Source organism: Diadema antillarum, unplaced genomic scaffold, assembly GCF_040938485.1.
Source record: "Diadema antillarum isolate AM-2024a unplaced genomic scaffold, OU_Dant_1.0 seq00000643_RagTag, whole genome shotgun sequence".
NCBI classification, from domain to species: domain Eukaryota; kingdom Metazoa; phylum Echinodermata; class Echinoidea; order Diadematoida; family Diadematidae; genus Diadema; species Diadema antillarum.
The window spans coordinates 1058096-1130184 of NW_027271557.1; the positions used below are offsets into that span (position 1 = coordinate 1058096).

At 37.5% G+C, this 72089-nt stretch overlaps 1 protein-coding gene across 1 annotated transcript; it reads right to left on the minus strand.

The window, feature by feature from the left end:
• Positions 1–4564: 4564 nt before the first annotated feature.
• LOC139736395 (sushi domain-containing protein 2-like) lies at positions 4565–33774 on the minus strand. The gene is made up of 20 exons (XM_071647149.1): positions 33379–33774; positions 28051–28169; positions 27054–27161; positions 26188–26427; positions 21538–21684; positions 20655–20826; positions 19123–19386; positions 18431–18743; positions 16880–17024; positions 15915–16063; positions 14574–14845; positions 14103–14261; positions 13125–13301; positions 12389–12534; positions 11606–11732; positions 9811–10044; positions 8876–9079; positions 7621–7785; positions 5807–5954; positions 4565–4866 (listed from the first exon to the last, which is right to left on the minus strand). The coding sequence occupies exons 1-20, from the start codon at positions 33461–33463 to the stop codon at positions 4725–4727; spliced, it is 3516 nt and encodes a 1171-aa protein (XP_071503250.1). The 5' UTR covers positions 33464–33774; the 3' UTR covers positions 4565–4724.
• Between the last annotated feature and the right edge of the window lie 38315 nt (positions 33775–72089).

A 72089-nucleotide genomic window follows, 5' to 3' on the forward strand; every position in this document is an offset into this window, starting at 1 on the left:
CGGTTTAGAAAGGGCTTAGATATCAAAAAACAGATATCAAAATCGAAGTTGGGTCCCACCTTCTATTGGGACCAATTGTTTTACTTTGTTTTTCTTTTCTTTTTAGATATCTCGACCATTTCAAAACTAATTTTCATCAAACACATTGCGAACTCCTCCAAGAATTGTATGCTCTTCAATATTCCATAAAGTGGTGGTTTGCAGTTGCCTCGCAAAAAGTTAAAACCTGAATCCCCACCTCAGGCAAAGTTATACCATGTGTTATTACACATCATTATACCATTCCTTTACATGGATGGCACAGCATTGGTAGAGATGAAAATTGGGCTTTTAACTTTTGCGAGATACCAAGAAAACACTTATGATATAGTACAGAGCATACCATTTTAAGAGGAATTCAAAGTTTATTTGATGAAAATCGAGTTTGGAATGACTGAAACATCCATAAACAAAGTAAAACAAAGCGATCGTAATAAAGTGTGGGTCCTACACTTTTTAGAATCGCTCTTTTTTGAGTATCTCAGCCATTTCAAAACCAATTTTCATCAAATAAACATTGAATTCATCATAGAATTACATGCTCTTTCATATTTTATAAGAGGTTTCTCATTATCTCACCAGAAAATGTTAGAAACCTGAAATTAGGTCTCAACCAAAACTGTACGATCCCTTTAATGGATGACACATCAGGTACCCGTAACCACTTCACTTCACTCTACTTCAGGACACCATATTCATTAAGAGTTCGTTCGAATAGTGTCCAGAACAAAACTTCCATGGAGAATGTTTTACACCCAAAGTTACTTAGATGAGGATTAGTGATTTATTAGATTATGGCAGCGGTTCCAAGTAGAGCGGTGTTAAGAGTTGTAAGGTTTTCCAAATTCTTAGGTAAGATCAGTTATCAAAAGTGGTATAAAGATTTAAAAGTACTTTTATATCAATAAATATTTTGTTACGAAATATACATAACTATTTCCATTAGCAAGTGATGAGTACTGCTACCTATTACCAGGGGTCGACATTAGCGGTGGCCCTCTGTACCGCTGGCCCGGGGCCACTAAAAATTGGTGTCAGACCTAAAAATGTATCTTTTGGTGGACCAATGGGGGGGGGGGGACTAAGATTCTATAATTTAAAGTGATTGTTACTTTGCTTTATTTCGGGCCACTGCATATTACTTTTGGGCCGCCAAATTTCAGATTTGCAAATTTTAGCAGCCCGAACGGACCACCAGTCAAAAAAGTAAGATGTAACAATGTAACGATATAACGATGTCTACTATGAAGACCCTATAGATCTCACGGCACCACCACCTCACTCAAATGGCCATTGACGCTGAATACAAATAAGTAGCAGATGGTAATGACTGGGTTAAACTTGATGCTGTGATGACGTAATCGCAATGCCAGAACCTCTTTCCCGAAAGAGACCTCAATAATGTCAGGCGCATGAAAACTGCAATATAGTTACTCATCATGACATGAGGTAGATATGTAATATCTAGAGTATTCTGGCAGTATATACTATGATATCGCATGAAGAACAAATAAATCACCGTTAGCTCTGTGATAGGCATGGAGAATTGTGTATGGCAAAGACGAATGTCTGTTGTTAACGAAATGTGTAAGTAAGAGTGTTCTATTTACCCGAAGAGGATTCATCTGCTGTAACTAAAGAAAAAAAAAATAGGTAAACTTTTATACAGTGCACTCCCGTTATAAAGAACACTGTTATAACAAAATTACGGTTACATCAATGTAAAAACTCAGGCTGCAACATCATCCGCTCTAGGTATTTTTATTGTTAATTTGTTCGGGTACAACGAAATTTCGATATAACGAAAGAAAACTGCCGGTCCTGAGGACTTCAATATAACGAGAGTCCACTCTACATGTCTATGACAGTAATTGTGCTTTCTGATGTTTCATTTTGAAGAAAATCCTATCAAACAATACATAACAAAAAGAATCCTATGGCTTTGTTGTGTCTCCCATTAAGAGTTCTATTCGAAAGAAATTGCGGAAGAAAGTGAAAATTTACAAACAAAGATTTCTTCCCAATTAAAATTGTCTCCCTTTACGTATGCATTAAGAATATCTATAATTCAGAGTCAGTTATTGCAATTGCTATATTTTAATTCTGTATTCTCAAGAATATGAGTGTAATGACGTGTTATGGAAACATCACGATGAATGGACATACATGGATTTACTTACAGGAAAATGCACGTAAAAGTGTGTAAAGTCATATCTTCTATGACATGTCTTTGTGATCTAGATGTTTCGGAGACAGAAAGAAAGTCATGTAACATCATTCAGCGTTTTGTAAACAAGTTGTAATCATTTTATTATTTACAATCCAGGTATTTACCTATAAATCTGAAAAGCTTGTCTATGTGTCTTTACAGTGAAGTGTTCACCTTTCCTGTTATAAACATCTTTAAAATGAAATATATGTCATTATTCAATACTCACTGCTAAAAATGGCAAGATAATCAACTAGTTACTTATTCTATAATACAATGATAAATTTTGGCAGTGGCAGATCAACCTGTTACTTATCGTTAAAACTCCATACTCAAAAATTTTGTCATTGGAACTTATGTTTGCCTAACTAATGCCCATGGGTGAATTGACTACACAATAATTGGTTCCTCTTAAGTCGCAGAAATACAATAGATTCACATCTAATACATTGATATAGACTTCTTTCTATTCATAGTCCATGTGTCAGTAAGCAAGAAATTATCAGACAAATTTGGAAACACACTGTATGATGAGTATAAAAAGTCTTTGGTATTCAAACTTGAAGAGAGTCATGGTTACAATGTACTGTGTATCATGTTATTTACAGTGTAAAGAATGAAAACAGGACAGTCAACCATTCTTAGAGTAACATAATAAACTATTGTGCATATCTCCTAACTTTCTAAGCACTTCAAACATACTGAGCTAAAAGCATCTTTTATGGCACTGGACCTAGACATCTTTCGTTGTACATCCATGTCCCACTGCTAGTCAAGTAGTTTCAAAAACTAGGTTGATCAGGCACACCTCTGCGTTACGCTTAGAACTTCCAAGTTTTTCGGCAGGTCACTGTCCTTAGGTCAAATGTCACGTACTGAGTTAGAAGGACCTTTATTGAAAGATGGCACTGGAACTGTATCGTTCATTGTGCAGTTTCTAAAAGCAAATTGATGAGGCACTCCACTAATACATTACGAGTTTAATTGAATATCAATACAAAACTCTAGTCTCTTTAGCAACTCGCTGTTCCAATTTTCCGAGCTACTAGAAAACAATGAAAAATGTCAGCCAGATACGCGCAATATCCATTTCACTGAACAAACTCCTCATACTCCTAAAATTCACTTCTTGATATGCAAAAGCTATGAATACTCCTAGTGACAGGCTGAAACCCTGCGTCAGTATATGGGTGAGACGATGTATCTTCCACCAATTCAATATAAACTTTAGTTCTCTTTCAATAGAGCAAAAAATAACATGATATGCATATGAGATGACAATAGAGTGAAATAGATTACCGAGAAACAAAGTGTAGATTTGATAAAACATTTCAAGCAATCAACTTCCGTTGATATTCCTATTCTATTACTTCAATACAGTATCCGATGCTAATCGTAGTTCGGATCGTTAATATTGTTTGTTAGACAATAAATCTTGTTCTCTTTTATTCTTCTCAAACAACAGATATATCAAAAAGACTGCATATTAAGGTTAAAGTTTATGACATAAGACATACCATTCACATACCCGTAAATCATAAGAGGGCTCTTTTCTTACGATCATAGCATAGACCAAGCACAATCATCGTCAAAGAAGCCACATCAAAGTATTGAGAACAAAATAATTGATGTAACAAGATTTAAGAAAATAAGAATGTTCCATTTCAAAATGCACTTGTCAACTGTGATGAAGGTTTCCCGACATTTTCCATATCTTTACATATCGTAACCACTTAATCAAACAGAAACGGAATAGACAGAAATAATTTATGGTAATACGCTCCGAACAGATATGATATATACATGGATTTCTAGTGAGGAAATGATAGATGTATTTGATGATGATGATACGTGTAAAAAATGTCCCTGTGTTGAAAATAACGTGTACAAAAAACATTCCCTATTACATGTAATTGCACTTGTACTCTAAATATTTGTAAGGCAATAGTAAGGTCAATTTTATATTTTGTCCCGCTACTAGATTATGATCGCGCATACCATTTAAAACAAGGAATACGTAATGGTCCATTGGAATACTGAATTTGTATCCATCCCTTTGTTACGGAATTTCTTATTACAAGACTGCCTTCCCAGAACTTACCGAGAAATTTATGCATCTCAACGGGTTTCCAGTGGTTGAAAGCTTTTAGAAGAAAATTGAAAAGTAATTAACTCTAAAAGTCCGTGTGGGAGAATTTAATGAATTTGAATAAGTAATAATCTGAAGATACATCACCATTGGAAGCAGCCTATTGGTTCCAATTAGTCACGAAAATGTAAACAGTTAAAAGTATCGATCGAGTTTCCTCCAAATTCTCGCACCTATATGGATTTCAAATGGATGTGTCAGCGTTTGGTCCAAACTTATGTTATGCGGCCTAGGTATTTCGTGGATGACATAATCTGAGTCATTGCCATTGCCGTTGTTGTATGCTAAAAGGACACATATACGTTAATGAATATTCTACAAGGCTTTCTACAAATATGGTGTCTCGTTCGACGGTGGCGGTGTCTTTGACGGCACGCTGCTCGCGTCCATTTTCTCGATGTCCTTGGAGTCGTTGATGTCGTAGTCCATGCCCCAGTTGATCTCGGCGTTCTTGTCGGTGACGTGCGGTCTGTGGTAGGGGGAAGGGGAGCAGACGAGAGACGGGAATGGCGGGAAAATGGACAGAATGCTGCGGTACTTGTGCATTAATGAGAGGAGGAACGGTGGATGGTACGCACGTATGAATGTAACAACTTACAGGCACACACATGCACTCATGCACAGACATACACGGTCACACGGCTGAATCGTTCATGTTCATTAAGACTCTCATAAATCTACGATAAAACCATTACTCCAGAATTACGGTATGACTGAAAAATGGAAATTACTTATTCATCAAAACCATGAATTAAAAATGATAGAGGCTAAAGAAGGAGTACTGTTAGAGCTACTATTGCCATCGCTTGTTATATTACCGAGGTAAGACACCTAATTCTTTGTTTCAAGATTGTATCTAACTTCCAATTTACCCTTTTACAGTAGCATTAATCTTTATCAAGTTAATGTTTGAACATACAGCTTCATGACACTCTGGGTTAACATCTTGGATTTGTAACTCTTTCATTCTCATCTTGTACCAGATTTCAATCATTTCCACAATTTCATGGTAACCATCACTAATCTTGCAGATGTTCTCAATCGTCTCCTCTGCAGAATATATCTCAGTTTTTGTTTCTTAAATTCCATCCATGGTGAATGTTTGGGGGGTTCTCCCCACTCGCAAATGACAAACTGAAGACGGTGTATTTCCAAACAACATATATAATTCTCGTCCATTTCCATACATAAAACAAAAACAACTAACTTCCCTTCAAATAACTTAACAGTGAGATACTCTACTAAAAAAATAATAATAATAAATCTTTGTAGAACCCCCTCTTTTCTTGTTTTCGCTCTCGTGTTCCAATAATGATGAAAAGCTTTCATACAAATACTGACGACATAAACAGATGATAACAAAGATAAAAAAGCAAAAGACAAAAACCTTAAGAAACGAGACCACTTACCCTTTTTCGAGGTTGGTCGATCCGTACTGCCAATATTTGTAGAATACGAGAGCGCCGACGACTAGGAGAACGATTAGTAATGTGCCGAAAACCACGGAGAGGGCAATGGCCAGAGTGTTCGGGCCACTACCGGTTGGTTCTCCGGGTACTGTTTGGGCGGCGAGAAAGGGGACAGAGAAAGCTAAAATCAACGGAGTGGGGTTAGTTCTTTGTCCGGAAGAAGAGAAGAGGGAAGTAGGTGTGGGGTTGGTGTCAGGAGAAACAGCGATGACAGCAGATGAAAAATGACAGCTTTCTTAAATGCACTGGCTTACTCGCTGTTTAGTCGGAATTGGATATTCATTGGGTGACCACTCACTGGAATGGCGCCAGTAACCATGGTAACGTAATGCACTGTTTACTGCATAACTGAAGAGACACCAGTAAATAAATGTAGAATATTCCTTCCAAATTGTTTTGCGCAAAAACCTTTCGTCCAAAAGTAACGCAATTTCGAGGAGTTTTCTTTTTGTTGCGCATACTTAGTTGTCGCGGCGAAATTGCCATGCCTACTAACCTCCCATCAAATCTAAGTTTGCTATGCTCCGGAAGATATTGTCTGAATTTCAAGGTATCTAATTCCTTAAGATTAATGGTCAAAAGCAGAATTCAATATGGCAAGCTTATTGAGGAATGAAATGAGTGGAACAATGCACGAATATAATGGTTGTGACGGCTCAATCAAAAAGACCGCAATATTTCTTTCATTTATTTTTTTTTGCCTATTGTGTCCTTGAAATAACTTCCTGAAGTTCACTTCAAACTTCCTGAAGTTCACTTCAAGCAAGGGGGTTAGTGGAATTTTGTGTCAATGTCTTATCGTTCTGTGTGTAAATTCTATTTCTCCATCGTCACGAGTGTTGATGACCTATACGCAAAAATATTACGTTTCGTGGTTCCTTGTTTGTGTTGCAAATGAAGCAAATTATGAGAAAAAAAAGAAAAAACACTCTGAACATTCTCTCTCTCTCTCTCCCTCTCTCTCTCCCTTTCTACATTCTCTTCTCGGCCTCAGTCTGTCATACATACGTAAATTGTGTGATTATTTCATGTATACATTTATGAATACATATGCATACGTATTATTTTCTCTCGTGGTCAGGCCCAATTCATTTCTTCTTTTTTTATGTTTTCACGTTCAACTTAGTCCTTCCTGGATTGTCGATCTATTGTGGTTGTTTGCCGCAGATCAATAAAAAATAAAACAGCCGTCATGATGTTTAACCGTGGTCACCGAGGGTTTGTAATGGCCAAAGTAAAAAACGTCACATGCCACAATCGGTTTCAGCAGCAGATGAGTTAATGGGATCATGACATCCCTCCCCATGCCAGTGTTCTAGAAATACATTGGCAAATTGCGACGTTGCCTTATCTAATCATTCCCCGTGTTCACTTGTTACTTTTACCATGTCAGGCTCATAGAACGTTGTTATCATTCTTTTTAATAAATTCAGTAACATTTGCGCAGGCTTTTACAAAGTTCGTATCAGTGTTGATTATTATGGTGTGTCGCCTGCATCCATGGGAATGCTGTTCGTTGGTATGGTTAGAATGACACGAATGGGTTGATGAAACATATGCAACAAAATTCAGCGTTTGCATAAAAATCATCCCACTGCCATGCCACAAGCCACTTCTATTACGCGATGATATATCTGTCATTGTTATACTTATACTGCTGTCATTCTTTATGATTTCATCAATTTTGTCCAACATCGGAGCTCTATAATCATGCAGCATGTACACGTTATTTCCGTTTGAACTTTGACACTTACTGATGCAAGATGGCGTCTCACTGGACCATTGCCCGTCGATACACTCGGACTGCCCGGATCCACTCAGGGAGAATCCCTCGTCGCAGCCGAACCTTGCCACCTGGCCCGAATTTTCCAGCGTGATGGACCCGTTATTTGGAGGATCGAGGCGGCCACATACTGATTCTGCACCAAGAACAACAAACATGACAAAGACATTGAGATACAGGAAGAACGTTATGTAGCACTGCCTGCTACAGCCTACGTGTACGTCATTAAGCGTTAAGTGTTTGTGACCAGTCCTACGCGCAGACGCACGGGCGGAAAATTCATTGCGCATGCCTACTGTCGCGTTGGCGTAGGTACCCCCTCGATCACTTTTCGTTTTTCCTCCTTTTCTCTCTCTAAGTCATCATCTCTTACACAATATCCAACACAATCAGGCCTTCCAAGTCCATTTCTCGTCGAGCGAGCGTTTCCCGCAAGTTTCCATTTTATTCTCCCCCTTTGCCGAGGAGGGCTCCCTCCATAAACATAATAACATACCTCTCAACACTACCAAAAAGAGCGAGTACGATTATAATGAAGTTTTATTGCAGGAAGTCTGCCAGAAATAACAGCGATACTACTGCAGAGAGTTATATATGTTCTAACATTATGACAATCATTTGTTTTGGGGTGTTTTTTTTTTGCTCATATTTCACAGTTTTCAATCTCTCAGAGGCATAATCATTAACCTTGAGATTACAATAGTCATAATACAATCGACCTGGCTTTGATAGGTCGCCGTCACTCGAGTTGAACATTCCGTTAAGTCGAAGAAAAATGTTCCCCAGATATATACGATCATGTTTTAATTCTATTGTTGAACTTATTCCTTCGAAAGACGAGCATCATGTAGGATGCTCTTCTGCTCCTTTCGATGTAATCTAGACTAGGTTGAATTTAATAGTTATGACAGCTATACTATGATAACAATGATTGTGGGAGTATTGATAGTAAAAATTATGATTGTGCCAATAATCATGTGTGGCGACTGAAGAGAATGAATGGACACCTCTGTCATTTTATATGTATATAACGATGAAAATTCAGTGTGTATAAGCAACTGTTATATTTTATCAACTATCAAATCAAGAAAGTTATTACATAATAGCATCACATAAGAGTACTGCATGAAATCATTCATTAAGAAATTCATCGTCGATTTTTTGTTCTTGTTGTTGTTTTTGTTTTCAGCCGCTGTTTTCTTTTCTTCAGGCGACTGTTTATCTACCTATGCATTCATTGTCTCCTTCAGTTCCAGTCCATCCCAGAGTGCCGTCCTCTCGCATCTCACACCTCCTCACCACCGAACCTGTCAGGATGAGGTTGCCAAGGCAACCGAAAACGAGCTCCGCATCTTCGAAGTACAAGTTGGTCGGGTCGGTAGGAGTCCTCGTACCATTCAGGGGAGTTGGCATATTAGGGCATGCATCTCCTGTGGATAGAATGCGGATAATTATGTGTGCGTATATGAAACGGTCTCTATTTCATGTTCAGTCTGAAATTCTGAAACTATGAAAGTAAACAAACAAGTAAGCAGATTAGCATTATCAACATTACACGATGTCAGCAGCCTCAGCATGAGCAGGAACAAATATTACTGAGTCTACGAGAAGGGTCTCATTAAAAAAAAAAAATTATATAAAAAAAGATGTTGTAGCAGCGACTCTTGCTTGAACACCAGTTGTCATGGAAACAACATGTATCAAGCTTCCTTATTGGCTGTTTGTATGGGAAGTTGTCGTACTATTAAAAGTTGCTATCCAAACATCTTTTTATGAAATGGGGAACAGATCTTTTGAATCTAATCACACTGGCAAATATTGTAAAGGATCTTAAGCTATAAACTGTCTTCATTCACCAATCGTACCAATCGCAATCAGAAACCAGACGATTTCATTACCATCATTGCTCGTAATTTTACGTCCAAGAAATATTTTGCAATCGGCACTCAACATATAACTCCGAAATTTTTATCCTCGTGGTCAAAACTATATAATAATGGTAATAGCAGTTATTTGGATGGATGAAGCAACGAATGGTCCAGCTGTTGAAAAGGACAAGCAACCAATCAAAACGCAGAATTCTATCAAGCACAACTGTTCCGTGACCACGAGGTGGAAATTTGCATACACATGACGTATAGTACAAAGTACTCCTGCTCACGTTTCTGAATGGTGTCGTAGCTGGTTTGGAACGCCGTGTACGTCTGGTAAGTAGCATCGGCCAGGGTGGGGTTGAGGGATACGGTGTAGTCGAACAAACACTGTTCGACACCGTAGCACTCGTCGTAGCTGTAGAGGCCGACCTCGAGCGCGGGCACGAAGGAATTGTTATGGTAGGAGCTGTGTTCATTGTTCCCCGTGTAGTAAAAGAGCTGATAATCCTCCTCGATTTCCCCTTGGAGAGTATATACAAGTAAAATATGCAGGGGTGGGAGGGGAGATAAATTTCATTAAGAAATAATAATCATAAAAACAAGATATTATCAAGCAGAAGGGTGAAGGTTGAGGTGTGAGTTTTTCTTCAATTTTTCTCCCTCTACATCTCTTTACGTTGTTCGTTGATATCATAAATCAGCAGTTGAAGAGTTTGCTCGCAAAAACCGATAAGTCCATTTTTGAAGATTTTGAAGTAAGGTCTATGTCTTAAAGTACAAGATAATACCTTTTAAATGATGTATTGGTCAGTACATAAAGCTATATTTTTTGAAGTTATGGTCAAAAGAAGCGAAAATTTTCTTATCATTCTCTCTATTTTTGTTGACCTTTAATCGCAAATATCTCCATTTGGCAAATACGGACTTATCGTTTTTGGGGAACAAACTCTTTAGTTGCAATCTTACAAATTTCATTTATAGAACTCAATTCAATTCAGTTAATTTATTTTCACATTTCTCATTTATTGGAATTACAACAGAAACAATAAAACAAGTTCTTTAACCTTGTTAACATATGCAAAAACAATCGATATACATGGCAATGGCACAGCAATTGTAGTAATAACTGGTCGAAATTGAAATGGGAAATGTAAGAAAATTCACACCTCAAGATTAGCTGTACCTTCCTTGGTAGTGTGTTAGGATCAGCAGTTGATGTTTTTTGAACCTCTACACAGTGTTCTTGACATTTCCGCACCGAATATCTTAATTATTCGGGGTTATGAGCCGTATTAGATAAGTTATGTGAACCCGCCTGGCAAGAGCATGTTAAAGGGGATGGCTAGTAACTGATCAGTGGGAATCATTGGGAATGCTGGGGATGATTGTTCCAAACTTGTGGGATATTTAAGAGTACATTATATATTTGTTGTTCGAAAATTACTTATTTCAGAACGGTCTCATATTCAAGTAACGTGCAGTTTAATGCCCCGTCACTGTACAGGCATGCTAACCTGAAAAACATTAAATTGCATATTACTTGAATATGAGACCATTCTGAAGCAAATAATTTTCACACAACAATAGATATATGATGTACTTTTAAATGAATCCCACAAGAATTGGAGCAATCATAAACCAGCATTCCCACTGATTCCCACTGATCAGTTACTAGCCATCCCCTTTTTAGGACTAGAATACCAAAACGTGTGACTTTCCATGTCCATTCCGAACCTAAACTAATCGCATTACATGTATGCATGTGTATACAATGTACATTGTATATCAAAACAGATACAATTACGATTTCTTAATTTTGTTACTTAATATCACATGTGTTTTGTTAATCTACTTTTTTGTTGTTATTACACTGCTTACACATTGTATATGATTTTCTCTGTTTATTTGATGGAAATGGAAATAAATTTGAGCTTTGAACTTTGACGAAAATGGTCTTTTATTTATATTGAATGCCATAACTAATGGATATCAACTTTTCACTCTTTCTTTGTTTGTTATTTGGGCGATTCTTTTATTTTTGCACTGTTTACGAGACGAAGTGACGTCACAAAAGGAACTTACAGGTGAGGCCAAAATTGTGGATCTCTTGGTCGGTGGGGTTGTCGCCAAGGAGTGTGCCGTCTCGTCTCACCAGGTCATTGTCAGCGTTCCCGTCCATGTTGCCAAGAAGTCCATGTAAAAGGTTGGGCTGTTTGAAAAGTTGGGGCGGGGGGGGGGGGGGGGGGGGGGAGAAGAAGAAAAGAATGATTAATGCTTGAGACAAACCATATAGCCTCTTCAATAACACCCCTCCATCACCGTATTCGTGTTTCCGTCCATGTAGCCAATTAGCTCCCCAATTAGTAAGCTCCAAAGTCTATATGATTCTGCTTAAAGAGCTCATAGAGAATAAATGAATCAGTTCGCATCATATGTACTCGGATGATGTCAAAAATTCTTATTCTTATTCTATATCCCAGTTCGTTGTCCTTCCTATTCTGCCCCTTCCCCCCCCCCCCCCCCTCTCTCTCTCTCTCTCTCTCTCCATCGATCTCTGTCTCTACCATCTCCTTTTAATCGTTGTAGCTGTTTAGTTCTTTGTGTTTGTTTCAATTCAATTCTATATTCATCATCTGTTTACGTCTGTCATTACTGAACAATATTCAAAGTGTAGCTTGTTTCTTTTTGAAGTTAATTAATACATTTGTATCATCTTTATATAGGCCTACTTTTGTATACTGTGAGACCGTAATATATTGACTAACACGGTATTACTACTAAAGCCATATAAACAAGGAAAAATGGCAGCGTAAATCCATTACATATGTCTAATCTATTCAGTAATTCAAGTTCGTAACTGCGTACGTTTAGCGTTGATGGTAGGATTGGTCGCACGGCCAGCATGCCTTCTCTGTAGGAGACGTAGATTCCGATGCCAGTCGTTTTGAACATTGCAATGGCCCCGATGATTTCTACATTTCGCTCGAATTCGGTTGCACCGACAGAGCAGCCTGGGAAACAAGCGAAGACAAGTCTAGGACGTTCGATATCTCCCGACATGCAAACACACTGCACAAGAGCATGTTTCTTTCTGCTTGTGATTTCACAAACATAAATTTGAATGAATAGTTTACATGAACTATTCTTTCTGAATTGGCATCCTTCGGTGCAATTTATGACATATCATATTTTTGGAGAGTACTTATTTCATTTACAAGGCCATGTGTTGTCAGCCTGTATTCTTACACTCCCACCATGTTAACACGTCTTCGTAATGCACTTTACAGATATTCACATACCCCAGTATCAGGCTGTTTTTAATGATTATTTTTGTCTTAAACTTTTCTTATCACATTGTTTGGTCTTTACTAAAAGTTGTCGGCATGCGAAACCTCGCTCATTTAATCACCAAACACATTTCTGGCCTCCTATTTTTGTGTTATCAACCAGCAGCAGAACTATTAGGTACAAAGAACAGATGGAGGGACAAAAAAGAAAGAAAGAAAACAAAACGTCAAAAAAAGTTCGGGTAGAAAGAGGGATATATAAGGGAAGGCGTGTCCCAATCAAATCCTGACGTCATAATAGAGCACTGCGTTACCTTGGAGGTCGTAGAGCGTCTGCTGTGAGAAGGAGACCTTGCTGAACGTGGATGTCTCGCCCGGAGGTCTGCGGTAGATGGACATCCCGTTGTTGGGGCTGGCCTCCATGAAGATCACGTCCGAGTCTTCCGCCTGCATGGCCACCGCCGAAAGCTGCGTGACGGCAATCGGGTTGCCTGGTAACACGGACAAAGCGAGCGCAGCGACCGCCCAAATAAGTTGCATGTTGTGAGTAAAGTGTGTGGTGGTTTTTTTTTTTCAGTATCAATTATCAATGACGATTATGATTACATGTTATTTCAGCATGTTGCGTTGTCTATTTCTGATTAGTAATGGGATCCATCCCATGTCAGGAAAAATGCTTCGCAAAACAATACGCAACAACGTAAATGCTTTGAGTGTCTTCAAAGACTGCTTTCCTTTGTAAGTCTCGAGCAATAATTTCTTTATTGCATTGTAAGTTTGCTCGTTTGTTTTGTGCTTGTCTTTCACTGAGACATCATTTCGCAAGTAAACCAAACTCGACTAAATACAGTGAAATGCGAGAATAGCCTTTAACCCGTTGAGGACGTGTCCCGAGTATACTCGGAAATACTGGGAAATGCGTGTTGTAGCAAAATCAAGCCGTCCTCAACGGGTTAAAGAGCTAAGATGTATCGCATGAAACATTTTACAGCAACTTTATTGTGCATATTCACCAAAAACAGATTACCTTTAGTCAGAATCTGGTTAGGTTAGCATCTGCGATGGTAAAAGTTACGATTGTTGACCGCAAAGAGGTACTCCATTACGCCTAGTATTCACCCTGCGTGTTAGAATCAATCGGTGTGTGTCGACCTGACTTATACTCTAATGTTCAGCGGCACGATTAGAAATACCACAACAGCGTTGCAAAAAGACCCTTTCAAGGGTTATAACTGGTATGTTTGTTTGTGTGTTTGTTTTTTTTTTTCACTAGAAGGCGATAACGCTCTTACCATCGGCGTTCTGCGATCGCACCTGCCGGCCCTGAAGCTCGAAGCTGAATGCCCCAGTGGAGGACGAGGCATACCGGAGGAGGGTGAACTCGCCTAGACCGTTGAACGTGTAGTTGAACCGATCCATCGTAATGTAATGGGGATCGCCGAATGACAACGCTGTTTAAAACAAAAACAGTAACAAAACAAATAAGACAACAAAACAATCATGACTTGAGGCTTAGACTCCCCCGTCTATCTTCAAAAAATACCCATACATCCATCCTTGCGGTGTTCAGTTGAGACATACCAAAACTATCTTCATTCTTTGCTCCAACACTTCTCAATATGTGTGATGTAAGAAGAAACCTCAAACCACAAAATCAAATGGTTGGTAAGAATGAGGAAAAGGTCAGTAGGCATCATTACAGTAACATAGCGTTGTCACATTAAATATTATCAAAGGTAGGTTGTAAAAGAGATTTCTCTTACCAATGTTTGGGGGCTCGTAGCCGCTACAGTCCGTGGTAGGCCTTCGGGTGCGGTATTCGTAGCACTGCGTTTCCGTGGCCCACTCGCAGCAGAACTCTTTGGCGATCAGGTCGTTGGTCCAGTGGGACAGCTCGGGCACCAGGTCGGCCTGTCTGTACGGGCTGGCTCCCCGGATGTGCGAGCGGGCTGACATCCCAGCATCCTTGGTGTTTCCGGCGTACATCAGCAGGCCGTTATTGTCGTAGCAACAATTCGTCCCCGCTCCTTCATTCCTAATCAGAGACAAAAAAAAAAAAGGTAGAGAAGGACAGAGAGTGAACCAGAGAAAAGACGAGGAAAATAAGAATTGTGCCTATGACCTATTGACCGATTCGGGTTCGTTGAGGGCAGCAGACATTTCATGGCACTGCGCGCAGCCATAATGGGTGTCTCAGCCGACCCCCCCCCCCCCCCCCCCTGCTCTCCCCCACCCCGGGCAACATGTTTATCACGCACTTGTAACAAAGGTTAGCGCACTAAGCAAGCATTCGCGCACTCAGTACGAGACGCCCATTGGCTAAAGCAGTTTTTCATTCTGCGCGCGTGCTAATGTAGGGAGAGGGGTGGGGAGTGGGAAGGGGGGGGGGGGTCGGCTGATACACCCACTATGGCGCTGCCCATGCCAAAAATACACATAGCGCGTCACAGAATCGGTCAATACAGCCAACGAGCTAGTGCACAAGGCCCATTAAGAAAAAATAGGGCCACGAGCGATACGGTCAACCAGCTTCACACTAGGCTAACAAGGCCCATAGGCTCGACACATGCACAATAATCCCACGAGCTCGAAACTATGCAATCAAGGCCCATGAAACCTACATTACTTCAAAGGGCTTAATGTACGCAGTGTCGGTCTTCTGCGTCTCATTTGCCTAGTGTCGAGCTAATGGGTCTTTTTTTCCTATTGTCAAACTCGTGGGCTGTACGACTCATGGACTTTATGACTCATGGTCCCTTTATTAACGTGTTAGCACTGGAAGGTGTCAGGGTTTTTTTTCATAATTTAATTGTGTTTCGTGAAGTCATTCTAATTTGACGCTTACAGTAAACTGGACATAAGACATTGACAATCAATATTGGCCATCTTCCTTTGAGCTTCCCTATAATTTATGGCAGCTGAGGTCTCCTTCCTAATGGAGAAAAATAAAATTGTGAAATTAGATGGATAACAATGATTTTGTAACCCCCCCCCCCCAAAAAAAAAAGTTTCAACATCACTGTAGATTATTGGGAATATAGAGACTCAAATCAGAATTCGATTAGAAAAAATGATCAATCCTTCACGAGCCTGTTCGTACTTACGAGGCGTAGGAGCTAACGATGCAGTACTGGGCTTCACCATGACCTTCACAGTCCGACGTTTCACCATTTTCGAAGCAGTCGATGTCGACCACGAAGGCGCCGATGTCTTCCCTTGCTTGTTCGACGTCACATGGGCAGGCTGGTAAGCCCTGCCGTGCGGTAGATATGTAAGAAAAAATGGGCGCTTTTCAACTCTTAAGATCAGGAACGTCATTTTCTTAGTGACAGCAAACACACACACACACACACACACACAAGGATCAAAAACTGTTTAAATCTATTAACCATTAAGGAATCAGAGTAACAATCGGTTTATACATAGTGGTATTGCTTTCTTCCGAACTTTATCCTTTTCTTTGCCACTTCTTCAAAGGAATTTCAACATAATAATTCAATGGATGCAGAAATTTGCCAGCCATGACACCACGTTCACACGAATATTTGAGAATATAATAATACCACAGTTGTGAACATGGTAGATCAAGCTCAGTAGTTATTATCTCAAAAATACTGCACGTCTTTAATCCATTGTGTATTATTTTAGCACACATGATATCATAATTTGAATTGAAAATCAACTGAAATCCAAATCAAAATTCAAACCCAAATTCAAACCCAAACTCTTAAGTTTGAAAATCATTCCAACAAAACGAATGCCAAACTGTTACTCAAGACCTAACTCAAATCCGTAACTCATGCAAAAACCTATACTCGAATCTAAGCCCAAAGCCCACCCAAATTCAACCTTAACCTCAAGCTCTAATTTAAAAACTCATATACAAATCAAAATTCAATCTCAAATCTAAGTCTAAAACGCGATCCAAATTCAACCTCAAAACTCAAGCTCAAATTCAAAACTCATACACAAATCCAAACTCGGATTAAAATCTAAGCCAAAAACGAGACTCAAATTCAATCTCAAATTCAAATTCAAAACAGAGGCAAAACTGAAGTTCAAATGTTACGTTTTGAAACGATGTGCCCTTGCTGTCATCTTCTGTGATCCAATCGTTGCATTTTTCCACGGCCCACTGCTCGGGGGCGTCCTGGTAGTCTTGTTCCAAGAGGTATCCTAGAGTGTGGATGTCGCTCCAGAGAACTCGCGTCACACTGCAAAATGACGAGGAGGTGTAAAATTGTACATCTGTTCTTTTCTTTATTGGAGAGATATTAGATTAATGATTAAACAAAGTTTTGTTTGTCTACGAGAGATAATTGTATTGAGGCATTTTATAGAGACCTCTTTGGACATTAAAGAGAAGAATGCATCTACATAGATACAGAAAACAAAAACATAATATCTATAGTTGTATACGATCACCTCTCGTCATCTAGGACAATCTATGTATAATTATAACAAAAATAATCTTCCAAATACATTTGAAACAATGGTTCAAAGAAATCAATCCGTTCACAATTATCCAACACGGCGATCAAATGACATCCATTTGCCATTTCTGAGAACTTTGTTGGCTCAAAAATCATTCATCTACGATGGGCCAAAGTACTGGAATTCACTTCACAACAATATTACAACAGCTCAGTCTCTGAACTCCTTCAAGAATAAATTAAAATCATTTTTATTGAAATCTTACAACATCCAACTGAGTATACTTATCATCTCAGTCAAGTCATCATTCTTTTTTACATAAGTCCCCCTTCTAATTATGTTCCTGTCTGTGTTCTAAATATAACGATGTGTCTATTCTCTCTTTTCCCTTTTTTGTCTTTTTCTCTCTCTTTTTTCCCTTTTCTTTCTTTTTCCCTTCCTAATCATCTTGATTTCAGTTGACATCGGTTCGTTTTATTTTGTTTTATATTGCTGTCTTGCGTATTTTCTGAGGGTCATATATCGTACAAGCTCTGCTTCTTGGTGGGATCCTCCACTTCCATCCTCATCCTTAATTGAATTGTATTATACGCTTTATGTATACATTAACAAAGATGCAATTGCATCTACTTCTCATTTTCATAGTACCTTGTCAAATTACGTTCTGCAAGTATTACAGATATCCTGTACATATGCAATGTAAATAATTTCTTTGTTTATTTAATGGAAGTGAAAATAAAGTTAAATCTTGAATCTTGAATATAGATTAGAGAGTGCTAATTTCAAAAAGTGGCACGTCCTATCGATTTGTTGTTGTTCTCTTCCTAGTTCTGCCAATGCGTCTTGAATTATATAACGGAATATGACCTCTACATCGACATGTTTTCAATATTAAGAAAGTAAATATATTGAGTATGTTTTCGGAAACGTTGATTCTCACCCTCTCCCATCCCCAACCCCCCCCCCTAAAAAAAAAACAAAAAACGAAAAAGATGAAATGAATAGTATGGTTATTGGATTCTCATCTTTGCCATGGTTACCGTTAAAGTGAATAAACGATATCCATTATGATGATATGTTTTTGTACCTGTAATGATGTATTTCTCTACGTTTTGGTAGGCTTTAGTGTTATCCCTACGAGTATAACCCGTTACGTATAAATAAGACAGGAGAAAAGTCAACGAACTCTGCTGATGTAGTGGTCATTTTGATGACGCCAAACGCGTTTTCTGACATCACCCCACTCTGTGCAGTCGGCTCGAAATTCAGCTGGCCCTCCTGGAAACCTGTGTTGTTTGAGATGAGATAGACTGTCTCCCAGCGCGGCCCGGCGCTTCCGTCCTCGCGATAGGCCAGGACGCTCGCGGTCAGCATGTCGTTGGCGCCAAAACTGGATGTGTCGGGGGTCCACGTGATCCTCAATGAGTTGCCTGCCGTCCGCCACGAACTGGACGTCGAGTCTTGTCGCGTGATGGTAGGGGTCACTCTAGCGCTCTCGACTATCGGGTAGAAGTCATTGCAATATTAGAGAAAAATGCACCAAAAGAATATAGATATAACGCTGCGACGTTAAAGTAGGCCACGAAAAAGGAAAGACACAAATGTTTTATTTCGTAATCAACACAGGTAGAATAATTATGTATATAACACTACCCAAATGTTGACGCTCTGTCATAACCAAAGTGACGGATGTATTTTTCGACACTATACATGATAAATCACAGCATTCAACGTAATTATTAGATTTCTTAGTTATTCCATCATGATACAAATTTGTAACTCTTAATCTTATAGATGTTTTAAACCGCATTGAACCATACGGCCCCGAAATGGTTTCTTCTCTGGGCGAAGTGGACAGGGCAAAGAGGTGATACCCACTTAGTGAATACGATGCCGACTTCCCGCTGGTAAGTTCTGCGCCGTGCTCGATGACCACCAACTCGACCTCGCCGACCAGGAAGAAGGGCATGGGGACGCAGTAGGCCTCTTCGCTGGACACGACGGTGGCGTTAACGCGCTGGACCTCCTGGCCTTCGAAGGTGAAGACGCACGAGGTGGTCTCCCTTGAATCCCAGCACGGTCCGTACAGGTAGATCCTCTCTCCTCCCAGCATTCCACCACGAGTTGGTGTGATCGTAAGATCTGGCAAGAATCAAGACACGTGCAGAAAGACTTTGAGAGGCTGTGTCACGAAAACTCTAAAATCTATCCTATATCATTCAGTGATCTTAGGGACAATTTTGGAGTCAATCTATTCTCAGGAGTAAGGAAGTGTTTCACTATTTTAAAACCATTTAGGAAGAATGATTTCTGCCCACTTTGCATGGCACATTATAGTATATATCTTGAATGTTTTTATGTATCCATTTCAACAAGATCTGATCTGAATCTGTGTCAACTTTGGGTCATTGTTTCGCTCGATAGATCATAATATACTACATGGTGAAACATTGCCCTGGGACAAGTTTAGGGAAATGTTTGAATCCTCGTCTAACTGCTCTACCGCCATATGAACAAATCTGAACTCATCTATCTCAAGAGTACAAGTTAGACATATCAGAGCAATATACAGTGATTATGGAAACTCGAAATAAAAAGAGATCTGCTATAACAAAATAACTAATTTCTACAGTCCCAATGAATAATTTCGTATGTTTTGTATTATTTACTGACTACTGATATAACAAAGTATCTGATATAAAGAACAAATTGTCTTGCTCCCAAGGATCTCGTTATACTGAGTTTCTATACTGAGCTAGTAATTCAGCTGCAACCTTTCACTCCCCCCTCCTTCTAACTCTCTCAACTTCACAAACACTCACACACAAACACACACACACACACACACTTACTCTGTCTGTCTCTCTCTCTCTCTCTCTTATTTTCTCTCTTTCTCTTACTCCATGGCTTTCTTTCTACCTTTATCTTTTCTATTTCTTTCCTTTTCCATTTTCTTCCTTTCCCATTTCCTTCTTCAGTAATATTGATGTTCTTTATATTTGTCGATATCACTCCATGTTTGGTGTGCCTGTCATTGTCGCGTTTCTCTCTCGATGAGTCTGTTATCATATATTCTCCCATTTTATTACTTTTTTATTGACCAGTTATTGTCATTTCACAAAACACATAATATTGAGGAAGCGCCTGGGCATTGAACCGCGAACCTGCCACATATACTGCCTGCGGAGAGAAAGCCACTTTCTCCAAGTCGCCTTGTAAGAAGGTGAGGAGGATACTTGGTTCTTACCTCTTTGTGCATCGAGTTCTTAAAAGTCGCCAACTAGTCACTAATCACCTAAACAAGGTGCAGTAGCGAGTTTATAACAGTGGCCTTCTCTTCTCCCCCTTTCTTTCATAGACAAGACGCCGAGGCGAATTGACAAGTACGTCGTCGTGTACGAGCTACAAACCTTTATCGTTTCCGCACGTTGGGTCTATGACGTTGTCACCATCCACTTTGAAGGCAAACTGGCCGTCCACGTCTACATTCGTAGATGTGGGCAAATTCACGAGCTGAGCATCGTCATTGGAGTACGGTTCGAGTATAAAATACCTTGTTCCCAACTGCATGTTGAAGCCGATCTATGATAGACCACCAAGGAGACAAAGGGAGGAAAGTGTCATAAGCCTGGTTGTGATGGTTCAATTGGAAAGATCACGATCTAAACAATTTTGAGGTACGGGATTCTTGCTAGAGATATTTGGAGGAACCAAAAATCCAAATGTATGTGGTTTGAGTGAAAGCAGCAATACTATAGTAGAATACATCGGTGAAAATTTGAGGAAAGTCGGACAATCGATTGAAAACTCGATTAAAAACGGTGCCGTTATGGATTGCTGGGTAAGAAGACTTCTGCAGTTGATGGCGTCATTACGGAAAACAATATAAAGAAATATAAAGAGACTGCGACAATATTTCATTGCACATGAAAGTACCAGGTTGTGACCTACATATTATTCAAGGGAAAAACGTGTGAATCTTCAACTTCAATTTTGATACACTTCATTTTCTATGTAGCGAATGAAACTGGATGAAACTTTAACTTTGTTTAAATCCACTCTGCTTTCTGATGTTAAAATGAGCATCTACAGTTGTAAATCTTTGGAGCTAGACTGTATAATAGGCATGGGGAATGGTTAGGACGTGATGTAAGGAACTAGCTATAGAGCAGTTGATGAGACTGAGACAATATCTTGAAGACCAAAGACCAAAAAGGAAAAGAAAAAAGACCAAAGAAGATAAAGAATTAAAAAAAAAAAAGATAGAGGAGCATGAGCAAGAGAACTATTCACCAGTGCAGCACCCGATCCTTCCGGGTCATGACCAGTTTCCTCATCTCCTCCCATCTTGGTGCCTACTGTCCAATCGATGGTGTTGTAGAGAAAGAATACAAAGGATTCCTGGCCATCTGTCACTAGCACGGCCTGGAATGTGTCGGTCTGTTTAAAACAATACAAGAAATGATATCTGATATCAATAGTGATATAAATAATAATTATCATCGTCATCATCATCATGAATATAATGATGATGATGATGAAAATAATAACAATAATAATAATGATAATAATGATAATCATTATTATAATTAGTAGTAGTAGTAGTAGCAGTATTATTATTATTATTATGATTGCAATATAGTCATAATAACAAACATAATAACAATAACATCTAGAATTGCCATCCTTAGCACGAGATATATATATGGTATAAGTTTGAAGTTGATAGTCGAAGGACTTTTCGAGTTTATTTCTACACAAGATTTGAGGAGAAAGAAATAAAGAGGAAGAAGAACAAAGAAAGAATCAGTACAGATACAGAAGGTAATCCGAGAGGGTACTCGGATCACCTAAGGTCTTCTTTATCCAGGGTAGCCTCTTCAGTGCTACCACTGCATGCTCTTCCAGAGGTCCATGTCATTACTACAACCCGCTCGTTGCCAGATATCCAGTTAGGCCTGTACACCTGGGTCGTGAGGAACGAGGTGGGTAAATATATATATATATATATATATATATATATATATATAGTAGACTTGGAATTTGTCAACACTGACAAATTAGGTTTGTTTGTTTGTTTGGTTGGTTTATTTCTGCATTTTCTTTCTCCGAATACAATTGCAAATGAAAACAAAATGACACAGATACATACAGATCGATACAAAGAAAAATCGTTTGCGTAACAACATTCAGTCTGAAGTGACATAATTATGAATCAAAATAGCATATTAAGGTATACTGTATCTATTAACAAGGTGATCCGATCTATTCGGAAATCAATGATTTGAGTCCTGATCCCAATAGGGATGACCATACCGGTTTCATTTGTGTTGAGGGGACATTGGCCGTGTGATGTTTGGATTCTCATTTAGAAAAGGGGGTCCGACCTGCCATCTTTGGTACTGAATTCCGCATACACTAACGAAAATACAGAATGGAATATATTTGACCTTAGACCTCACTTTGCACACCCAAGATGGCATCTGAGCAAAAAGTGGATATCTCGTGAAATGATTCTTCCGACATGGTCTTGGCATGTGCAAAATATGGAAGAGATAGGACATGTATTCACCAAGATACAGGATGAAACATTTATGACCTTTGACCCTAATTTACATACCCAAAATGGAGTCCGATCAATTAGTTGTTATTTCATGAAATAATGTACGTGACATGAACGAAACATGTGCGAAATATAAGGGTGATAGGGGCTGTATTTCTTGAGTTATTGCAAAGAAAGTTGCAGAAAGAAAGAAATATCTCAATACATCGAAGATAAGCAAGCTTTAATTTCAACCAAGTTTTCGACGTGATTTCGACGTCGTATGAAAAAATGGAGGGTACATTGACGACAGCCCAAAGTCTCAGCTACAACATATTAAACTCTGGAAGAAATTCATCGAACGGTAAGTGAGCTAGTGCTCGATAAAGACAGTCATGTCAATTTTCATTTCCAGAAAAACTGCACTCCCATAGAGATAACACGTAAACTGGTCAAATTTAACAAGGTTACTTTCAATTCATTTTTACGAGATGATGCCGTCATCCAATCAATATGTTGTAATATATTTACAAAAGAACATTTAATAAGCTACAACATACTGAAATTTGGGTGAAAATCCGCTAAGGATAAGTGAGATACGCTCGAGTAAACCTAAAATTTGATGACGTCATTTTGAAAATTTCCTTTTTTTTATTTCATTAAGAAATTTGATATCTTTTAATCATTTTTCCAGCATCTTCAACCCATGAAATGACATGTACAACTCATCAGGTTTCAGAATATGTAAAGAAAATAGGGTGTTCCATCCTGACGAGTAAAGGCGGATTTAAAATTGGCGGGGTTTTTTTGGCATAGTTGCACTGTATATCGTAATTGACGGGCGAGCGGAATTTCAACTTTGACGGGCCCGTATGACGTCATATTGAGTCGGATTGACTTGAAACTTGGTAGAAATATTCCTTGACATTTCAGACATCCGATCCGTGTGAAAAAACGGGAAGTTTTTATTGCATATGAGCTGTGCTTGCGTATATGTGCGCGCGCTTACGCGTCCGTCCATTTTTTTAATTTTTCAAAAATGTTCCAAATGGTCTGAAACGTGTGTAAAAAAAAAATTGAGCTCGATTAGAGCAGGAAAATAGTTCAACGCGGGCGCACGCGCGCGTTTTAAGGGGAGATATGAATTTTGAGAATATAAGTAGAATGCGCTTGACTTGAAATATATGTGACGTAAATTTCATTGAAAAATTCCATTCCAATAATGAGATATGAATGAGAATGTGTTTTCATATAATGACGTCATAGTGACGTCACGGTTGACTGATCACTATGATTTTATTAGATCTGTCGTCTTTGGGACATGATACATATATGGTATGAGTTTGAAATTTATTGATAGGCAGAGGACTTTCTGAGTTAACCTCTGCACAACTTTTGAGTAGAAAGAAAGAAAGAAAGAAGAAAGAATCCGTACAGATACAATAGGTGATCCGAGAGGATACTCAGATCACCTAATTAACAATACATGTATTAACTAGAGATCGTAATTTGTCAGCACTGCCAAATTAAGGTGATCCGATTTTGTTTTTTTTTTAATCAATGATTCGAGTCCTGATCGCAATAGGCATGACCATACAGGTTTCATCTGTGTTTAGAGACATTGGCCGTGTGATGTTTGGATTCTCATTTAGAAAAGGGAGTCAGATCTGCCATCTTTGGTACGAAATTCCGTATACACTATAACGAAGATACATAATGAAGTATATTTGACCTTTGACCCCAGCTTTGACGGCAGCTGAGCAAAAAGTGGTTATTTTGTGAAATGATTCTAGCGACATCGTCTATACGTGTGCAAAATATGGCAAAGATAGGACAGGTATTCACCAAGATACAAGAAGAAACATTTATGACCTTTGACCCGAATTTACATTCCCAAGATGGTGTCTGATCAAGGAGTTGTTATTTTATGAAATAATGTACGTGACATGAACTAATCATGTGCAAAATATGGGGGCGATAGAAGCTGTTTTTCTTGAGTTATTGCAAAAGAAAGTTGCAGAAAAAAAGAAATATCTCAATACATCGAAGATGAGCTTTAATTTCAACCAAGTTTTTTAACGTAATACCGACATCGTATGAAAAAATAAAGAGCAAATTAAAAGAACGCAAAGTTTCAGCTAAAACATATTAAAATCTGGGAGAAATTCATCGAAACGGTAAGTGAGCTAGTGCTCGATAAAGACAGTCATGTCAATTTTCATTTCGAGAAAAACTGCACTCCTATAGAGATAACACGTAAACTGGTCAAATTTGACAAGGCTACTTTTAATTTGTTTTTACGAGGTGATACCGTCATCCGATCAAAATGTTTATACAATTATGAAAGAACATTAATAAGCTACAACATACTGAAATCTGGGTGAAAATTGGCAAAGGATGAAGGAGAAATGCTTGAGTGATCTTGAAATTTTATGACGTCATTTTGAAAATTCACTTTTTTTATTTTATAAGAAATTTGATATCTTTCAATCATTTTTTCAGCATCGCCAACCCATGAAATGACATATAAAACTCATCAGGTTTCGGAATATGTAAAGAAAATGGGGGGTCACCGTCAATCCTGACGAGTAAAAGCGGATTTAAAATTGGCGGGTTTTTTTGGCATAGTTGCACTGTATATCGCCATTGACGCGCGCGCGGAATTTCAACTTTGACGAGCCCGTATGACGTCATATTGAGTCGACTGACTTGAAACTTGGTAGAAATATTCCTTGACATTTCAGGTATCTGATCCGTGTAAAAAATTGAGAAATTTGTATTGCATATGAGTTATGCGTGTGTATATGTGCCCGCGCTTACGCGTCCGTCCAATTTTTTCAATTTTTCAAAAAAATGCTCCAAATGGTCTGAAACGTGTGCAAAAAAATTTGAGCTCGATTGGGGCATGCAAATATTTCAACGCGCGTATGTACACGTGTTAAGGGTAGAGATGAAATTTGAGAATATGAGTAAAAAAAGCTTGACTTGAACTATATGACACGTAAATTTAATTGAGAAATTCCATTCCATTCCTGAAATATGAATGAGAATGTGTTTTCATATAATGACGTCATAGTGACGTCACGGTTGACTGATCACTATTATTTTACTAGATCTGTCGTCTTTGAGACATGATACATATATGGTATAAACTTGAAATCGATAGGCAGAGGACTTTCTGAGCTAATCTCTGCACAACTTTTGTCCAGAAATAAACAAAGAAAGAAAGATTCCGTACAGATACAGAAGGTGATCCGAGAGGATACTCGGATCACCTATCTACGATATTAACAGTTTGCATAAGAGAGCGACACCGGTACCTGATTGGTTTTTTACAAACTTTATGAACTATATTGTACAGGCCACGAATTATAGGAAGGGTATTTTTTTCACCAACTTACCGGATTCAGGCCGTTTTGGTAGCCATAGAAGGAAACGTCCTCCCACGTAACAATAATGACGTCAGCTGCCTCAAAGTTCATGTTGCTGCGGAAAAAACGTTGCACCTCGCTGGTGGCTCTCGTCAAGACTGCTGAATCCGTCGTCTCCCGGTAAAAAATGTTTCCCTGCGTGGTGATGTCCACGTCTGACCAGAATGGCAAAATGGCGTCTGGTTGTTCATCGCTATTACTATCGCCATCCTACAAATATATGAAATCGGCAACGAGTCATACAGCGCAAGAGTCATACAACCCAAGAGTTATACCGGTATGCCCCAAGGGTAATACAGACCATGATTCACACAGCCCAATACATCAGCCCACAAGTCATACAACCCACCAGTTATACAGCGCCCGAGTCACCCAGGTTACTAATTGGAAATTGACCCATGAGTGTACGTCAGGCGCTCGCAAGCCCACGAGTCATATGCAGCCAAGAGTTAAATAGTCCACGAGTTACAGCCCACGAGTCATACAGTCTACGAGCTAGAAATCGACCCTTCGCGAGATTTCTCATCTGTACATAAAGTAGACTCCTTCTAGGATGAGTTGTCAACCTTATCGTCTATAATGAGTGAAATATGGATTGAGTTTGTAAAGCCCACGAGTCACGCAACCCACGAGTTATACAGCCCACGAGTCATACAGTTCACGGGATGTACAATCTACGCAGTATATATCTTACATTTCTCTTCAGTGCGCAAAGTAGGGTTTGATTAGTCACACAATCTCTACAAACACAATAAGGTCATAGAATATTGTAAAGCATGCCTTTATGGTAAAACTGGAGAGATGCATTATATTGGTGAATTCAGCCTTGTACTTACAATGTCGTAGTAAAATGGCAAGTTTCTATATATAGATGGAGTTGGGGAAGTTCCAGAATACTCGAGATTGGCGGGCTCGTTGAACGTCAAGATGCCATTGTCATTAATCTGTAAGAGAAAAAAACAGGACATCATGGTATGATATAAAGAGTACAATCGCAGAACTAATTAAGGACATTCTCCGAACATTTTAAAGTAAGTTTTTTCGGAAGATAAGGCGAAATAAAAACTTTCCAGTGATATCTCACATGTTGCATAAGAAGGCACATTCTTGAAGTTATGAGTAAAAAATTGTCCCGTTTCTTATTGTTTTCTTTGTTTTCATCGCAAATTATTATCATATCTCATACATCAATACAGTTATCTCACTTCTAAATCAAACTCTTCATATTGTTTGTCTTCATTTTCATTAGTTTCAGCATATCAATAAGCTATAAAAGGCATGAAGAAAGTACCATTAAACGCATTTGCATTCTGATATGGTTTGAATATACAAACACACAAAATAGTACCGTTATAACAAACACGTTACAACAAGCACGATTGTAACAAAATTTCGAAATAACAAGGATTTCGTCATAACGAGGGTCCATTGTACACAAACTAAATCATCTAGCTTGATATAACATCATAGTTGAACACGCGTATCCATCAAAGTTATGCAGGAATGTTGACACCAACCGAGGCATTTTATTCCTATCTGTTTCTGCAATAAAAAACAGACACATAATAGTAGGCACTTCTTACGTATTAGACAGACTTCAATAGGTATTTGGGTGGTTTTTTCTTATTTCTCGATTACAGTGGAAACTCGATAATAGAGACCTGTAAACCTGATACAACAAACTAATTTTTCTGGTCCTTATGGATTCATTTCATTTGTTTTGTATTGTTTATTGACTATATTGATATAACAAAATATCTGATATAAAGAGCGAATGGTCTTGGTCCCAAGGATCTCGTTATACTGAGTTTCCACTGTACTTTAGCCACCTACTAAAAGTTCATTGTAGAAGTTTTCTCCAAAAGGGAAATCTTGCTGTAAAACAAGCGTCTGGTAGATGTCATTGTTATTGGCCATAGTCGAATCGCCCTCAGAGGTGCCATAGGGATACACTGTAAAATGAAACACAATTCCAATAGATGTTCCATTGATTAAAGACATTATTCACTATTTGCAGATGAAACAAAAACTCTGCTTTAGTGTTGTAAATAGTTCTAAACTGTGAGTTAGGGACAAAAACAACCAAAGTTATTTTTTTATCAATTTGATCAATGTTCAATATTGTTAAATAATATACAAAATGTGAACAATATTCATATTAAATATTTTTCTGTAATAACCCGTTTATATAGTTAGGGTTAATTAGTAAATCTTATAGTATATATCTATTTATATTTTAAGCTTTATTGCGAAATGTTTAATGTAGGATATTTTATTAGTAAAATAGGGTGTCTTGCATCAATGTGCTAACTCAACCATCTTTTTTTTTTAATCGCTGCTTCCAATGATAAACAATGTCTGTAAGTGCGAATGTTGCGGATGGTACTGTTATATACTTCCGTCCTGAAAAGAACAAGCACTAAATGTACCAAACAATCAACCAGAGATGTACTTAAACATGCTATAAGTTTGATTTTCTACTTTGGTCCAAATTCATTGATAACATGTTCGTGAATTTGGCAATTGAGTGGACTTTACCCATGAATTTGACCTGATGATTAGTCTTTTACTTCACTGATATCCGCTCTATTGTTCAACATGAAGAAAGGTGTCTTCATTATATTGGTTTTGTTGTTTTTTGTTGTTGGTGACGGTGGGTTCTTTTTTTGCGAAAGGGATCACATTTACGATAGTCAACGACTAATAATTGACACCGTAAAATTATGAATTTTTGGAAGTGCGAAACAACATGTAATGCATCTCCCGCTAATCAGTGTTAAATGTAAGAAAAAAAATACAATAAGGCAAAATAATCTGGATATTGAGAAGTTGATTCATATTTATTACTTAACTATAGATGAAAAAAACGTTTTAACTCGCTGACAACTGACCTACCTAGCCATACTGAGTATTTTACATTAACACAATGAACATTATTTTATACATTTTAGTTCATTACAGACAATATATCGTAAGCGATGAAATAAGCACATGCTGTGTATGTTCATGAGCAACCTTGCTATAAATATCATTACCTATTCGATACGGAAGCCTGCAGATCATCAAAAAAAGTTTAATGGGGATCGTAGAATCTCTTGGGTTGAAGCTGCAACACAGCTCTTTGATAACTGCTTACTACCCACCACTAACACCCGACTAGCTGGCGTATATCAAAATATATTGCGTGATTTAATTGAAAAACGAAAGGAGAGCGAAGTTTTGTTTGATTTCTGTTTTCTTTATACCGTAAAGCTAATTGAGTGATCTGCAAACATAGATCCTGAATGGAATATGTTGAAAGTGCACGTTCTTTTTATTCAAATCGGTTAGATTGATGGTTTGACAAGTGTGAATTTGACAAACGATATCCAGAATTGGACGCCATCTGAAGGCAAAATTAAGCAGAAAAGTGTTGCTTGCATCGTTTGGATAACACGTTCTGTTCCCTGTTTTATGAAGATTTTAAATGTATGTAGTTGATTGCAACTGTAAGTCTATGGCAGGCTGTAGTAAGGAAATTTAAAATCGATTTTTATCTTTTGATGAAACAGGCCCTGGATTAAATTTAACCCTTTCTGTGCTTTGAGTGTTGATTGGCAAAGAGAACCCCACATAATCGTACTCATTGCAGTGGTGGATCCAGAGGGGGGCGCAACCGGCGCAAGCCCCCCCCCCCCCCTTTATTTTTCGTAAAAAACAACAGAAATAAAAATACAAACAATGAAATGAAACCTGGAAGTGGCACCAGAAATATTAGTCACGCCCCCCCCCCCCCTTTACAGAATTCCTGGATCCGCCCCTGCATTGTCCAGAAAAGGGGTACTCCACGCTAGGCGATATTCTCGAGAACAAGTGAGAATGGTAACTAAACAGGTGCAAATACAATGAGTCACCACTTAGGTATGCGCCCTGCATTTAAAGTTACTTGGCAAATTCCAGCAAAGTAGTAAACATTGTTAATTTCTTTCGTTGTGGTGTCAAGTGTCAAACTGATTGCAATTCATGATATCACTTTGCGACGTCACTTCATTTTATGACTTCCGTAACCTATGTAAAGCTGATTCCCAGAGTCTATTTGATAGACTGACAGGAAAGTGTAAATGAAAAAAAAAATCAATCAGATCTTTTACGCGATTTCTAGAACATCAATTTATATTCCGTAACCTATACTGAGTATTACTTTTTTTTTCTTTTGCACTAAGTTAAAGTCATGTTTAAGAAAATCGTGACTAATGAATGATAAAGTTATACATTTGTATTCATCCTTTTCATAAAGACTAAAAGAAAAATAAAAAGTAACTAAAAACAAACCACGTGATTAAAACAACCCAGTCTTGTCTGAATTTGATACCATTCAAATTTTCAGTTGCAGATGTATTAATCATGAATAGTTCATTGAAATAACTGTCCTCATAAGACCAAAAATAAATGAAAACTATTGTTTTTATGTAAAAATAGAGAGGAGGTCCATAGTTCTTGTTCTGTACAGCTATTTAGCTGGCATCATGTGCTCTGTATCAGATAAAAACTGAAAAAAGTTTACTGTAATCAAATATGTAGTCCTGCTCATTCACATTTGTGTAAGAACTCTCTCCATGTCTTTCAGCTTCTTCTTCTTCTGATTAAGTCTGCCTCCTTCAATAGACTGAAGATTCTTGCAGACTGGTGCTATTTACATTATAATACAATTTATTTACAGATATTTACAAGCACATAGACAATTTGACGAAAATACTAGCCACTGTGATCAACCGTTAGACGGTTTCGAAATGATCCCACAGATGGCGCTGAAACAATTTCTGACGACAGGGAATTCCAGTTCCTTACAGTTCTTGGGAAGAACGAATGGCGATGCGATTCAGTTCTCGAATATGGTACCTGATAGGAGTGTGGTTGCGAGGCTCTCGTTAACTGAGTAGCCTGTTTGATGATATAGTCCTGTGCTGAAAGAGGAGTGAGATTATTGTGTATTTTGTACATCATAATTAGCCTGTCATTTCCTCTGCGCTGTTCCAGAGTGGTCCAATTAAGTTCTTGTAGCATTTTGGTGACACTCGAGTTATCGAAAGTTTGACTATCATGGCAACATAACACAAGAAAGGAACAATGGAACATATTGACGAACAACTTTTGATTCTGTGAGATACTCAAAAGAATGGCACACCATAAAAAAAGGTGCTTTCATCAAATCTCCCTCCCTCCCCAGTCTCTCTCTCTCTCTCTCTCTCTCTGTTTCTGTTTGAAATGTGATGACTCCTGTAAAATCAGCAGGATTTGTTCAAGAAATCTTACATTTCTTCAAGCGTAAAATGCAAATTACTTTTCTAATGTTCGCATTATCTTACATGTATGATGCTTGTAAGTTCACTTCTGACGAAAGCGACCTTTCACATATTTAAGTCAAAGGCGAAAGTTAATGCAAATCGTGCCAGTATAAAGGCTAACATTAAATATACAAACGAAGAAAATGGTTGAAGGTGATTTTAGCATCATCCTTGACATTGATGTTATTCCATAAAAAGACAGGGAAATCGAATGTGTAGTTGGTTATAGATTTAATATCAGTACTATTATTGACATACGCTGTGCTTTTTACATGCATAAGATATTATTATACCTAAGATGGAACAGACTGCAATAATAAACAAACTTGGGTTATTTAGTCGTTGGTGTTGAATCAGTGCACTATGTGTAATACACTATAATGTTCATGTCTGTATTAATCTATACTGCTGTGAACTAATTTCAGCACACACAAATAGCTTGGAAACATTTGTGATGTCTCTGTTTACTTGCTCTCCATTTGCATTTTTGGTGCAGATGAGATATTGGTGTAATGATGCAATATAGGCCTATACATGGCCATGTATTACAGATGGCTATGAACTTATGAGCATACAAAAAGGAACTGGGTTTGTATGTGCATTTTACGGTTATTTGATACATCAACGTGTGATATATTTTAGATAGTTATATTTCTTCTTCTTTGTTCTTATTTTTCAGTTCATGAAACAAATACAGTATTTTTCTGTTGACGATAGTAACAAAATAGATTCAATTCAAATCAATCTATGTGCATAATCTGTGCACATAATTATGCATAGATATTATACATCCATTTAACAAATGTTATTTCTTTATCAACATACATGGATCACCTATATACACATGTGCATTTATATGTATTATCTACATGATATATGGCATGCGTATTATACAGATGTCGTTTTCTTCTTTTTATTTCTTCTTCTTTTCTCCGTATTCCTTTTTTAACCTGTTCGTCCTTTCTGAACTTGGGACAATAATGAAGCAGGGCCTGTGCTGAACGTAGATAGCTTCCGCGTGTGGGCGTGGCGAATTATAAAATGTTTGAAATTCGCCTTTGTGCCACCACGGTGTGGTATCGAACTTGTTAACACACGTGATCAACAAAGTAATTTTAAATGACGCAAATAGTCTCGTTATGTGCACTTTGGATATTTGAATATCGGTGAAGTAGGTAGCTAGACATTTCTGCGCAGTAATGTAGGCTATAATTTGCAACATGGCACTGTACTACGTTACGATATAGGTCTAGATCTAATTCAGTATCGTGCAAAGAATACTAGTTAGAAATATTTAAAAGGTTGCCAATGATCGGTAATAAATTCTGGATCGTGATTAGAATGGAATCCTATCTCCAAATCATAGAGCGTAATGGTTTCCACTACTCGTTTGATAACCTCTAATTCAGTAACATACGAAACAATGCTTATGTGTTTTTTTTTAGCTCAGCTCCATAGAAACATCGTGTTGCTATAACACTCCAATACAGCGCGTTTATTAGTCCTGTAAACGCAAGCGTGGTTTTTCTTGCAGATAAGTAATATTGTATTCAAAGTTGCGTGAAAATATAATATATATATATATATATAATATATAATACGTAAAATAAAATCCACATTGGTTAATGGTCAGAAGGCTGGAGAAAAAATCGTTGTATGACGACTTGGGGAAAAAAAGATAATCAAAGAAAGATAATTGTTTCAACTGCAACTAACAGATATGCTAACATCTGTACTATCCAGGTGAAAATGAATATTTGATTTACATTCATAAGATCAGAACGGAAAAAGAAACAGAATAGAGAGGTAGAAATATATATTTTTTAAATTTACTCACGTTCGGCACTTTGTATTGTCCGAAGAGCACACGTGATTAAAAGACCGATTATCCATGTTTGGCTGCAGTGTCTCCTTCCCGCCATTTTGAAAGACACCAGAGATAATGTTCAGTTACGATCGGAATGATCAGCGTGTGATTACGCTGGTTTTAATCCACCTTGTTCACCAGTGCTATAGATACATTTGTAACGGTCGTCTGCTGAAGTCCAGCCGAGGAGAAACAGGCGATCCGTTAGCAACCTTTCACCATCCCAGCAAGGATCACACACGCTGCGTTATCTTCACCGAATCCTTATTGCAGGTGCCCAATTTGCGAGAAAAGAGAAAAAATGGCGGCAACGCGACCACTAGTAAGCTTGAGGGCAGAGGGCATCCAAACTTCGTTTGCATACAGCAAACAAGATGATCAAATTTTTATGATAAGTTTGATTACAAGTGTGTGCACCTTGCCGTGCCATTGGTACAAGCGTTTTGGTAAACGTATAAATGATAGGGATGCAGACACTGGACCAGACCATTTTGATGCGTAGGGGGAGCGTTTACTCAAAGGGCGGAAAGTTAATGGATAACGGACAGACTATGGAATGCCTGTTGAGTCATTATACTGCTGATGAGTCGGACGGACATTATTTTGAAAGCTATCCTCTTCCGGTTTAAAAATACCGGCGAAGAGGAATTCCACCTATATCTAATTATCTCCGGCAAGTATATATGACATTTATCATCTGTAACAGTTTGTGTCACCCATTCTGAAGACAATATAAATTGACAAATTTGTTGGATGAATGGAGTTCATTACATTTTTGACGATAAGTTCGTTTGCTTCAGATGAGTAGATGAAATTTGTGACCCATTTGCTCAGTGTTGGATCCTGGACGTGAAGTGTCCACTCCATAAGTGAAATTATTTTCGATCTCAGAGTTGATTTTGACATGAATAGATTAGATGTCGAACACACAGAAGTCTGACAGTTTGATCAAACAGGCAAACACAGAATTGGAATGTCATCGAATTTCAAAGCTTCTCGTGATTTGATGACACAGTGACATCAGTCGTATCGCAAGAAAAAAAAGAGAAAAATATGAAATAATAATAATAATAATAATTTGATTTGATTTGATTTGATTTGATTTATTTATTCTCTGTATGCCATTTTTTTTTCAAATACATCAACTTTCTGCAATTTCATTAACAAGGTACAAAATACCGGTAGTATACTTTATACAATTTTCATTATTTTCATCAATTATGCAATACATCTGTAGTATAATTACATGAGTTTACATGATAATAATAATGATAATAATAATAATAATAAAGGACACTTATTGCGCAGCTACTGTATTGTTATACTCTACTGCGCATTACAAAATGATATGCAAACAAGAAATTCAAACAGAAAATACATTACTTCAAGAGATGACTTTTTAACCTGACCTTAAACTCATTAATCAAAAATCAATGAGTTTAAGGTCATTGAGCATTGCATGGGGAGATACTCACCTGACAGGTTCTTCATTCACTCAAGGACAAAATCGTAATTTCTTATTCGTCTTTTCCTGATATAAATCAACACGACTAATAACTTATATACTTAAATGCTTCACAGGAAATTATTCCAAATTTCGTAAGCATAGTGGTGATTACTTCACAAAGGTGATTGTTTTCCATTTAGTACTGAAATGTACTGGTTACTATGTAGCTATTAATCTAAATCGAGGGAACAGTCGTAAAGAGGTTCCTTCGTTTTAAGAAGTGTAGCCGATGTGATATGAATTGATTCGGTACCACTGTTTTCCAAAATACATTACAAACTTCCGTGATTTTCCATAATTGTCTTTCTTTTTCGAGATTTGGATGAAACTTCACTGTTCTGCTATACTACTCTGGTATTCTTGCGTTTGTTTAGAGAGGGTAGTATTAAGGCCACGAATCAACCAAACAGATATGAGTATTTGAGACATTGCCATGGCAACTGCTCTAGTAACAACTGGCAACATTGTCGCTAACGCCGTTATGAAATTACTCTTGATTGGTACAATTGGCAAGAAGCATCTTCAAGATGAAATATGCAGCAAGACAATTATGCAATTTTATGTGAGTAATATTACAACATTGTTTCAATATGAGTGTGATTGAGTGGCGATGGGGAGTGTTCCTGGACGTGTTTTTAATGGATTTGTTAGTGATTCATACATGGGAATATTTTGCCAGGGGGGTGCGCAGGAAGATAATATCATAACTTATTAATGAGATCATATCAGGCACGCCATTTGTCACCGGTCAACTCATAACCACCTAGACATGCATTCATGATGACCGGCCGATGGACCTCCAAGGGTCCTGTTTGGTGTTGACATTTCGTGTCGGTTACTGCAAGGACAAACAAGGAAGCGTCCTTATAAAGTTATAGAAGGCTTGTAATTTCCAAACCAACAAGGAAGATCGGCAGATAAGCAGTTTAATGAGCAAGCTTAATCAGTTAGATGTCTGTATGTTTTAGTTCGATTAGTTGCCCTGAATATCACGTGACATAATTATGCCTGCATGTTGGTGGGTGTTTATAATGTCCAGTTGTATGAAACGCGCCACGATAGTAATGTAGTTGATCCTGTCAACTTTAATGATGATTAACAGAATAATTCAAATTCCGATTCAAAAGATTTTATGACCTGGCAAAGTAATAAAAAGTAATATCCATAACGCTTACACGAGTACACAATATTTTAAGGAATTTTTAATCACGTAAGCTTCAACGAATATTGGATACAATTATAGAAATATCAACTTTGTGTTTTGATGAATAAACAAGTACGTACATACAAATTTTATTTTTAATCGTATATGAAAAAAAAAAGAATTTTCAAGAGAAGCAGAGTTTGTAAATTACTGAAAGGAATCATTCTAAACTTTTTTGGGTTGCAGTTAACAGTTTTTCTAGGAAATTTTTAGTACTGCAACAGTACCAAAACCGTAGTATGCTGGCTAATGAGACTTATCTCTCGAGGAAAGCATATACATGTATTATAGTTTCATAACTTCCTACAAGACAAGTATTTGAGTAATAGATGTAGATAGATCTATGTTACAATAGTTGGCAAGTGCATTCATATACTTTTCCCTTTCTTTTGTGAAGGAATAGGGGGATTCGATCCCACTACGCATGAATTGTGTAGGTCTTATCTGTTATTTTTTGGCACTTTATTTACTTGAAACCCCTAACCTTGATAACGGTACAATTATTTTCTAGCATGTGCCATTAATGTGAACTTTTTGCAAATGTTGCCCGTGCGCTTCTATGATTTTTTTTTTCATTCTCAAGGAGGTCAGAGGAACCGAGTTTTGCTCAGCAAATTGATTATTTATTTTCATTATAATTGTGACTCCGGTAACTACATCAAGTGAGGAACAGAAGGCGTCAAATGTTTGTGTGTATTCTGCGAAAGAAATAATAATCATGAAATCACCGCATATACGTGCTATGTTCTAGGACGATATCCGTACACACTGTTTGTGTTGTGCCGCGTAATTTGTTTCATTATTCAGATTCTTCGTGCTATTTAGATAGCTTTATATTGACAGCAGTTTCCGTACGACACATTATACCTCACAGTTTTCACTGTATGAAGCAGCTTGTAAACTACTCATCAACATGTCCCTATAGAATGTTACTTTCATTTCAGAGAGTCAGGCAAAGTAAATATTTAAACACCACTTGTAAGTGCCCTGAAAGCCATGGGTAATACTTTGGACTGGCACATCAGTCTTATACGGTTCCTTATACTTTGTTCATAAAAAAAAATTACATATACTTTTTTTTCCTCATGCCTGTATTTTCTTTGTGTGTGTGTGTGTGTGTGAGTGTGTGTGTTTGCGTGAAAACCTGTGTGTCCCTGTACGTATTGTTGTTTTGTCATCATATTTTCGTGGTACACATGACTTACTGAACAGTGATCTATACCTTAACATATTTATGTTCTTCTTAAATCTATGTTTTCTCGTACTACAAAACAAAGAGTGTTTACGATATGTTAGCATTATCTTTATCATTGCAACTGATTGACAAATTGCCCAACACTTGCTTTCGGGCGAAAGCTCGGTGGTCTAGTGGAGATGACGCCTGTCCGGTGATCAGGAGGTCGTAGGTTCAAATCCTGCTCGAGTATGTACGCCCATGATTTTTTTTTTTTTTATCATGGCTACTACTAAAAACACTGATCAATTCAGTGCTTATTTACGTCGATGTAGGGCAATTTGTCAATCAGTTGCAATGAAAACATCTCGACGGAAGAAAATCATGAATTTGATTTATCTTTATCAATTGCATATGCTTTAACGGCACGTTGATAGACTTACTTTAAATATACTTGTATATGTTATTGGTATATTATTATCTTTTCGACTGATCTAATACGTCTTCAAAGCCTCCCTCCTTAGTAGATTATTCTTTTCCATCACTTTATTTATTCTCTGTTACCATTGCAAAGTGTGTATTGCTCTCCAGTTATATAATCGTCAGTACGTATATATTCTTATTTTATCTCATGACTTTACTTCATACTGCTCAACAATATGAGTCAACCCCTTTACTTGCACTATGTAGTACTGTTGTTTGATGGATATAATTTGAATTGAATTGAATTGCATTGACATTGAATTGAATTGGATTGGATTGAATTGAATTGAATTGGATTGAATTGAATTGAATTGAATTGAATTGAATTGAATTGAATTGAATTGAAATGAATTGAATTAAATTGAATTGAACTGAAATGAATTGAAATTGGAAATATAGCAACAGGTATCGGTTGCCAATTCATGTTTGCATGTGAATATGTTAGAATTAATGCATCACTCATCAACTCAATTCAATTATTGAATTATACTTTATTTTTATCAAACAAAAGATATACATCTATAAATACAAACATACATTTGACAAATATGTTGTTGAATAGTTTGTAAGAAGTACAATTCATATAAAGTATGATACAAAATGTATGTTGAAATGCATGTGTACAAAGACAATACATACTAGTACTTTTCAGTGGTGACAAAAAAGTAAATACAGCGACTGAAAAAAAAAAATTATCTACTGAAAAGCGAAGCTTGTAAGACGTATATCACTCGAAAAAATGTACATGTATATATGTATTTCATATATTCAGAATGTACCTTGGTAAAGTTATGGCGTTTGATAACTGATATGATGCAGATGATATGAATATTATTGTAAACAGTATTTCTTTTAAAGTACATAGGAAATATAAACTTGAAATAATATTTACATCTTCATCTCTCTCTTCGTTTCCCTACTGCCATCGTTATTACCATTATTATTTTTATTATTGTCATCGGCACCATCAGTTTCGTTGTTATTACTATCATTACTACAATATTGTCATTATTATTGTCCATATATGGAGTAGGTTGCTCAACTACCTCCCCCTCCTCCTCCTCCTCCTACACACACACGCATACACACACACACCGCACAAAACAAAAATAAGCTTAAAATGAACAAATTCGATAGGTGAAAAATGGGCTTGTTTTTCAAATGTTATCGACCCACCTTTATTCTGTACCACACAATACATGTAGGCCCTACTCAGTATTTTTGTACTTTTACGCTAAAACAAACTTATGAGTAAGTCTTCCGTACAAATCTTCTTCAAGACTCCATACACTAAAGGAAATAGGACTCAGTTGAATTTAAAAAAAAAGAAGAAGGAAAGAAAAAGAAACTAAAATAAAGTGACCGCAGGATCGAGCGGTACTACCCGGTGACGCAGACTTTGTGGCAAACAACCCACTTGTTTTCTCTCCTCGTCACTGTTGTTTGCTACGAGGGTTAATCTTTAACACGGTAGCTCCAATCACGTAAAATACGTTTTATTGCAGTTTGATAGTGCAGCGCCATTGACGGCGCTCTCAATACCATCGCGTATACAGTGTACACCAGTCCCTACCCAACAGACGCCCCGATGATACAGGCGTGGATTGCGCTGTTATCGCTGTTAGCTGTTAGTCGTGCGTGGGCGATTTGCATTTTCTATTCGGCCTTCATACTAGTCTATTCCGATCTCGTATATCATTTATTGCTTGTTCAATAGAGCAAAAGGAAGAGCAACATCATATCAAGGATACTTACAATTTCCTTATTTTGGTATATATTCATTTTTTTTTTTCATTATGTTGTTGAGTGGGGTCTTTAGATTTGCTAGTCATGCTGATGTACACCTGACTGCTGTAGGTGTGTGTTTGATTAACCGGTTCGTGACAATCTGCGAAATGTACGAGTTGAATAAACACTTTGGTGTATGTATGTCCGTATGATAATGAATGTATATATATCTTGTTTCTTCTGTCCACACATTCCTGGCATAATATATATAACATCATATGCAGACATACAGGAAATAGATATTTTTCATTGGTCTTCGGATCTTTATCCACTGGAAAAAAACAACTTGGACAGTAATAAACTGGGAATCAAATTGTCGCATTTTGGTTAGTGCATTATTCACGTAACATACGTTCATCACAAGGTCTATCCCAAAATGGTTCAATTGACAGAATATTACCTTTTCTAGTCAATATCAGGCCATTTAGTTTTAAAAAAAAATTTCCATGAGAATTTACTATTTGACCCTCATAATTATGAGTACATAAATGTCAATCCAGCGTTACGTGATATGTTCTCCCAAAATTGTGAATTAAGCACAAATTCTAAACTAGAGAGGGGCCGTCAAAGGCGGCAGACCCACGCCTAAGTACAAAGTCGGGGTAAACATAATGTGCATTCGGTCATCTACCAGAATTCGGCCACTTAATTGCCAGTGTGCTTTATCACCAGCCAGTGAGTTCTACCAAAGATCGTACACTGAAGTGTACGATCTTTGGTTCTACAGTCACATCACACGCAAATCACATCATTACACATACGGTATTAACACTCATTCACGTACAGGAAAGTCCTTAAGTCTCCTCCAAAAATCCATCGAAAATCCCAAATTCCACCGTCAAAAGTGCAGAATCGGAACTTTTCCAAGCGCGCGCGAATTAAGTCCAGTTTTAAGAGTATTGTCTACCCGACGGGTCGCGGAAAAAGCGCTAAAAATCGAGAAATACGCCGTTTTCTTGCGGGATATTTTGATTATAGCAAGCCGAGAGTGTGATGATATCAAAGGTCGTATGAGTGTACGATCTTTGATGGTATCCACAAAAGCAAAAAAGAAAAACAAAATTTACGTACCCCCTAGGCAATTACCCCTATGATTAGTGTCTACGGGAATTATTCAATGCAAGGGTTGAATGCAAATGTCTACTGCACCAGTATTCGGCCACCAACGAGCGCCGCAACGTCCCCGGTGCAATTTTGCACCAACAGTGTAGAGCGCGATGCATTTTCAGCGGCCTTGCACACGCATTGACATTGAGCACGCATATCGTGCAGTGTGACTGCGACCGAGCAAAATGCTCCTCCAACGAAAAAAACAATCAATGTTAATTTGAAAAATCATCAAATATCAAAGGTCGTATGAGTGTACGATCTTTGATGGTATCCACAAAAGCAAAAAAGAAAAACAAAATTTACGTACCCCCTAGGCAATTACCCCTATGATTAGTGTCTACGGGAATTATTCAATGCAAGGGTTGAATGCAAATGTCTACTGCACCAGTATTCGGCCACCAACGAGCGCCGCAACGTCCCCGGTGCAATTTTGCACCAACAGTGTAGAGCGCGATGCATTTTCAGCGGCCTTGCACACGCATTGACATTGAGCACGCATATCGTGCAGTGTGACTGCGACCGAGCAAAATGCTCCTCCAACGAAAAAAACAATCAATGTTAATTTGAAAAATCATCAAATATCAAAGGTCGTATGAGTGTACGATCTTTGATGGTATCCACAAAAGCAAAAAAGAAAAACAAAATTTACGTACCCCCTAGGCAATTACCCCTATGATTAGTGTCTACGGGAATTATTCAATGCAAGGGTTGAATGCAAATGTGTACTGCACCAGTATTCGGCCACCATCGAGCGCCGCAACGTCCCCGGTGCAATTTTGCACCAACCGTGTAGAGCGCGATGCATTTTCAGCGGCCTTGCACACGCATTGACATTGAGCACGCATATCGTGCAGTGTGACTGCGACCGAGCAAAATGCTCCTCCAACGAAAAAAACAATCAATGTTAATTTGAAAAATCATCAAAATACGGGCCAGTTTGTGATGACGGAGAACGAACTTTCATAAATCTAGAAGGACATAGTCCCTCAAATAGGCCTAAACGTAAATTTCGGAATTCTTACGAACATTTGAGCAGCGAAGTCGGATCGTTGGCGAGTTTATGTTTTCGTATGGTAGCGGAAAATCGCAAAGTGAGAAACGGGAAATTTTCGGAATGGTCACTATACCATGGGGTCAAAACTTCAAGGTCACACAGAATTTGCAAGGGTCAACCGATTATCACCAAAATCTAATCGATTCTTTCCTGTCATTATCCAAACATTCCCTGAACATTTCGTGCAAATCCGTTTACCAGTTCTCTTGTTATCTTGTACACAAACAAACAAACAAACAAACAAACATACAAACAAACAAAAAACCAAACAAAAAAACAAACAAACAAACAAACAAACAAACAAACAAACAAACATACGGAACCCTTTACATATAACCCCCTGCCGATTTTCATCGGCGTGGGTAAAGATCGCGTATTTCAATTCAATTCAGTTCAATTCAATCAATCTTGTAGATATTTGAATCAATCTTGTAGACAACTCTCATTAAAATGTTCTAAAAGATCAGTATTGGGGGTAATGCACACTGGAAACAGAAAGTAACTTGACATTCGCAAAAGACACCTTTACTGTGGAACAACATACAAAATAAGAAAAGGTACAAACAAACACACACAGCATACACATGACGAATACATTGCAAAGATGACAGCACGCTGTTAATCTGTGTATTTATAAATTCATTACAATTCAAATCTAACATTGTTGGAAAGGGAGAGGCATATAACAGGCCTATTTCTACTAACGACTGAGGTTGTATCTATTTACTATAGACATAGAGAAAATCTTGCACTTAGTCCAGGCGCAGGGACCCAGAAAAAATGACTTCGTTCAACCCACCCCGCAGAAAAGGTTTGACTGCATAGGGTGGTCGGTTGGACTCTCTGGAACACCCCTAGGTAGTATGTGATTCGAAATTAAGGTATCAATAAAATTTTACAGGCCATTTTAGTTGCGACAAGACCTTATTGTTCGAAAAAGAGTCTGCGCACGCCAAGACTACTACACGCACCACTAGCAACGCTACAGGCGCCAGTGCCAGTGGTGCGTGTAGTAGTCTTAGCGCACGCAGACTTTTTCCTCGGCAAACAAGGGTTTTTGCCAGCAAACTCACTAGCTGAGGTCAGTGTAGTTTAGTTTCTAGCCGTTTTTATTTCGTGTATATTTTTTCCGAGTTGCAGCAAGCCGAGTGAGGTTGCATACCCAGTGATTGTGACCCCAAACCGTTCGGGCGTCGCAATCACTTGGTATGCGCCTTCGCTCGGCTTCTCACAATAAAGTGGGCTTCTACACATGCGCAAGCTGCAACTCGGAGAGATGAAAACGAAATAAAAACGACTAGAAACTAGACTGGGGTCGGTTACGGCTGGCACTGAAAATCACAACATAATCACAGTTTTTTGCAGTTATTTCATAATAATTCCTCAAAACACCGTAAAACCATATATATATATGTTGCTAGAGATGTCAGTAAAACAATGGGATACATTGTAAGTTAAAATATTGTGCATGGTTACCATGGTAACCAGATGTATACAGGTGATTGATAATCCAAAAAATGCCTCCAACTGCTGCAAACTTTGGTATTTTTTGTTTAGTTTTTTTTTGCAGATTAAAATTAAAAACAAACATTTCTATTGATTATTGTTCAAAAAAGTTTTTTCTTGTTGCCATGGCAACCAGTAATATCCAATCAGGATTCAGCTGTCAATACTTAAGAACTAATGCCCATATTTTCAAAAAGCTGAATAAGCATGTCATTCTGCATAATTGTACCATTTACCGTACTTTTAACACATATTTGACTTCAAATTACAGGCAAATGTTGTTTCCAGTAATGTATGGACACAAAATTCCCTTTAAAATCTATGTTAATACAGAGAGCAAAGCCGACGATATTCTGATATTAGCTTTTTAGAGTATATATTTACAGAGAAATGGTTATTCGAAACAACCTTGGAAAAGAGCAGAAGAAAGCAATTGATTGTTCTTATTCTTAAAGGAAATTTATTCAAGAATGCAGATAAATTCCTTTCTAAAGAAGGAATATGCGCGTACACTGCATTATCCATCAATGGAATTAAAAGCATACTTTTCGTTGGTAAGCTATATATATTTGGACAACTTGTGGTGATATTTCATAATCAAGTTCGAATTACCAATTCTTTGTTAAATATGAATTCAATTTTTAATTTCTTGTTAAGCCTGTTACTAGAGCTCACAGTGTGATGGATTGACTTTCAGTACTTCGTTATACATATATATATATATATATATATATATATATATATATACAAGTATTTTAGCTTTATTTTCAACAAGTTTATTTGTGGATCGAGGTATTTGTGAGTCAGGGTATTTTAAGGACGTCTCAGGGTCAGACAATTCAGACAGTCAGACAACTTTCTGTCTCAAATATACCATCAGCATTTATGTTTGTACCACACCAGCGTGCGATAAAAGTGAGAAAAAAAATATCTCGAGTGTAAATACTTTTTCGTGCTTTTCGCGGACTGTAAGTGCACGAAATTTGAATCATTCTGGTTGTTATAGGCTATATCTAGAGTGTAGATACATTTTTTGTGCTTTTCGTGGACTGTAAGTGCACGAAAATTGATTCATTCTGTCGATATAGGGTATCATTATTTGGACAACTTACGGTGATATTTCATAACCAAGTTCGAATCGTCAGTTCTTTGTTTGATATGAATTTCTTGTTATGCCTGTTACTAGAGCTCACAGTGTGACTGACTTTCAGTACTTTGTTATACATTACAGTACAAGTTTTGTAACTTTTTTGTTCAACAATTTTATTTGTGGATCAGGGTATTTTAAGGACATTTCGGGCTCAGATAACTTTCTATTTTCCACAGTCAGTTATAAGTTTGCCACAACAAAGTAGGATAAAGTAAAAAAAAAATATCTGGAATACAGACACGTTTGTTTATTTTGCCTTACGTGCTCATGATCACCCATTGTAGGTCGGGTCTTAACCCTATAAAGCCCAAGCTATTTTGACCCCTTCCAGGCCCAAGGGGGGGGGGGGGGGGGGAAGGGGCGGCACATTGTGCCCCCTACATAACTTCTTTATTATATGATGTATGACCGTCATATTTGGCACAAGGGTAGAGCAACTCATGCTCTACATGACCCAACATTTCTCAAGGTTACCCACTGAGGGCACTATTTCCAAAATATAAAAAATACATAGAAAATATGCTAAAATCATGTTTTTTCTTTCTATTTCTTTATCCCCAGTAAATATGTTGTTATTTTATATTAATCATTTTCATATTTACTACAAAGGAAGAGCAAGTCAACGTTCACTATTTGTTATGGTTGAAATTTCTCAAGGTCAACATGTGGGGGCGTAATTCATTACAATATAAAGAAATATATGAAACCTATTACGTATTGCTTGGAATGGGTGCATATATTTGTATCACATTTCATATTTCCAAAATACTGAAATTTTAAGTTTACAGATTGATATTATGATAAACAAATGATATTCCAGGCAAAGCTTGCGTGAAGATAACACAAAATAAAAAGGTAATCTTTGAAAAATGCTGTATTTTCGATTATTTCTATTATATCTATATTGTTTGATGCCTATGTTATATAGAAAATAAAGGAAATAATAAGAAGACCATTTCAGGGTAATTCTCAACCATAATTACTTCACATTTTTTTTCCTTTAGCAAACTATGGCCAAGAAAACCCCAATTTCATCCATAATCATATTGTTAACTGAAATTGAAACAGAAAATCATACAAAATCTGACTAACATGGTTGTCAGTTTACGGTTGCCATAGCAAACAGGAATATCGGACATACCTAAATTATATATCAAAATGTTTGTAATAAGATTTTAGGAAAAGACACCAAATTTGGTTGAAATCGGGTAAAGGGTTTAGGAGCGGCAAATGAAGATATGGTAGGGGGCACAATGATTCTTTCCTGTCATTATCCAAACATTCCCTGAACATTTCGTGCAAATCCGTTTACCAGTTCTCTTGTTATCTTGTACACAAACAAACAAACAAACAAACAAACATACAAACAAACAAAAAACCAAACAAAAAAACAAACAAACAAACAAACAAACAAACAAACAAACAAACATACGGAACCCTTTACATATAACCCCCTGCCGATTTTCATCGGCGTGGGTAAAGATCGCGTATTTCAATTCAATTCAGTTCAATTCAATCAATCTTGTAGATATTTGAATCAATCTTGTAGACAACTCTCATTAAAATGTTCTAAAAGATCAGTATTGGGGGTAATGCACACTGGAAACAGAAAGTAACTTGACATTCGCAAAAGACACCTTTACTGTGGAACAACATACAAAATAAGAAAAGGTACAAACAAACACACACAGCATACACATGACGAATACATTGCAAAGATGACAGCACGCTGTTAATCTGTGTATTTATAAATTCATTACAATTCAAATCTAACATTGTTGGAAAGGGAGAGGCATATAACAGGCCTATTTCTACTAACGACTGAGGTTGTATCTATTTACTATAGACATAGAGAAAATCTTGCACTTAGTCCAGGCGCAGGGACCCAGAAAAAATGACTTCGTTCAACCCACCCCGCAGAAAAGGTTTGACTGCATAGGGTGGTCGGTTGGACTCTCTGGAACACCCCTAGGTAGTATGTGATTCGAAATTAAGGTATCAATAAAATTTTACAGGCCATTTTAGTTGCGACAAGACCTTATTGTTCGAAAAAGAGTCTGCGCACGCCAAGACTACTACACGCACCACTAGCAACGCTACAGGCGCCAGTGCCAGTGGTGCGTGTAGTAGTCTTAGCGCACGCAGACTTTTTCCTCGGCAAACAAGGGTTTTTGCCAGCAAACTCACTAGCTGAGGTCAGTGTAGTTTAGTTTCTAGCCGTTTTTATTTCGTGTATATTTTTTCCGAGTTGCAGCAAGCCGAGTGAGGTTGCATACCCAGTGATTGTGACCCCAAACCGTTCGGGCGTCGCAATCACTTGGTATGCGCCTTCGCTCGGCTTCTCACAATAAAGTGGGCTTCTACACATGCGCAAGCTGCAACTCGGAGAGATGAAAACGAAATAAAAACGACTAGAAACTAGACTGGGGTCGGTTACGGCTGGCACTGAAAATCACAACATAATCACAGTTTTTTGCAGTTATTTCATAATAATTCCTCAAAACACCGTAAAACCATATATATATATGTTGCTAGAGATGTCAGTAAAACAATGGGATACATTGTAAGTTAAAATATTGTGCATGGTTACCATGGTAACCAGATGTATACAGGTGATTGATAATCCAAAAAATGCCTCCAACTGCTGCAAACTTTGGTATTTTTTGTTTAGTTTTTTTTTGCAGATTAAAATTAAAAACAAACATTTCTATTGATTATTGTTCAAAAAAGTTTTTTCTTGTTGCCATGGCAACCAGTAATATCCAATCAGGATTCAGCTGTCAATACTTAAGAACTAATGCCCATATTTTCAAAAAGCTGAATAAGCATGTCATTCTGCATAATTGTACCATTTACCGTACTTTTAACACATATTTGACTTCAAATTACAGGCAAATGTTGTTTCCAGTAATGTATGGACACAAAATTCCCTTTAAAATCTATGTTAATACAGAGAGCAAAGCCGACGATATTCTGATATTAGCTTTTTAGAGTATATATTTACAGAGAAATGGTTATTCGAAACAACCTTGGAAAAGAGCAGAAGAAAGCAATTGATTGTTCTTATTCTTAAAGGAAATTTATTCAAGAATGCAGATAAATTCCTTTCTAAAGAAGGAATATGCGCGTACACTGCATTATCCATCAATGGAATTAAAAGCATACTTTTCGTTGGTAAGCTATATATATTTGGACAACTTGTGGTGATATTTCATAATCAAGTTCGAATTACCAATTCTTTGTTAAATATGAATTCAATTTTTAATTTCTTGTTAAGCCTGTTACTAGAGCTCACAGTGTGATGGATTGACTTTCAGTACTTCGTTATACATATATATATATATATATATATATATATATATATATATATACAAGTATTTTAGCTTTATTTTCAACAAGTTTATTTGTGGATCGAGGTATTTGTGAGTCAGGGTATTTTAAGGACGTCTCAGGGTCAGACAATTCAGACAGTCAGACAACTTTCTGTCTCAAATATACCATCAGCATTTATGTTTGTACCACACCAGCGTGCGATAAAAGTGAGAAAAAAAATATCTCGAGTGTAAATACTTTTTCGTGCTTTTCGCGGACTGTAAGTGCACGAAATTTGAATCATTCTGGTTGTTATAGGCTATATCTAGAGTGTAGATACATTTTTTGTGCTTTTCGTGGACTGTAAGTGCACGAAAATTGATTCATTCTGTCGATATAGGGTATCATTATTTGGACAACTTACGGTGATATTTCATAACCAAGTTCGAATCGTCAGTTCTTTGTTTGATATGAATTTCTTGTTATGCCTGTTACTAGAGCTCACAGTGTGACTGACTTTCAGTACTTTGTTATACATTACAGTACAAGTTTTGTAACTTTTTTGTTCAACAATTTTATTTGTGGATCAGGGTATTTTAAGGACATTTCGGGCTCAGATAACTTTCTATTTTCCACAGTCAGTTATAAGTTTGCCACAACAAAGTAGGATAAAGTAAAAAAAAAATATCTGGAATACAGACACGTTTGTTTATTTTGCCTTACGTGCTCATGATCACCCATTGTAGGTCGGGTCTTAACCCTATAAAGCCCAAGCTATTTTGACCCCTTCCAGGCCCAAGGGGGGGGGGGGGGGGGGGGGGGGAAGGGGCGGCACATTGTGCCCCCTACATAACTTCTTTATTATATGATGTATGACCGTCATATTTGGCACAAGGGTAGAGCAACTCATGCTCTACATGACCCAACATTTCTCAAGGTTACCCACTGAGGGCACTATTTCCAAAATATAAAAAATACATAGAAAATATGCTAAAATCATGTTTTTTCTTTCTATTTCTTTATCCCCAGTAAATATGTTGTTATTTTATATTAATCATTTTCATATTTACTACAAAGGAAGAGCAAGTCAACGTTCACTATTTGTTATGGTTGAAATTTCTCAAGGTCAACATGTGGGGGCGTAATTCATTACAATATAAAGAAATATATGAAACCTATTACGTATTGCTTGGAATGGGTGCATATATTTGTATCACATTTCATATTTCCAAAATACTGAAATTTTAAGTTTACAGATTGATATTATGATAAACAAATGATATTCCAGGCAAAGCTTGCGTGAAGATAACACAAAATAAAAAGGTAATCTTTGAAAAATGCTGTATTTTCGATTATTTCTATTATATCTATATTGTTTGATGCCTATGTTATATAGAAAATAAAGGAAATAATAAGAAGACCATTTCAGGGTAATTCTCAACCATAATTACTTCACATTTTTTTTCCTTTAGCAAACTATGGCCAAGAAAACCCCAATTTCATCCATAATCATATTGTTAACTGAAATTGAAACAGAAAATCATACAAAATCTGACTAACATGGTTGTCAGTTTACGGTTGCCATAGCAAACAGGAATATCGGACATACCTAAATTATATATCAAAATGTTTGTAATAAGATTTTAGGAAAAGACACCAAATTTGGTTGAAATCGGGTAAAGGGTTTAGGAGCGGCAAATGAAGATATGGTAGGGGGCACAATGTGCCCCCCCCCCCCCTTGGGCTTTATAGGGTTAAACTACCCACCTCAACACTACAAAGTTAACCTGGAGAAAACGGATAGGACCCCTAAGATTTTCCCTCATTCTCTACTTAATAGCATTAATTCATTACTGCACGTTTTAATACAAATTTACATGTCATGACTTTTCATTTTATCTTTTTATTTTTAACCCTAGCTTACCAACGAAAAAATACGCTTTTAATTCCATTGATGGATAATGCAGTGTACTTGTATATTCCTTCTTTAGAAAGGAATTTATCTGCATTCTTGAATAAATTTCATTTAAGAACAAGAACAATCAATTGCTTTCTTCTGCTCTTTTCCAAGGTTGTTTCGAATAACCATTTCTCTGTAAATATATACTCTAAAAAGCTAATATCAGAATATCGTCGGCTTTGCTCTCTGTATTAACATAGATTTTGAAGGGAATTTTGTGTCCATACATTGCTGGAAACAACATTTGCCTGTAATTTGAAGTCAAATATGTGTTAAAAGTACGGTAAATGGCACAATTATGCAGAATGACATGCTTATTGAGCTTTTTGAAAATATGGGCATTAGTTCTTAAGTATTGAAAAAGTACAGATAAAAAACTAAACAAAAAATACCAAAGTTTGCAGCAGTTGGAGGCATTTTTTGGATTATCAATCACCTGTATACATCTGGTTACCATGGTAACCATGCACAATATTTTAACTTATTATGTATCCCATTGTTTTGCTGACATCTCTAGCAACATATGTATACATGGTTTTACGGTGTTTTGAGGAATTATTCAGAAATAACTGCAAAAAACTGTGATTATGTTGTAATTTTCAGTGCCAGCCGTAACCGACCCCAGTCTAGTTTCTTGTCGTTTTTATTTCGTTTTCATCTCTCCGAGTTGCAGCTTGCGCATGTGTAGAAGCCCACTTTATTGTGCTAAGCCGAGCGAAGGCGCATACCAAGTGATTGCGACGCCCGAACGGTTTGGGGTCACAATCACTGGGTATGCAACCTCACTCGGCTTGCTGCAACTCGGAAAAAATATACACGAAATAAAAACGGCTAGAAACTAAACTACACTGACCTCAGCTAGTGAGTTTGCTGGCAAAAACCCTTGTTTGCCGAGGAAAAAGTCTGCGTGCGCTAAGACTACTACACGCACCACTGGCACTGGCGCCTGTAGCATTGCTAGTGGTGCGTGTAGTAGTCTTGGCGTGCGCAGACTCTTTTTCGAACAATAAGGTCTTGTCGCAACTAAAATGGCCTGTAAAATTTTATTGATACCACAATTTCGACTCACATACTACCTGGGGGTGTTCCTGGAGGTCCCAACTACCACTCTGTGTGGTCAAACCTTTTCTGCGGGGTGGGTTGAACGAACTCCTTAATTAAGGCCCGTACAGGAATTAGCGCCTTGACTAACTGGTTTTGCCCCGGCTGCCAGATGTTCGTTTAATAAGTGCAAAATGAGAAAGACTCCGTTGTTTATGGATTTGATAAAGAGAAATGCTATAGGTAGGGAAAGAAAATGATGGATGGGCATTCGAGGATCAAGCTTGTTTTCAATATATACAAGAATTCGAGAGTTCACAATTCTGTGTACCTAAACGGGGGAAGAATTTCAGGACCATCGTTCATATTTACCGAAAACAAACATTGAGACCTTTGTCCGTCGTGTTACGGGCATCTTAACTTCTTACTTCCTAGATTTGATAAATGCCAAAAACATAATCTGGGCACATCCACTACCAGTCAGCAACAAGTTGATGCTATCCCCCCCCCCCCCTTCTCTCTGCCTTCCACTCTCTCTCCCTCTTTCTCCCCCCCCCCCTCTCTCTCTCTCTCTCTCTACCCCCTTTTTTCATTTCTCTTCGTTGCTGTTTCTTTAATATTCTCCTTTCTTTTGAAAATAAACATATATGGAAATAATTACCATTTACAGGTCTATAGTAATACTATTTGAAATTTCATTAAAAAATTAATACACAGAGTGAGGAGAAAACAACTGACGTTCACGCAAAATGACTCTGAATTAATTCTAAAGGTACTTCGGTGAATATTGAAATTATACAACCATTAACGTCTAAAAGTCTGCTTATATACTCCAAGTCCAAATTGAGTCTATTTCATAATTTTGCTAAGAGTCAAATCTAACCAGTGACTTGGCTATGTCATCGCTGTATGCAGACGTAATACTGGGTAAACGATAATGGAACACTGTGTTAATAGTATCAAGTGGATATTATTTGCAACTATACAATCTAGAATGATGTTGGTCGTAAAAAACTCACAGATTGATACAAAGGGATTGAATACAGGAGATGATAACGTCATCCAAAGTAAAACTTTACTATTTGTTTGCACACGTACACACACACACGCACACGTACACACACACACACACACACACACACACACACACACACACACACACGTACACACGCAAGATATCTTTAAGTATAATCTAATAGCCAAACCCCTTGCTTTTTTAGAACGCAGGCTATAGGTCATGAAAACGATATAGTGATAAATTGATGCTGATGACAGAGGGTTGATATTCTCTTTTCTTATCATGAACAAAAGTATGAAACATGAACGAAATTCATCTGATGAAGATTTGAGTGCATGATGGAGGTTTGGTTATACCTTGTAGTGTGATTGAACTTTTAGAATGGACAGACCCATTCTGTTCATTTTCGTACACTTTCAGGCAAGGCATGAGATACGTACACCTCCTAAATGATAATGAGGGCGAAATATTATCTCTCTTTAATAATTATTGTCGCAGTTAAAAGACATACGCCTGCATTATTGCCTTATCTTAAAAATGTTAGGTTCAATAGATACTTGTACTTTATTCATTCAGTTTGCTCATAACTTCAGAGGGTTCATCTTTGTATGAATAATGATAATCATTTAAATTCAATAAGTAAATCTAGCCTTCAGCTAGTATGGTCTGTCAGCATATTGACAAAAGGTACAATGTCTATATGCCACGGGGGTTAAATGTTTACCAATGAAGTTACAGCACAATAAACAACCATCTTTGGCTACATGGGGCTGTTAAGATGGATATTTCGTGCGTGTTGGTTATTATTTTATGAAATGATTCCGATGTATTTGACTTTGTAGCGCTCTATAACGCATGATATAACTTTATCTTCTTGTGTGTTATGATGGTTAGATATGTCTTAAATTTTATTTGGTTCTTCTCGTTGGTCTCTTTCTTGCAAAATCATGCACAATAACATAATCATTAGTGCAGTATCTCTCGTTACTTTCCTGTGTCAAACGGTAAGTTTTCTTTTTCCTGAAGTACAAATCTATCATTTTTCAGTCTTACTCTCATTTCCAGTTATTAGATGTGATTCCCCTTACACTTTCACTTAATTTCTGAAACATCAACGTCTATTCTTCTTCCTTGAATGAAATTACTTGAGTCAGTGCAACAACCCACAACCCACTATAAATAATACACACAAAGGCAATGATGAAGATGAGTTGAAGACGTCATCAACATCATAACTTTGCCATTCGTTTGCGCGCCGCGCACACACACACACCACAACACACACACACACACACACACACACACACACATACACATGGCTAGGAAATAGAACCTGCGTGAAAGCCGTCGCGCACACGGTGAAAATGACGCTGCCACTGATCTCTAAAGAAAATCTTATTATACTGAGATCAGTAGACACTACCTAGCGCCATCTTGTTTTATGCTCAAGGGGCAATTTTCACATGATCATAGTGCAGTGATTATTGGCACTTTTAAGAAAGGAAAATGAGGAATAGAAACAACAGATAAAGGATTAAACAAAACCGGATTGTCTACATCACATGAATAGCCTCATTCTATGCAAGTTCTTCTTCTTTGAACCTTGTACATTATACCGGTATTACAAATACTAAAGCCATCCAATTATAGCCATGTAAGGTAGCATTCAAGAATAGTAGCTCGTGAACGCTAGGTGGCGCTATGCCACAAATTACCACTGAGCGTCATCGCGATGCATTCCAAGACAGTGTACCCTCAATCACAATCCCAGAAAATAGAAATAAGAATTGGAAAGGATGTGCAGGAAATGAATATGACAATTTATTTCTAACAGGTATAATTATAATAATCAGATTATATGAGTATCTGAATATAAGAACGACCCAAGTCCATGGAACACCATTTCGAGTAAACTTAAAAAAACTTCATATCTTTTTTATTTGTCCAATGATATTCTATTTAGCTGTGATGGGAAGGCAACATTGTATATACAAATTGGAACATATTATTATGACAATTAACATTTACATTAATTGTGGAGAGGTCATTTTGTGTGATGGACTTGGGTCGTTCTTTGAATCATATGGACTTGGGTCGTTCTTTGATTCATATACATGATATTCTGCTATAGAGATGAGAGAAGGATGAGAGAGGGCGCTATAATATGAATGTAAGAATGACCCGAGTCCTTCATTCCTACATTCATATAAGATTTAACTCATTCATTTCAGGCACTTCCGGGGGTAATTAGGATTTATCATTTATAAACAAGATAAGTCTATGCATAAGCTACAATTTCCCATGTCAAACTGAATTTGGCCAAAAATTGGACTTTGGTCGTTCTTATATTCAGGTCTTCATATGATTTATTTTATTTTTTTTTTTTTTTGGGGGGGGGGGATAATGAAGCCAAACTGCACTAATTTGCTCTATCCTTTTCTCTTTTTCCCCCTCTCGCCTAAGTGTCTACGACTTCAGTCGGATATAGGACCTAGTACGTAATGACTTCTTTTGACAATAATGAACATCGCCATCGTGATGGCATTATCTACATGAGAAATACAACTCTTCTTAGGTGCAATTTTTGTGTTCTGGATAGTGGGCTGACTCTAAAGTTGTTAATTGCTGTCAGTTTACAATTCTCAAATATCCCATAACAGGGAGTGCATGCAACCGTTACATGTACTCGTATATTATTTTACAGACGATCGCTCAATAAACTGTATTGTTTGGAACGCATGCTGGCGCTGCATCCTGAGCGCACACTCTCAGTCTCTCGGTCAGATAGTATTGGTCTTGTCACCAGAGCATGTCTAGGGCTCACACGGGTAAAACAATCCCCATAGAGACGTGTGTTAAAATTCAAAATTCAAAAAATTCTGTAAAATAGCTGGGAGAAATGAGGTGTTTTATCTTCACTAACCTGGATAAGGGAGCTATACCCTGTCATCCATCAAATTTCCAAGGCAGGTTCTTCAGCTCAAACTCTGTCCAAGGGTCCGCAAAGCCAGACTACGAGTTCTTTTCACTCAAAAAAAAAAACCACCTCTTTTCTGTACATGCACCCAATGAAATATAGTCCCTTCAAATTCCATGAGAAAAGCTTTCATCTTCAAACCAAAATGCAGTTTGTACAGGAATTCATACTCAATATCTACAGCTATTCAGTTTTAGGCCAAACTGCATTATTGATTTTTAATTATTTTTTTTTCTTCATTTATCTTGGTATCTTTGGTACGAATTTGTGAAGGGGTCTGGAACATTCCACTTTATTTACAGGTGTGAGTCCTATAGTGGAGGTCATATTTCTTAATTAAGTTTTTAACATCATAAATGTGTGATATTTGCCACTACATCATATGAGAAATTGCACATTGAAAGGTTGTAAAGCTTCTCAAAGGGACACTTTTGAAAATGATGCCCTTTGGGGTTTTTTTTTCAAAATATATCTTGCAGTTTTCATTAAGTTTTCATAAAATGAATACATAGATGCAGCAGGTATCCTTGATTAAGGGATGTCATCATCACCTTATTGCCTACAAAGTACTGTAAAACACTTTCATTTATCAAACACATTAACTTCATGTATTTTGAGCTGTTTCATCAGTGGTAGCCCAAACAAAGAAATACATTAAAATGCCACAATCATTCAAAGTTGTGTGATACTGATGACTGCTATGTACAAAGATCTAGTACCACAAGAACTTAATATGAAAACAAATTGTATTTAAGCAGAGTTAGGGGGATAGGGGGAAGGGGGGTACAGGAGGAGGGGGTAGCGGGGGGAGGGGAGGGAGGGAGGGATTTGACAGAATAGATCAAAATAAACTAGCAGAGCTTGTATGGGATGAATACTTCCCATAAACTTGTATGTATTGCATGCATTCTCTATAGGACTCACACGGGTAAATGATTCCCCATAGAGACGTGTGTTAAAATTCAAAATTCAAAAAATTCTGTAAAATAGCTGGGAGAAATGAAGTGTTCCATCTTCACTAACCTGGATAAGGGAGCTATACCCTGTCATCCATCAAATTTCCAAGGCAGGTTCTTCAGCTCAAACTCTGTCCAAGGGTCCGCAAAGCCAGACTACGAGTTCTTTTCACTCAAAAAAAAAACAACACCTCTTTTCTGTACATGCACCCAATGAAATATAGTCCCTTCAAATTCCATGAGAAAAGCTTTCATCTTCAAACCAAAATGCAGTTTGTACAGGAATTCATACTCAATAATCTGCAGCTATTCAGTTTTAGGCCAAACTGCATTATTGATTTTTAATTAATTTTTTTCTTCATTTATTTTGATATCTTTGGTACGAATTTGTGAAGGGATCTGGGACATTCCATTTTATTTACAGGTGTGAGCCCTCTACGGTCTTGTCAGTCATGTAGACATGTATGTAGTATTATTTTACTCTTTAAGGGTACGGTCACAACCCCCAAAATCAGCCTGCTCGGCGACCGCTCAGCGACCGCTCGGCGAGTTTTTAGCCAATATCGGTCGGTCGCCGACCGGTGACCGACCAGGCACTGCTGATTTTTAGGGCATCGGTCGGTCGCCGCTGAAGTTTTGGCGCGGAGTTAAAATTTCAGCGGTGACCGCTCGATTTCTACTCGCCGTCCAAAATACGCTCGGTGCCTGGGCGGCCACCACCCAGGCACCGCCCAGGCACCGACCTAATCGAGCGGTCGCCGTTGGGCGGTTTAGGTAAAAAAAAAAAAAAAGCCCCAAGAGAATCAGTTGCCGAGCAGTGGCAGCTCGATGGCTGATGGGAGATCGGTTGGTCACCGGTCGGTCACCGGTCGGCGAGTTAAAAACTGACCGGCGTCCGGGCGGCGACTGCTTGATTTACAACGGCGTTCCCCAGGGCATATATGAAGAGCTGCCCAGCACCCGCCAAGAGAAACAGTAATATTTCTGAACGAAGTCATCAACTCAGCCTGGTTTTCCCAACAATTTTCATTCACAAGAAAATGCCAAAAGCGCAAAGGAAAAGCACTTCAAAGCGATAAGAAAGGGAGGAGGAACCGGGGCTGTCTGGAACAGGTATGGAGAGAGAAAGAGACAAGACGACGGTCACCAGGGTTTATCCCCGAAGGAAGAAGCAGGAAACTGTGGCTCTATAATTGTCCACTCATCAGAAGAGGACTCGGTCACGTCGGCTGGAGACATGGAGGACAAGGAGGGTAAGGATAGCAACTGTGGGACAAATGACGACCTGCCCTCCATCCAACAATCACTGAACTCCAGCGAACGGTTCACAGAGGAGCAGGAAGAACAAATAGCACAGTTTTTTGAGGAGCATACATTGCTCTATAACATGGGGAACAATGATTACAAAAATAAGGCCAAGAGAGGACATCTGTTGGGGGAGCTGGCTAAATCCCTAATGAGACCGACTGTCACAAACTGGTGGACTTGTGGATCTCGTTGTCGAGGTAGTTGAGGTGGAATCAACGACATCTTAGACCTCGTTGACCTCTCTGATGCACAGAAAGAGCGTTATTGTTTATACCCAATGGACATACAGTCCCAAATATCGCTCGTGAGAACATCCTGGCAGGGAACGACGGGCCACCGCCGACAGGAAACCTCTGATGCCCCACCGATCATCGGTCGGCCGCTGGTCGATTTTTTAAAAATCGACCGGAGGCCGGTGGGAGACCGCTCAGTTGCCGACGGGTCATCGCTCGGTGACTGATCGGTTATGCGCTGAGAGGATCCTCGCATTTCGCCAAGTTTGACCTAAAATCGGCCGGCAACTGACTGGTCACCGACAGGGCATCTACAGATCATCGCTCGGGCACTGCTCGATTTTCGCTGGGGCTGTCAGCCTGCTCAACAGCTCCAAAAACTGCTGGGCAGTGCCAAAATGTCAGCGGCGACCGAGCAGGCTACAAATCGGTCGGTCGCCGTTCTGAGTTGTGACCGTAGCCTAAAGGTATGAAACAGAAAACCTAGAGTAGATCAGTAAATTAGTGATTTGTTTTTGTTTTGTTTTTTGCGGGGGGGGGGGGAGACAAGACACACACAAAACAGTTACAAAGTGATACAATGTAAAGAGCAAGACAAATTGGCAACTCTGTGTCACGTAGGTGATGAGCAGCTCTCCATTTGTTTTGGACACAAAATGACACAAACTTTCGTTTTCCCAAATATTTTGGCACAGACAGAACTTTTTTTTTTGGCTGGGGAGGACATACGAAAGCGTATCAATGTCACGATATACCACAAACACATCTGAAGGAAAAAAAATTATGAGAAAAATTGAAATTTGGGAATTTTTTCTTAATGTGTAAACAGACGAAATCGAGAGCTGCTCAACACTTATCAAACACACAGAGACGCCAATATGTACCCTATTTGAGTTTCTAATTTTTCCCAAAAGTTTTCACTGATCTCTTTTCTATTTTTTCTGTTTTGATGCAAAGCAACACACTATCAGGTTAAAGATCCCCGTTTAACATGTTTTAAACACTCGCCTGTATGAGAAGGTACCTGAGCCTTGAATTTGCTCGTCTACTCAGTGTGTGCTGCGAACATTCCCAAGCACTATCGGCAGATCTAGAGGGATGCTAGGTAAACGAATGGAAGCTGAGAGCGCGAGAAACCCAAACAAACAAACGAACAAATTGATGTTACTGAAAGAGTAAAAAAAAATTACGATATTCCTTTATTCCTGTTGGTTGAAATCTTGTCTCTTTTTTGTCCAGACAACGACGCATGATGACTATGCATCACTCTACCACTGTCCTTCCATGTGCATCCCACTCCGTTAAAAGACCCAAATCTACAAAACAACGTACACTATCAAACCAATAAATATATCTACGAAGAAGCATAAGAGGAAAATGAAAGTAATGGGTCTAGGGCAATTACCCCCTGGGCAATTACCCCGGACCCTTCCCCTGTCCCTAATCCTAATCCTAATCCTGAAACTAATCCTAACCATAACCCAAACTCCGAACACTAAACCCAACCCTAACCCTAATCTTAACTCTAACCTTCACCACTAACCAGTATTTAGCCGGGGGGTAATTGCCCTCTGGGGATAATTGCCCGGATACGGAAAGTAATAGTATAACAATTAATGGGGCAGCCATTAAAAGAAACAAAAGAGGTCAGACTTTAGTTCTGTTATTTCGGATAGGAGGACAAACCATTTAATAGGAATAAAAATGATAAAAAATTATAATTATTCAATGATTCAAACTTTATAAAACTTTATAATCGAAGACCTATTTAAGGACGAAATTGTTTACAGAAATAGAAATGATTAAAAATGGTATTTGAAGGCGAGAGTATGCGCAATGTATTATTTTGCGATTAGGAGAGAAAATCTAATCCGGTTTTGTCTTCCATGATGGCCAAGCACTGGCAATGACGGGGGGGGGGGGAGGAGTTGGAGGGAGGGAGCACGGACCGGAGTTCATCGAAAAGATAATCCATTGCATTATCTAGCTATGCAGAACACAGCAAAAATCCTATGATCTCAGACAGATCATGCAGCTACCATATACACACATGGACAGATTTGATGTTTGCTTTCGACCAGTCGTCGCAGTGTAAACGCGTTTCTTTGGTCCTACCTTCTTTTTGTATTGCGGCGTTGAACACATCTACAATCATCTAGATTAATCTCTTATACTATGACTATACAAATCAATCATGTGTGTTGATGGGGTGCAACAAAACCTGTTAGTTTGTTATGTTTGTTTGGGATTTCTATGTATTTAACAACTTGAAAAACATTCATTTATATATCATTCAGAACACCAAAATCTTTCCAGTGATACCTCATTTGTAACAAAGCAAGGAGTTTTGATTGATTGATTGATTGATTAATTGTTTGTTTGATTGATTGATTGATTGATTGATTGATTGATTGATTGATTGATTGATTTTATTTCCGCAAAATGAAATATGTACATCACTTCTTATTGAATAATACAAAGAAATCATCACAGACGTGCATGAAACTGCGGCTGGATGGCCCTACTCAGCTCCGCCCTCATGGTGGAGCTGTTCTACCGAGAGGTCCAGAAGAAAAACACACTTGGTATATCTGAAATTAACATACATACTTGTATCAAGAAAAACGACATTACACAAAATTGAGATAACATCCACTATTACATTTCAGTTATTCTGTGAACACTATTACCATAATGGCAATAAGTCAAATCAATGAATTCAACAACTAGAAAAGCACTCTGAGAGCGCAAACCTCCGCCAAGCATGCAGCTCATTTCCACCACTGATCTTCTTCTTCCATAGAGATATCAGTGATTTCCATCCATAGGCCCTAAGTACTTATTAAGTTACTTATTACATTGTATGCATAAAAAGTCGCCCGATTTCCCAATAGAAGCCTTTGTTACGTCATAGGGCTTTTTACACTTGTAAATTTTTTGCTTATTCCCGTACCAACGGTGGGGCTAAGGGGGGGGGGGGGGGGGGGCTTAGCCCCACCGTTGGTACGGGACTATCCTTAGCCCACTTTCTGTTTACACTTGTTTTTGCCAAAGTGGGCTAGCCCCACCGATAGTCCGGTATACTATCTGGCCCTGCAAAATAGCAGGGTTAGCACCGCAATTGCGGTGCCAAGCAAGTGAGTGTAAACAGAACGAAAAAATAATCCTGGGCTAAGCGACGGAGACGAAGTCCGACCCCCACTGACCAATCAGAAACGAGGTAATCAAGTGCTGCCGGTGCGTGCGTGTACGCGTACAGTGCAAAGCGTAATCATGAATATTCATGTGGTTTTGAAAGTCAGGGGCTAAGAAATACGAGTGTAAAAAGGTCAGTTTTCTCCTAAGCCCCGGACAAGAGATAGTACGGGACTAATTGGCCAGTGTAAAAAGCTGAAAAAATTGGTACGGGACTAACGATAGTCCTGGGTCAGAGAAAGTCCGGGGTTAAGAAACACAAGTGTAAAAGGGGCTTTTTTAACCCTCAGCTGCACGGTGCGCCTCGCCCTAGCAGGAATTATATACCTCATTTCTAGAATCCTCTCATCTGATTGGTTAAATGGGGAGTCATGAAAATAACTGTGCCCTATTTTTTAGTTACTGTGACCGGGGCCCGGGCACAGTTAGTAAATAGGTTTTAGAGACAGTCGCGACCCCGTACGCGTAGATCGCTCGTATGCACGCACCAATGATACGACCGCCGCGCATTCAATCAGCGTGCTGTAAAAGAGACTAGCGGACTGGTTTGGAGACAATTCGCAACCCCGTAGTACACGTAACGTAGGCCTACACTGTACACATTACTCTACGCACCAATGATACGACCGCCGCGCTGTCGATCAGCATTGATTACGAGTGCTGTAAAAGAGACTAGAATATTTTCGGTATCTATATTTCGGAATCTATATTTTTCGGTATATAAAAACAAATAATGACTGCTTGATATTCGGGGTACAGTTTAAAAATTATGTAGGCCCTCGGTGATGTGAAAACCGTAACCATGCCCTCAGCTTCGCTTCGGGCATAGTTACGGTTTTCACATCACCTTGGGCCCATAATTTTAACTGTGCCCCTCATAGCAGTCATTATTTGTATACTAGAGCACGCACTTTAGTGCGCGCATGCAAACCTCAAATACGCGCAGCCTGAACTCTCAAGTTCATTGACCCTACCTGCCAAAATGTCAAAAATCCTTCATTAATTCCCCAAAAATTCTCATATCACTACCAAAAGTTGATCGTTTGGTACTTGGGCCATCCTCAACCTTTCCTGCAAGTTTCATTCCAATCCGTTTATTACTTTTTGAGTTATTTTGCACACGGACAAAACGAACGAACTACTGAGTAACTAACAAACAAACCAACGGTAACGAAAACATAACCTCCTCCCTTGGCGGAGGTAAATGTAACTACAATGTATATACTTCTACGTTTCAAAGAAAAAAAAAAAGAAAAAAGGTACGTATGTAATACACTGGAGCTAAAATTTAACACTATTATATAAACACGATCCTTTATAACTTTTTTGCGGCAGTATTGAGTTTTGGGTTTGGGGAAAAACTATACATAGAGTACCAACAGAACGAAGATGGCGTATAAGAAAATCTAAACACCTCTTCTAGATACGGTTAAGAAAAAAATCATTTATGGACAGAAATGTCACGGAGTACAACTGATCTTTTCGCCGGGGATTCTAATGTTTGAAGGTTCATCAAAGTATGGATTTCTTGATTTGAAACATGTTTATAAGGTTTTCTAGAAGTTATGATTTAAAAAATACCATATTTTCTTATCATTTTTATTTGTTTTTCAGCAGCTTTAATCGCAGATATCTCTACTCAACAACAATGGAGTTAACGCCTTTAGCGATTATACTTTTTCTTTGTTAAAGTAATTACACACATACGCTGATATGCAAAATGCCACCAGCTACTATATATGTATGTGTATATATATATATATATATATATATATATATATATATATATATATACACGTGTTCATCTTGGAACTTTCCACGTGTTGGCCTTCGAATGTTGTGATTATAATAAGACCGAGTCTCAAATAGCCATGGATCCAACAAGCATGTGCACTACACTGACGAAGGCCTGAGGCAGGCTGAAAATGTTGTAATAAAAAAAACTTCTTGTTGGATCCATGGCGTATTTGAGACTCGTTTCTTCTTATATATATATATATATATATATATATATATATATATATATATATATATATCATAATTATTTGTCAGTAGTACTTGTCATTCAAAACGGAAATCATAATTCTTTTGTTGTATTGCCTTGATAACATAAGGGCTACAGCATTCCTGAAAGTGTCATATCTCTTTCTGAATGACAAGTAAGTCATAGTCACGGTGGTGATGACGAACCGTAGAATGTAGATGACTAGCCGTATAAAGGATCTCAAAGTCTTGACTCCATCAGTTTTAGTTTCGTAAAATGACTGATCTCGTAAAACCATGAATGTCTTTTAGACGATGCACTGCATGGTCCGGGTGACGTACTGGGCTAAGAATGATTTATGTCCGGTTTCACTACCAACAGAAACAAAAATAAGAAACAAAAACGAAAAGGAAAAGGAAGGACTGGTCACGTGGTTTGGTCTAGGTGAGGTATCTCGTCACGAGAAATCCTGTGCAGCCTTTGGGAATTTTTGAGCTGAAATTGCCCGTGTTGGGATTCCCGCCTAAAGTGCTATCTTTATGGGCTATTGTCCAGTAGATTAACTGATTTCCCTTAGATCTCTTTCTTTTCCCTTAATCGTAAATTAGGTTCCTTCCATGAATTGAAGGCTTGCTTGTTAAAAAAAAAAGGTGATTTCTTTCAACGCAATTTTCTGGTATTAAAAGACTAAAGAAAAACTTGCTTTATTAATCATTGCCTTACCACATGAAGGATCACAGTCACAGTCACTTCTAGTTAAAGTATTGAATTCTTTGCTCTTTTATCTTTCTTTTTCTTTTCGAATTATTGATTATTCCTTGCCGTTGAATACCCATACCCATGAAAGATAATTATTGGTCCATTTTCAAATATTCATCTCTTACTCTTAGATGTTGTCGCTACTGCTTCATAAGAAAGAGACTGTTTGGGCATAGTAATGTTTTGTTTTACAAATGTTTTGATTTCAGTTTGTCTTATTTTTTTATTTGGCTCTCTTCTCTTGTGCTCTCTAATTATTATTAACGATGCAAAAATTTGATTCACATAATGTCACGTGCAACAAATAAATAGAACAAATAGAACAATGCGTGTCACATGCACTTGGCGCTGTTATATACCAGCTGGGTTTTTTTATGATAATGAAATATATAGTACAACAATCGTCATGTGATATGTCAATATGTTCTCTACTTCGACACGCGACATATCATGGACAATATTTTGTTTGTGAGCGCGTAACGAATTTTAGGTTTCGTCAGGGTTCAATGGCAGTTCAATTACGTTACAGGAAAAATCCATTTGCGACAATGGAAAAATGTGTGATAATTTGATTGTAACTGTTAACGAACCACGACCGAACTTAAGATTCAATACGTACGCAAAAAGAAAAAACAAATCGCAAACATTGCACCCTCTTAAGGCTGTGCAGAGCATCCATTGAGCTATATTGCTTGTCAGCCATGCTATATTATACTGTGCAAGTCGTATATACCATGGCCGTATACCATGGCCGTATACAACCAACTGTCTGTTGCTGAATTTCCTCAACTCAGAAGGATGTCATTGAATAAGCCAACTCATCCTCTGCCCCCCCCCCACACACACACACACACACACCGTGGACACCCACACACACAGTCAAAGTTTTCTTCCACTTTCACTTTTTTTAACTCTGATATATCTTCCACTTTTTTACTCTCACTTCTTCTATTTCTCCCGGATTTGTGAGATATCAGCTGTTTTTTAGAGTCGTTAAAACATTACAGCTGACATTTGATTTGACGTTTTCATAGTGTCATCATAACACATTGAAAATATTATTTGAATCTCTGGCAGATTTTTGCAGCAAACGTAATAAAACGCAAACGTTGTATTTCTGTTTATGCTGTATTTTTTCAACGGTGACAAATAAACTTGGAAATTGAAACTTGAATTACACATTCCATGGTCAGATGGTTGTAAAGAGAAAATGACAAAAAAACCCTGACCATTGTTTTTTCGTTACCCTTTATGTCATGTCCTATTGCTACTGCTAATTAGTAACATTAACTAAATTATTGTTATGGATATTATCAATACCATTATTCTATCATTTATTTTCATTGATGAGATTGTATTAAGTTTAAAAACGTTAAAAATTATGAAACTGAGTACCGATCGTGCATTTCATTGAAAAAAAAAAAATAATGAAACTGGCAATTCGTCAGCTGGACACAATAGTTCCGAACCCCTCGTGAAAAGCAACCAGTTTAAGAAGCTTGCGTTCCGAACCAGGTCGTTATAGCCACGATCAAAGTAATAATTGTAGACCTTAATTTTTTCTTTCGCTGATCTAACAAAATTTGATGTGGTATGGAAATAATATGGCATTTGATGTAGACTCATAGAATTTGTTTAACACGATTCCCAGCATTCTCCTCCATAGTACCGTTCATAATTACATAAATCCACTGCAGTGGCGGATCCAGGGGGCGCACCACCCCCTTTATTTCTTCTTTTAATACCAAAAGTATGCATGAAATCGCACGAAGACTAACATAAACATATATATATATATATATATATATATATATATATATATATATATATTTATATATAAATCCCTACGGTGAGAGGGGGGGACAACCAACCCCCACCTGACCCCCCCCCCCCCCCCCCCCCCCACCACCTTTCGGAATTCCTGGATCCGCCCCTCTCGAGGGTCTCAAAGTCATGTTTAATCTAATTTGAACCCACAGAGAGGACAAAATTTTTGGTTGGCGATGAGCCTGCCCTCTTTAGTAAACACGATTTATAATATATATTACCTCTAATGTGACAATTACAACAATGAACGCCGTACAAAGAGAAAAGATTATGTATAAAAACTTTTCTCTTTCGTTATTGACACATGACAAAAGAAAAAACCCCAGAAATATCTGACATAGCACTGTTATTGTGTCTTGATTGTTTGATTGATTTGATTTGATTTCTGAATTACTTTTCATACATAAATGAAATAGAAAGTCAACTGAATGACCTAATTGAGCACAGGTTAATCTTTTTCACAGTTCATCTCTTATCACATTATGAATAATACATATCACATTAACTCAACAATATAATGCACGTGTGCTTGTTTTTCTGGGATTCTGTACGCTTTACAAATTGAAAAGTATCTGGCAATTGTTGCTTGCGAAATACATCGAAATGCAATATACTATAATATAATACATTGTACTGCCGTTTCCTACCACTGTCGCGTGTAAATTACTATCCTTATCATTACAAACATGAATGAATCGAACGATGTATGTATACCTGTTCAATGTAAATATACACATACACACTAAGTTCATCAATCTAATAATGTTAAATCTCTTTGTATCTTCCCGTCCTTCTTCGGTTATACAAGGGTCAATATTCAGTCCCAGTTTGGTGTATTTCTCAAACGACGGATACAAATCAGCGTCTTGGCAAACAATAAACACTCTATATCTCCCCTCCCTGACCCTGTTGTGTGCACTTTGAAACCTATCAGTCTAGGTCTTCCGTGACCTTAAATGCATTAAAGGGATGGTACGGTTTGGGTTAACATGGGGCTTCAGGTTTCCAGCTTTCTTACGGTGATTTTATATGTACATAATCTATATATATTAATATATATATATATATATATATATATATATATATATATGAAGAGTTTGTTTGCAAAAACCGATAAGTCAATATTTGACAAATGGAGACATTTGAGATTAAAGGTCAAGAAAAATAAAGAGAATAATAAGAAAAATTTTGCTTCTTTTGACCATAACTTCAAAAAATAATGTACCTTTATATATAGTGACCAATATATCATTTAAAGGTATTATTTTATACTTTATGACAGAGACCGTACTTCAAAATCTTCAAAAATGGACTTATCGGTTTTTGCAAACAAACTCTTCATATATATATATATATATATAATATATATATATATATATATGTAGTGAGAAACCTGTCATGAAATATGGAAGAGCATCTAACTCTATATTTTATTCAAAGGGTTTTTTTTTAATGAAATTTGGTTCTGAAATGGCCGATATATCAAAAACATGGTGATCCTTAAAAAAAAGGTATTACCCACCTCCTAATAGGAGCGTTTTGTTTTGTTTGTTTTTTTATATCTCAGCGCGATTTCAAAACTGATTTTCAGCAAAATGATTAACTTTGAGCATTTTATAATCGTATGCTCTGGACCATTATTAATAAGGTGGTTTCCAGGTATCTCCCAAAACAAAACAAAAATGTTAAAAGGTGAATGCTCAACTTAACCAATACTATGCCATCTCTTCAGACATCTAAAGTCAAAATTTTATATCAGCGTATCTCTCTCTCTCTCTCTCTCTCTCTGTCTCTTTCTCTCTTACTATGTAATAGTAATAATGATAATTGTAATAATAGTAATGATTAATAATAATAATAATAATAATAATAATAATAATAATAATAATAGTAATGAAATAATAATAATAATGATAATAATGACAATGATAAATAATAATGTATTTGCAGAAAGATTTTCAACGCAAAATGGGCTAGGGGCCATTTCCTAAACATTTTAAAGTAAATCCATTATCAGATATAGAAAAATTAAACTTTTCCAGTGATGCCTCACCTGTAACAAGACAAGGAATACTCGTGAAGTTCTGATTTAAATAATTACGTATTTTCTTACTACTTCATCTGGTTTCTGGCAGTTCTATTCGCAATTATCTTTACTTAAGAATGGACTCAGCTCGTTTTGCGATAAAATATTTCATCTATACGTGTGTGAGTGTGTGTATGTATGTGTGTTTGTGTGTAGTGTTTGTGTGTATGTTAGTAAGAGCGTGTGTTTTGGAAATGCAATATGAAAAAACAAGTGAATATTATCTATCACATTATAGGTTCATAACTAGGTCGGGTGTCCGAAAATATTGAATGACTGTACATCCTTGAAAATGACCTTGATACACACAAAACAACACACATACACACAAAAAAACACACACACACACTTACACACTTATTCGATATTGGACTTGAACTCAAATAAGTTTTTGTTTACCGCTAAACGCTCAAAAGTTCTTTTACAGACCACTGCAAACTCTACCAAATATTGACTTAAATCTCCCTTTTAGGCCTATAGCATAACTTCTAAATTATCATATTATGCATAACCGCTTATCAGCGGAAATATAGAATGGGTATTTCTTTATTACTTTGTAGTGAAACTTGGAATGAATGCCCTGCACTACAACAAATCGAAAAAAGTAGCCAAACTGGGAAAACAGACGCATCTGTTATCGTTTTTAAAGATTGAAACTCTGCCAAGTGGAATTCCTCCAAACGGACCCTTATAGAGTTATACTTTTTTTAGTTTTTCACTTATTCCATTGTTTACCGATTTCTTCGTATTTTTTCATACTTTGCTTTCTTTTCTTGTAACACTCCAGCCTTCCTCTCTTCCTCTATAAGAAAATGAAAAGATAAATCTATCATGTGCTCTTTTAAAGATACAATAATGCTCTTCTCGAAACAATATAGCTGTCTGATGTAATCATGGAATTTTGATGACATATCAGAACCATGATAATTCTTTTAAGAGCAAATTTAGCAATCTCGATAGATCCTGTACTGTCATTAATGTGAGTTTTTATATAATCTTACATGTCTCGATGGCATTTTTGTTTTCTTTAGGATGGTTTTATAGCTCCAATGTATAGCAAGCGAGATGTATTCTCGAATGACATTTGAGACCTTTTGAGCATCCTTTTTATCACTCTAAATGTTTTCTCTTTTGTCTTCGATTAAAGAGATCACGGCAGTGTTAATCACCTTGGCTGTAATCTTTAAAATAATGTTCACTTCAATTAAGTTTTCTTTCGGTCCTTCCACTTTCAAATGAGTGTAACAAATTTTGACCAAGTGTCGGCATGACTTCATTTTGCTATGCATTGATATGCAATACAACCGAATGACAAAAGTTTAAACTTATTCTCTTGCTTCATGTTTAGAGTGTCTATATTACATTATTTATGCGCTTACAGAATACAGTCATTGATATTTCACGTTGAAACGACAAACAATCACTCCAAATAAAATATGTAAATTATTGTGCATTGCGATAAACCCGTTGATTGTTTTATTACCACGATGAATACGCATCACGAAGTAATATAAAAAATTTCATCTTAGACAGGAAAATTATTTTGTATGTTTGTTTTTATGTCTTGTGTGTGTGTGTGTGTGCGTGTGTGTGCGCGTGTGTGCGTTTCCGAATTTAATCCCTCACCAGTTTAAAGGGATAGTACAGTATTGGTGGAGATGAGAATTGGGCTTTTAACTTTTTGCGAGATACCAAGAAAACACTTATGATATAGTACAGAGCATACCATTTTAAGAGGAATTCAAAGTTTATTTGATGGAAATCGGGTTTGGAATGAATGAAACATCCAAAAACAAAGTAAAACAAAGCGATCGTAATAAAGTGTGGGTCCCACACGTTATTAGAATCGCTCTTTTTTGGATATCTCAGCCATTTCAAAACCAATTTTCATCAAATAAACGTTGAATTCCTCATGGAATTACATGCTCTTTCATATTTCATAAGAGGTTTCTCATTATCTCACCAAAAAAATGTTAGAAACCTGAAATTAGGTCTCAACCAAAACTATACGATCCCTGTAATCAAAGATAGAAAATTATAATCAATATGTCATAACAAATCTGTAAATATGATAAGAAGATTGTAGTTTCCTGTGTTTAAATTCATTCAAAATAGTCAAATTTTAGTATAGCTCTGTTATATACATGCGCAGAAAGGGACGATTTTTCGATGCGACATTCAGTATGGTGACATTGTTCAATGAAGGAAATTAATCTAAAATTTTGCAATTTGTATTTAAGACTTTTCTCTCCCATGATTACATGTGAGGGTCTGCATTTTGTCCAGGTATCCTGTTTTCCCGCCTGTCTTTAGAGAAATTGTTTATTTTTTTTTTTTTTTGTATCTACATCCATGGGTGAATGGACTATGAAGAGGCAGCCAAACCGGAATCAAGAAACATATGATTAAAAAACAAAACAGCTCAATATGTGGAGACTTTTCTCTTACAACTTTTCCTCTTCGACCTTGCTCTCACATATGGGCTTAAATCCACTTCCTCCCCTATATCTATTTCCGGTCCAGACACATTATCACAACATTACAGAAGCTAGTTTCTAGGTCCACCTATATCCAATTAGTTCAGCAGCAAAAAGGATTTGGAATTACATAATAAGATGCTGGATATCCGTGTTAGATTGAAAGCTTTCCTTATCTTCTTATTCGTATGTTCGAACTTCCTGCCCTTACATTCCCAACACATACACAGCTTCTTCTTTTTTCCTTTCCTGCACAGTTGCTGTTTTACATAAAAATCACTTTCATAATGGGTCTAAATATATGTAATAAATATTGTACAATGACCCCCCAGAAGCTTCTTCAGAATGTCACCCGACATGATTATAGTATCAAGAAATAATGTGTACTGTTTATTTCAGAGCAATACGACGAGGGAACTTCAATAAATATAGTTTTTGAGAACATGTCAGTTCTTGGAGGGTTGTCAGAATAAAAATGAGCATGATTACATTTGGATGTATGATGAAATTTGCCATTATCGATGACCATTGTATGTGGTGCTAACCATGTATTGCGCGGCACATAGTATACAGCTGTGCAGCAACAGTTAAATACATGTATAGTGTGCTTTTGATCTCACCATCCATTTTTATGTGCTTCAAGGCACTTAAACAATTTCCATTACCGCCTTTTCTGACTCTGACATGTTGAATACATCTATCATCATTAATGCTACCAATACTTCTACTTCTATTACCACTACTATTGCCACTACTTTTCCTTGTATTACTACCGCTACTACTCTTTTACTCCCGGTGGTAAGATTGACGAAAATAGTAATAATGAGAGCAATTATAATTAGGAATATAATGGTAATAATTATGATGTTGAAATTATATTAAATGGCAATGATACAAACTGTTACAACTGAAAGGATAATTTTAAACCTTTAATAGCACTACAAATATCAGTTATAATGGAAATAACAATAGCAATAATAAAATAACGACAATTGTAATGGCACCGACTTGTGAGCTGAGAAAAATTAAAAGTGAGCAAAAATTTAAACTCTCGAAGATTTTAGAATGAAAAATAAAAACACCCACAAATTTTTCCCTCCTCCATAATCGCAAATTATGTCCACATCTTCGGCGCCTCGACTTTCTGTGGTCAGTACGTTCATTTCTTAGAACACAAAGACGCTGTATTCTGTCCTTTGCTATGATTGCTTTGCTTTGATTTTTCACCTAGCAAAGTTCCATAATAACACACCTATCCAGCTTTAATCATCATTTCAATATTGACTTTCTTCAGCAAGCCAAACTAAAACGAGATTTTACCTATACATATACCAGCAACCCAAATGGGAAAGAAAACCACAGTGTATACCTGAACTTTTGCGGACCAATGACCTCCAGAACTAGCCATGCAAACATAACAAAGCTTCCTGACACACTTCCGAAGAAAAACTTTTTTTTCATTATTTCTCTTTCATTTTCTGCCCCCCCCTTTTTTTTTTTGTTTTTTTTGTTACACTCGTTAAGTTTCGGCGATCTGTGGGTTGGGCTTCAGCAGAACTGTTGTAACAGGGAGTTATAGGTGCGCACATCAGCAGATCGTGATTATGTTCTTGGCCCTATTTCATGAAGATTTAAAATTGATTTTAAAGTTGATTTCAACTGTAAGTCTATGGCAGCCTGTGTGGTGGTAAGGAAACTTAGAATCGATTTTATCTTTTGATAAAACTGGCCCATATCATGTTATGATAAAACAGCGTGTGAGATGATGACAGTATAATTATTGTGGTAATTGTGCACACACTTTTTTTCCACACCATGTTCACGTTACTTTTTGATGACCATAACACTATTTGAAAAAAACAAACAAACAAACAGAATGGCAAAGGGGTTAGTCAGATTCGAACTTCGAGGAAGTTACGTAATTAAGACGTTCCTATCGTTGTTACGAAACAATGCTGGTAAAAGTCTCCCAAGCACCAACACGAAATTCATAATAAGTTTCTCCTTTTGACAAACCCTACAAGAAAAAATATTTATTTATTCATCTATTCGTTGCATTGAACCTTCTGTGTTGATGTAACATAGCAACTCTAATTTCGATGAGTTAAAGGTTGAAAATGCTAAATGTTAGACAATCCCCACCCCTTCAAAAGTTCGTAAACGAAAAAAAAAAAATCTTCAAGAAATAACAGTCCAGTTTTGTATAAACTGTTAATAGATTTGAGTTCGATGGTGACACATTTAAAGGGGAACAAAATTCAAATGTGTATGTGCATTGAGTGGATGTGAGAAAATGCAGCAATGTTAATAAAAACACGTCAGTGAAAGTTTGAGGAAGATCAGACGATCCGTTCAAAAGTTATAAATTTTTAAAGTTTTGGTGCAGTCATCGCTGGATTAGAAGAATACACATTCTGTGACGTCACACACAAAATGACAGAAAGAAAATAGGAGAACTCAACCAAATTTCATTTCTATGAGAGCACACATTCTCTCTACTCGGTTCTGGCATGTGCTAAGGGTAATATTATTCCCCATGTTTTCTGAAAGAGTAGAATCAGGTGGGTGGGAT

What these genes read in the sequence shown, in the direction of transcription:
- LOC139736395 (XM_071647149.1), bottom strand. Translation starts at nt 33,463, where the DNA reads ATGGCGGGAAGGAGACACTGCAGCCAAACATGGATAATCGGTCTTTTA. An exon ending in TGCCATTTTACTACGACATT is followed by an intron (nt 26,428 to 27,053) that starts GTAAGTACAAGG and finishes ATATATTTGTAG; the next exon opens with GATGGCGATAGTAATAGCGA. An exon ending in GTCGGCATCGTATTCACTAA is followed by an intron (nt 18,744 to 19,122) that starts GTGGGTATCACC and finishes TCTACCCGATAG; the next exon opens with TCGAGAGCGCTAGAGTGACC.